Below are 72,089 nucleotides of genomic sequence, written 5' to 3'. Positions count from 1 at the left end.
TGTTCTCTACATGGAAAAAAAATTTTAGAAAAATAGGTCCATTTCCATTTTCTTGTGTGGCACCAACTAAAACCCCTGATATTTAGCATTTTTCAGCAATGAAAAATCTATCTTTGAAATTATAAAAAAAATATCAGTTTTTTTCCTAAAAAAATTGAAAAATAACAGACATAAATTTCATTAATATTTCTACATTTTGTCAGTTTACATGATTTTAGAATTCAATTTAGAAATGTCACTTTTCTGCAGTCGAAGTTAAATAGTTTTAGTTCTGTTGGCTAGTGTCTTTATAAAAGCGTGACACAACATTGTGCTTTTACCCTAATGATTGTCATAACCATCATATATTCTCTTACAACTCCTTACAAGTGTCCAACCACCCCAAAATAGAAGCTTCCAAAAGATTTCACATAGCTATTTTGTCATTTTCCTCGAAAACAAATGGTAAAAGTAACTTCACCTTTACATGGTCTCTTTCACCACAATTAGTCAAATGGTTTAACCTCTTATGGGTAAATTACAAAAGATATTATGAAAGTAATAATTTAAAGAAATGACAAGGTTTATGGCACCTAAATCCTAACATTCTCCTAGTTGACATCATACATTGTAAATTAGCCTAGATAAAGATACAAAATACAAATCAAGTGCAGTGATCAAGGCCCATGGCCTTCCTGCACCAAGAGAACTTATCCATGGTCACTGGCTTCATGAGAGAATCTGCAACATCATCCAAAGTGCCAAGTTTTTCAAGAAAGACGTGTCCACTCTCAACTATCTCTCGCACAAAGTGATACTAAGTTACATCAACATGTTTAGTACAAGCATGATACATAGGATTTTTGGCCAAACATATGACACTTTGACTTTCACATCCAATCCTCATTGTCTGACAATAAAAAACCAAAACCATTGCCAAGTCTCTGTAACCAAACTGCCCCCTTAGAGGCATGTGTACCAACCATATACTCTACTTCAATGGTGGATAATACAATTGTAGGTTGTCTTTTAAGGATCCAACTCATTGGTCCTCCAAACAATGTAAACACATAGCCACTAGTGGACCTTCAACTATTTAAGTCACTCAAGTCCAATCCGCATCAGCAAAATCCTGTATGTCCAATGACTTATCCACATTATTGGTACCATGATAAACCAAATGGCAATTAGGAGTACCTCACAAGTATTTGAATACACTTTTAACAAAAGTCCAATGCTCTTTACCTGGGTTAAGCATAAACCTGCTTAGAACTCACTGTAGACACTTAAAAATAATTATTTTAATTATTTTTAATTCCTCACATAATTAATTAATTAATTAATTATGTTAATTAAAATTATTCTCAATATTAATTAAATATAATTAATATTGTCACTATAGCATATGATTTATTTAATAAATCAATCCCTTTCTTTATTCTTCTAAAAAATCAAATCCTCACAAATCTTCCTCTTAGCTAATTAATTTCAATTAATTAGTTAACCTACATGATTCCTACAAATCATCTTCTTAATTCATCATTAACCTAATAAATTCTTTTAGAAACTCCCTAAACTCACTTAACATTATTCTTCTAATTTTTTATTGCCTCCACTCATTCTCTCTCCTAGTCAAATTCTCCTACAAATATAAATCCCACCTAACATTTCCTCTAATCTCCCTCCTAATGAGTCATTAATGGCTAATCATCATGATTAGCCACAAAGTCAACTCTTTGTCCTTTCATCCAGCCACTAGCTTTAAATTCTCTTTTTCTAGATGAATATAAGATTTTTGAAATCTCACATTCCTCTAGGCATTTCCCTCTCCCAAGGAATTTTTAATTCCTTTTTATTCTTCTAATCCCCATAATATCCGTTTTTGGAGAATTTTTAATTCCTCCAATGCATCTTGTAGAGTGTGGAGATACAAAATGCCTTTACGGCATATTTCTTGGTCTCCACGCCTGCTCTTGGAGCTTGTGTGAGCTCACAAGTAAATCGTAGCCCCTCATCTCGAATTCATCCTAGCCATTTGTTTTCCTCTCCTCTTCCTATAAAATAGGGCTCCATCCCTTCATTCAGGACATCTTGAAATCCAGTAAGCTTATGCTACCCTTTTGAGCCCAGGAAATCATCTTGGCAACTTGATCATCTCATCCTTATCATTCATCCTTATCATTTGTGCACAATATTGGAGAGCCATCCACATCCAGCAATCAAAGGAGCACATCAAGTGGAGCATTATCAAGGGGCGCCTTCACTTCATCAAGCTCAATCCGAAGGAGAAGGTAAAATAGCAAGGTGAAATGGTCTTTTTATGATATTTTAGCATTCCGCATGTTTATTTCGTTATGTTTTGATCAGTTTACCTTTCAAATCTATTTTTCCCTCTTCATTTTGGCACGCCCGGTGGGACCCACATCCCTGAGAACTAATTTTTTTTTTAGGTTTTTTGTGAGTTGTGAGACGCAGGTTCCAGAATAGCGCGACTGCAGAATATATATATATATATATATATCTTTTTTGCAGGTTCCAGAATTGCGGCTCTGCATTTCTGTGCGACAACTCCTCCTTATTCTGTTCTGTTTCTATTTTTTTTTATGTTTATGTTTCTGTTGCATCATGACAGCTCTGTTATCTGATTTGTTATTTGATTTGTTATCTACTCTGTTTTAGTATAATTTGTGTGAAAGTAGGAGAGTATGTTCGTCTATATAGACAATCATAAATCCAAACCTTTCACTTTTCTATTCTGTTTAACACAACTGTATGCTCTAACCATAGGAAAGTGTGAAAATAGGAGAGTATGCTCTTGTCTATCTAGACAATCAGAAATCCAGACCTTTGACACTTTTCTATCTGTGTAGTGCTACTGTCTGCTCTGTTAATCCGTTTGAAAATTTTAGGCGCTAACTATAGTCTATATTTAATTTATTTATTTCCTGTTATCTGCTCAGTTTAAATATAATCTATCTGTCCGCAGGAAAGTGTGAAAGTAGGAGAGTATGCTCTTGTCTATCTAGACAATCAGAAATCCGAACCTTTGACATTTTTATTTTATTTTGTTTAGTGCGACAATTTGCTCTATTAAATCTAGGGTTTCTGTTTTGTTAAATTTAGGGTTTCTGTTCTGTTAAATTTAGGGTTTCTGTTCCGTTAAATCTATGGTTGAAAAAAAGGGTTTCTGTTCCGTTAAATCTAGGGTTGAAAAAAAAGAGAAAAAAGTAAATTTTTTTCCGTTTTTTCACCATATCTTCTTTATCTTGATTCCATTTTCCTCCAAATTTCACCAGATTCTCCGCATTGCCATTTTCCACATTTTCTTCCTTGGAGGCCTTATCTCAAAAATCCACTTTTTGAAGCCCAAAATCCCATATTTATCTATTTTTAGGGTTTGCCATAACTTCTTCCCTTTTCATCCAATCACTTCCAAATTTTTCCCATATTATCCATCTTCAACTTTTGCTTCTTTGTCCCTCTTGGACAAATTTTCCCATTCCTTCATCTCTCCTCCAAAATCCCCATTTTTCGCTTGCCTATCCCTTAAAAAGTGGTAAAAACCTAGTCAAACCCCATTTACCCATCAAAGCTTTCTTCAAATCCACATTTGTCATTAGTAAAAAAGTTTTTATTCATGTTTTTCTATTCAATTCCAAAAAATAAAAAAAAATTAATATTTTGTCATTTTGTTGATTTTTGCAGGACGCTTGTTGAAGACTATTTTTCCAAACTACTAATCAAATTGTTTTGCAGGACGCTTTTTGAAGACTCCATTTTTCAAACTACTAATCAAGTGGTTTTGCAGGTTGCTTAGCTGATTCAACCAAATATTGTGCATTTATTTAAATTAGGCACCTAGATATTAATTAAAATGGAATGAACCATTGTCTTATGTGTCTTTAAGAAAAGCGTAAAGGTAGGAAAGTATACTCTCGTCTTACTAAACGATTAGAAATCCAGACCCTTTAGCCTTTTCTTGTTTGATTGTGTGTTTACCTCAAGCGGGCCTGCCCTCCCAACTTGCTCTTTGAGAAGGTAAGAGGGGAACGACCCAAGTGAGTACACTCGGACCTGGGGTTCCCAACTCACTATAATAAATAGGCCATTGACTACGAAAGGGTTAATGGTTGGGGCTATATGAGAATTCACTCTCACATTGGGTGCTTAGTAGGATCCTAGAGATCTCAATCATGCTTGCGTGACTACTAAGTTCTTGGTGCTTCGTTGGGCTATAGGCCTCAATTGCGCTTGCGCAACTTCGAAGGGTAGCTCCTAACGGGAAGACTTACTAAACACCTTGTTCATAGTGGCCAAAAACCCTCTAGTCATTGGTGCAGGAGGTCGGACCTCTGAAGTGGCCCATATTCTTATGACCCTTAGTAGAGACACAAAGTTCGCCATGAGGAGTTTTCATGGGAATTGATGCTTGGCTGCCTCGAGAAGTGAGTGTCATGGAGGGGAGCTAGTGGGGTCAAGCATCTAAGTGTCCACTCTGGGTAAGCGTAGACGGGAAACCAATTGGGATTCAATGACTATTGTCCTTGACAGCCTTAAGAATGTTGTATATGAGCATGAATGTCTTTGAGATAATATGCATTTAATCATTGTGTTTGCTTTGTTTGATACATACTTGCCAAGAGTAGACTAAAAACACATCACTATCCCCAAACACTTTGCAAAAATATTTGTCAAGACACAAACAAATTGTCCAAGTCATTACCCACACCAAGTCCAAAATTGCGTCAAAACTCCGTCCGTCCCATTTTTCATAAGCCTAAGAGAGAAGCTAAGAGTTTATCCTCTACGTCAACATTCAAGTTTGTCCTTTGAAACACCTACTATCGTCCAAATCAGGGTGGTCATATCCCTTCATACAACTTGCCATTTAAATAGATCCTTCATATTCATGCCAAAGACAACCTAGTCATCAAGTTTTCTTCTAAACCATCACTACCATACCTTCTTCATCAATCATCCTCAAATTTCTTAAGTCCTTTCATCCACAAATTTCTTAAGTCCTTTCATCACAAATTTCTTAAGTCCTTTCATCCTCAAATTTCTTAAGTCCTTTCATCACAAATTTTTTAAGTCCTTTCATCCTCAAATTTCTTAAGTCCTTTCATCACAAATTTCTTAAGACTTTTCATCCTCAAATTTCTTAAGTCCTTTCATCACAAATTTCTTAAGTCCTTTCATCTTCAAATTTCTTAAGTCCTTTCATCACAAGTTTCTAAAATCTTTCCATCACAAATTTTCTAAGTCATTTCATCACATTTTTCCTAAGTCTTTTCATCACAAATATCGTGTATGGTCGCAACTCGATCCCAAAAGAAAAAGATGGCTGATCAACAATATGGCATGCCAGACATTGGTGTCCTATATGAAGATCCCATGCAAGATCATACACAAAGTGGGCAACCAAGTGATCAAGATCAAAGCCAAAATCTTGACATGGTTAACCAAGATGAACTTTGTCCGGAAGTGCAAACTTTCCTAGCGGATTCTTATAACCAAGAGATGATAGAAAAGTTTATTAAACACAATCCTACTGCACTTCTGAAAACTCTTCTTGAACATGGAGCTCAACTTCCACCTGAATTTAATGGATCCGCTATCGTCGAACAACCACAAGGAGACCTCGCTCCCACACAAAGTGCTGCACCTACTATTCAAACTCAATCAATTGCAGCCCCATCAATCATCCAAGCCCAATCAATGCCATCCGCGACACCTCCCACCATGGTCTCCATCCTGCTTTCTTCCTCCTTACCATCCAAACCACTATCAAATCCAATCTCATCCATTCTCCAACAAACTTCTATACCACCTCCTTCTATTCAACCACATATTTCTATTCCACAAACTTCCCTTTCTCCCAACAATGTCGCAAGTTTTATCTAGACCGCATTCAATCCTGTCACAACAGTTGGCAGACCACAACCAACTATCACATGAACCCCAGCGAAATAAATCATCACATCCCACATTCCCACCTCCTCATCATATCAATATATTAGTGGTGGTGCACCTTCTTTAGTTCATCCAATTCTTGGGGCAGATACAATTCATCAATATCAAAGTCCACAACAAGACCTCATCAAGGAAATTCAAGACATGAAGAATATCATCAAAAAAATGAAAGAAAAGACTAATAAAAGGAAAGCTTACTCATTCAAAGAGTTTTTCCCTTGTCCTTATGACCCATCTATATCAGTTGCACCATATCCCCCAGGATTTGAGATCCTTAAATTCACCAAGTATGAAGGCAAAGCAGACCCCCACGACCATGTCCGAGAATTCCACATCTTATGCCAAGAAGTCTCCTATAGTGACCTTTATCTTCACAGACTCTTTCCCAAGAGTCTCACAGGAGACGCCCTGGCATGGTTCTCATCTTTACCACGAGGTTCCATTGTCTCTTTTCCAGACTTGGCAGAAAAATTTGTGGCCCACTATGCATACAACATGGGTAATGATGTTTCTATGATGGACCTATGTAATACAAAACAAAGGCTTGGAGAAACCTTCACCAATTTCCTACAAAGATGGCGACATCTTATCAAAAAATTCCAGTGGGACATGCCAGAACAACATCAAATTGAACTATTTCAAAAGAACTTGGTGCCTGAACTTTCAAGACCTTTAATATCTCAATGTATCAAATCCTTCCAAAAATTGACCGATAAGGGCCTTGCCCTCGAACGTGTCTTGTTGGAGGAAGGAACCTTGAAACATTACCAGAAGTCATCACAAAGTTCTTCCTCTTATCATAACGACAAGCCAAAATTTTGGGCTAAAAATAAAAATGTGGTCAATGATGGTGTAACTGATGCAAAGCAGGTCCAAACCGTGGCCGCTCCCCCAAAATCCACCACCAATATTCATCAATTCAACAATCAAAACAATTCAAATCAATCTCAAAAACCTCACAACAATGTCTCAATCTAAGGACGACCACCTTGATCGAATAACAGGACTCCAAGAGATTTCACTCCTCTTGCTGAGCCTATTGAAGTGGTGTTTCAAAAACTTGTCCAAGCAGGTATAGTGGTTTTTCCAATCACTCGCCTGTTTGATCCCAATCAACCTAAACCAAGATGGTATGATGAAAATGAGTATTGTGAATACCATCGTATCAAGGGACATGATACACGAAAGTGTATGAAACTGAAGATCTACATACAAGATCTCATTGATAGAGGTGAGATTGAGGTAGCAAATGCAAAACCTGGTAATAACAATGACAAACTCAAAATGTACCAGGAACCCTTCCCAAAGCATGATAAAGGAAAAGGCTCATCATCTAACGCAATGGATTATGACTATGCTAATCATGTAACCGGTTTTGATTTTTTAGTAAGTCGCATTGAACCTGCAGACAATCATGTCAATGTCATAACCATCCAAGGAGTTAATCCTCCTTCCCAAAGCAGACCAAATCCGGCTAGAATAGTCATTCAAGGTGCCACGCCTTCCACCTCCCATTTCCAGAATGACTGTAATGCAACTACACGCTGAGGAAGAGTCACCATCCAAGGAGTTCCTCCCCCACCAAACCCCCCACCCATGTCTTCCACCCGCCGATATGACCTCCTTGATCAACTTGGGAAGACACCCGTGCAGATCTCCATTTTGGAACTTCTCAAGACTTCTCCGGTCCATAAAGAAATTTTGGAACAAGCCCTTCTCCAATCACACGTTCCTGATAACATCAATGCCACCCAATTTCAAACCCTCATTGGAAACCTTGCTGCCCAGCAGCACATTGTATTTAACCCCCAAGATGCTCTCGCAGATGAGGACCATAACAAACCTTTGCACATCGAAGCTCTCATCCACAAGCATAAGGTCAAACATATCCGGATAGACGATGGATCTAGGCTTAATCTGTGTACATACAAATTAATAAAATAATTGGGGCTTTCTGAGGATCTGATAGACACATCAAGAAGGATCACAATAAAGGCATATGATGATGCGGAAAGAATTTCAAAGGGCGTGATCACCTTACCTCTTCAAGTGGGCCCCATTACAATTGAAACCCCTTGCCAAGTACTCGATCTTGATCTCCCCTACAACATTCTCCTCGGGAGGCCATGGATTCATTCCTTGCAGGTCGTACCCTCCACCTATCACTAATGCATCAAATTCCCCTATAATGGAAAAGTGATCACTGTCAAAGGTGGTCCCCAACCTTTTCAATATTGCAAACTATTAGAGGGGAAGCATCCATATCATTGCCCACTAAATAGACCTTTGCCAATGCCTCCATCTGACACATCAAATGTTGCCTCCACATCATCCCAACCAAATAATCAAATCAAGATCTTGGACAATGGCTGTGGAGAATACAAATTAGAGGATGTCTTATTAATAGGCAACCTCCCTCTCTCTCCTAAGTCATTTGGTAAACCAAAAGAGCTAAAAAAGGACCTGAAACCAGTCATGTAATGCCAAAACACCACCTTCCAACAATGGGGCCCACTTGATAACGAGAACCTCGAAGCAGATATCTCTTCATGGCTGTACCGGGAAGGGGACGATGATCCAACAAGAATATCCAAAGAAATGTACCCAAAAGCATTTGCCATAGTTGAAAAAATGGGTTACAAAGGACACAGTCTGGGACTAGAGGAGAAAGGAAGAAAAGCACCCATAAATCCTATCTCCTACAGATACAACAGAGGCTTGGGGTACACCCCAGTGCCTAAGATTACTATCATCAGTGCCCCTTCTAATCCTTCTTCGGATATCGAAAGCGCTGAGGAAGAGGAATTCCACGAAATGCCTTATGAATACGAGAAAGATACCTTCTTCGATGCTTACATCAATACCATCACCCCCGTAACCCCTCCCACTTCACATGAGCTACATCTTGTCCATCCTGAACTCATTGATTGGGGCCAATGAGACAAACCTAATTTAGATATCTGCTTCGATGATAATGCTCTCATTGCTCTCCTAAAAACGCAAAATATGGAAGACTGTAATAGAATTGAGGGTATTCAACTACACGAAAAGGGATACTTTGGTAGTCAAGTCAATGCCCTTATCCACAAAAAAGATAATAAAAGAAAAAGATATGATTTCCTAGGTGAAAACCTCCCTAAGGTGCCTTTGGATGAACAAGAAATAAAAACAAAGGGCGTATCTTAAAGTGAAAACCTGGAAAAGGCACTTGATGATGAGAGATTTGACCTCCCTACCATTGGTTACCTTCCACAAGACAAATCAAATTTGTTGATAGAAGAAACAGACAACATCAACATGGGCACCGAAGTCATTCCGAAAAATGTGCTCATTGCCAAATCCCTCACCGAAATCGAGAAACAAGACTTCATCAACTTCCTTATAGAGGTTAAAAACAATTTTGCATGGTCCTATTCCGATATGCCATGGTTGGATCCTGCCTTGGTGGTTCACAATCTCGCCGTCCGCCCAGATGCAAAACCTGTAAAACAAAAACTCCGCAAAATGCACCTGCATATTGCTCTCTTGGTCAATGCAGAACTTCAAAAGTTGTTAGACACATAATTTATCAAACCCATAGACTATGCTGAATGGGTCTCCAACATTGTGCCTGTCGACAAACCTGCTGGGGGCATCCGCATTTGCATAGATTTCCGAGATCTAAATATAGCTTGTCCTAAAGACGATTTCCCGCTCCCAAACATAGATATGATTGCGGATCTTATAGAAGGACATGAAATGCTATCGCTAATGGATGGGTTTTCTGGATACAACCAAATCAGGATAGCAGATGAGGATTAGCATAAAACCGCATTCACAACACCATGGGGTACTTTCTGTTACCGGGTCATGCCTTTTGGCCTTAAAAATGCTGGAGCTACATATCAATGGGCAATGACAACAATTTTTCATGACCTCTTGTACAAAATTATGGAGGACTATGTGGATGATCTGCTAGGCAAATCCAAGACAAGGCAAGAACACATCCCTATTCTAAAACAGATCTTCGAAAGATTGGAAAAATACAAGCTGCGCCTAAATCCCAAAAAGTGTGTGTTTGGCGTCACATCAGGAAAACTACTAGGATTCATTGTTTCTCGTAGAGGCATCGAGGTTGATCCCACAAAAGTAAAAACTATTATGGAAATGCCTCCACCAAAAACTCTCAGACAACTACGCAGTCTCCAGGGAAAACTCTAGTCTATCAGGCATTTCATTTCACAACTAGCCAACAAGTGCCATCCATTTGCACATTTGTTATGTAAAGACACAAAATTCAAATGGGATTGCCTCTGTTAAAAGGCCTTTGAAAAATTTAAAAGAATATCTAGCATCACCTCCAATTTTGATGCCACCTACCCTTGGAAAACCCCTCATTTTGTACATATGTGCTACTACAGTGGCATTGGGGGCATTACTAGTGCAAACAGATGATCAAGGGAAGGAACACGTCATTTACTACATCAGTCGAACATTGGTAGGATATGAACTCAACTACACCCCCATTGAAAGAGCATGTTTGGCATTAGTATTCAGCACACAGAAACTATGACACTATATGCTAAACAACAAGACAAAATTAATTGCTAAAATTGATCCACTTAAATATCTCCTGTCAAAAGCTGCTCTCACTGGCAGAATGGCTAAATGGGTCATGCTTCTAAGTGAGTTTGACATCAAATATGTGGACAGAAAGGCAATCAAGGGACAAGTTATTGCAGATCAGTTGGCTGAAGCTCCACTTCCAGGCGACCATCCTCTTCTCACAGAATTACCAGATGAGTTCATTATGACTATTGCCACATCCTCCACATGGAAATTGTATTTTGATGGCTCTTACACTCAAAATGGATCAGGGGCAGGAATATTATTGGTCACACCTCAAGGAGAGGGCATCCCCAAATCATACAAGATAGCCTTTGCATGTACTAATAACATAGCAGAATACGAGGCCCTCATCACAGGTTTACGCTTGGCTATCCACTGGAAAATAAAGGAATTACAAGTCTATGGCGATTCCCAGCTCGTCATAAAACAAGTCAATGATGAATACCAGACAAAAGATGATAAACTTCTTCCCTACCGTACCATGGTTGAAGATCTTAAACAACATTTCAGGGCAATCAAGTTTGATCAAATCTCACAAACAAACAACAGGGCTGCAGATGCAATGGCCACCATTGGCTCCCTCCTTCAAATGCCAGCACACAATCAGAAGTGCAAGTTCTTGGTCGAGCAATTGTTTATACCGGCATACGACCTACCAGAATCTGAAATGGTGTGTGTTCTCGTTGGTCCAGAGTCCCCTTGGTACCAGGAAACCTTTGCTTTCCTCAAAGACAACACCATTCCCCCACATCTCACCAAAACCCAACAACAAACTTTCATCCGCCGATGTGCCCGTTACACCATCCTTGCAGACACCTTGTTCAGAAGGCATTTTGATGGTTCCCTCCTAAGGTGTTTAGATAAACAAGAAGCCAAATGGGCATTACGCGAAGCACATGAGGGCATCTATGGGGCACACTCAAGTGGATTCACATTGGCTAAAAAACTTTTGAGAACTAGATACTATTGGCCTTGTGTAAGGGAAAAAGCGAGACTAGGCTAACATGCCCTAATCCTACCTTTTGACACACATTGCAGAATACGAAAGAGCCTAGAGGTATCACACAATTGGCTACTTCTTTTTGTGGAAGAGAGAGCCACTGACTACCTATTAGGATTTCTATTCCTTTGTTGTAATTGAAAGATAAAATGATACAAGTTCAATTCCTAATCCCAAAGTGCAAGTATGAACTAATAACAAGATTGCAGAATTAAGGTTAAACAATGGAAAGCTGTAAGCACAAGGACAAGACAAGAATGCAAATGCGTACTCGGAGTTAAAATCTGAGTGAAAATGTTCGGGACGCGGGCGCAGGCGCCACTGTCCCGATTTTGCTCTTGAAATTGCTGTTTTGCAACTTGAAAAGCTGTCAGAAAAATGCTGAAACTTGTTGTTTGACAGAAGGACCAGGGCGCCCAGCGCCCCTGTCCCAGGGACCAGGGCGCCCCATGCCCCTGTCTTGGTCTTTTGCTCTGAAATTTGGTGTGTTGTTCTGTCTCGGTCCGCTTCCGTCGGATCTGCAACTTGCAGCATCGTCCGAATCCCGAAACCTGCACTTATATCTGAAAAGGTATGGTGGGCGGCTATATAGGGTTTTGCCTTAGTCAAACCCCCACTTTGGTGGTTTCCACCTCCACGAATAGCCAAGTTGTATTGTAAAAGTAGTGTGTGCAGACCTTGTGTGTGTGCCAGATCCTAAAATGCAAGTAAGCAAACTAGAGCAACCTAGAAAGTAAACCCTAATTGCTTGTACATGATAATGTAAATGCTCCAAATCAAGATGCAAAGTGATCTAAAGCATGAATACAAATGATATGATGAAGCTTATGCAAAGACATTAAAACAACATGAAATCATACCCAACCCCAAGGGAGGGGTACAAGCCAATCTTCAGTCGGTGATCCCTTATTGTTCTTCAATGCCTTCAAAGCCCTAAATGGATGAATGAAATTGATGGATGTTTGATGGATGGATGTTGAATTTTGTTGAAGTCTTCAAAGATATGCTCTTTCGCTGCATAGAAGGTCCTTGAAACCCAAAATCCAGATCCTTTCAAATGAAGAAAGAGAGCTCTTATGTATGAAACCCTAGGTCTTAATTTCAACTTTTGGCCGACCTAGAGATTGAATCTCCCACCAATTTCTTGGGGTTAAGCTTTATTTTATGATTGGATCGTGCTCCTAAAATATTGGGAAAAATGTCCGGGACCGTGTGCACTCCGGGTGCCATGGTCCTGACAACTTTTCACCAAATTTTCAGGGTCATCGGATATGATGATTTTAGAGAGAATCCCGAAGTTACAGGTGATTTCAAGATGTTTTGACCCCCGAAATCAAGCCCCCAAGTTCAAAATAGGACCTAATTAGGGTTTTTGATTAAATGATGTATTGGAGGAATAAAATGAAAGGGGCACACTTTAATGAAATGGGCCCAACTTTATGATATGGGAGATGATAAAATAGAACCTTAGACCTAATTAATTTAATTAATTAAGTGCTAAAGGGGAAATGCAATGCAAAATGCAAAATGCGCCAAGGCGGGTGCTAAACTAGGTGTGAAATTGTACCACCCTAGCAAGTGCGTACAATTTACGACGCTACAGGCCTAAAATGGAAGAAGATGCATACAACTATGTGAAAAAATGCATCCCTTGCCAACAGCATGGCGACAAGATTCATGCACCATCATAAGAATTGCAGCCATTCATTACACCATGGCCCTTCTCGTAGTGGGGGCTCGATCTCATTGGGAAAATCCACCCTTCATCTTCCAACGGACATAAATTCATTATCACCACCACCAAATACTTCACCAAGTGGGTAGAGACTATCCCTCTTACTTTCACCACCGGCAAGCAAATATCCAAATTCATCCTGAACTACCTAATCTGCCGATATGGCATCCCAAAAGTTATCATCATAGATAATGGTAAACAATTTAAAAACCATGATGTCAAAGAACTCTGCCAAAAATTCAACATCCAACACCACTTCTCCACTCCATATTATCCCCAAGGCAATGGCCAAGCTGAGGCTTCTAATAAAACCCTAATAAAAATCCTAAAAAAGACAGTCAATGAAGCGGGCCATGATTGGCACCTCCAAATCCATCCTGCATTGTGGGCTTACCGCACCTCCATCCGCACCCCCACAGGTGCCACTCCTTATTCCCTAGTATTTGGTTCTGAAGCTATCCTTCCCCTTGAGATCGAGATCCCCTCTCTAAGGGTATCGCTGCAAAACATCTTACCAGAGGAAGAATACATAATTGCCCACTTACAAGAGCTAGAATTGTTAGATGAAAGGCGCCTCAAGGCCTTGAATCATCTCCAGGTATATCAAAACCGTCTGCACATGAGTTATCATAAAAAAGTCAGAACTCGAGAATTCCAAGTTGGTGATCTTGTCCTCATGGAGAATCAGAAAAATCTACAAGAAAGAGAAAAGAAAGGCAAGTTCGAGCCTAATTGGCTTGGACCATATGTAATCATAGCGAAATATGGATCAGGAGCTTATCAGTTGGCTACTCTTGAAGGCGATCCTTTGGATGATCCGATGAATATCATGCACCTCAAAAGGTTTTACGCTTAGTCCTCAGAAAGTCTTAAATTGTCAAAAAGATAAAAAATGAAAAAAAAAGATCTTGAAAAAATTGTCACTTTGGTGCAAACTTGGCAAATAGGCACCTTATGATACAAAAAAATTAAGAAAAAAAGAAAAAATTAGAAAAAGAAAGAAAAACAATTCGTGGCACTACGGGCAAGTATCTTGGTGAAAACCTCTGTGCAGGCGCCAAGGTAAATAACCGGATCCACTGTCTATCATGTCAATACTACAAATCATCTGCCATCTAGCCCACCCATGCACAACATTCCTTCTTTTCCGCCTCCCAATAAAACATGCGTATGATGATGAGTCTTCGCCTAAGTCATAAACAAGAAATGTCGCAGTGAAATTGAGCTTTTATGCCTCTGTATAAGCTTCAAGAAGTCTTGAGAAACAATCCCAAGTCCATCCTAGTTCTACTCTTGGCAAGAGGTATCATTTGGTCGCAAGGAAGAGACTTGTTAGATTTTCTTAGATCTTTTCATATAGGCTTGCATCTTTTTCCCTACAATTGCCACTATTTACGACTGCTTGGGTTCTTCCATATCCAGGTATGTTATGATAGGTGCATACTGGGGCATATTTCATAGTATGACATGTTTTGGATCCTTCTTGTATAAATCGGCAACCTGGTACTAGTGTTTATCAACACTTACCTTCTCATGTACAAGAGGTATCGGTGTGTTTGAGGGTTTCCTTGCACGAACCCACAACTTTGTATTAGTGTTTCTTAACACTTGCATTTTTGTGTGCAAGAAATTCCCATTTGTCTGCAGAGTCAGTCCACACCCTGGGTTTCTCATGGCATCCTGATTTCTATAAGCAGTGGTGCAAGTCACTCAGGGCAACATCAAACTAGGTTGGCTCTCCACATTTGTTGTGCACAAAATCTCACCATCATTCCATCAAATCCTAAACTCAATAATCCCATGGAGTTCTCAATTGCCCCCATTTTCTTCCGCGGTCTCGCATCTCTTATTCTTCTTTCCAAATACCTCACGACTACTTCATATATCTTCCTCATTTATCCCTTCCACCCTAATTTTCTTCCTCTATTTTTCTTTTTTTTCCTCACATAATCAATTCTGATTCTGATTCATGTCTTATACAAGATGTATCCCTCCTGAAACCAGACATTGTGATCGATCATGTCTTATACAGGATGTATCCTTCCTGAAACTAGACGTTGTGATCCGATCATGTCTTATACAGGATGTATCCTTCCTGAAACCAGACGTTGTGATCTGATAATGTCTTATATAGGATGAATCCTTCCTGAAACCAGACGTTGTGATCTGATCATGTCTTATACAGGATGAATCCTTCCTGAAACCAGATGCTCTTATCATGTCTTATACAGGATGAATCCTTCCTGAAACCAGAAGTTGTGATCGATCATGTCTTATACAGGATGTATCCTTCTTGAAACCAGACATTGTGATCAATCATGTCTTATACAGGATGAATCCTTCCTAAAACCAGATGCTCTTATCATGTCTTATACAGGATGAATCCTTCTTGAAACCAGACGTTGTGATCAATCATCTCTTATGCAGGATGAATCCTTCCTGAAACCAGATGTTGTGATCGATCATGTCTTATACAGGATGTATCCTTCCTGAAACCAGACGTTGTGATCAATCATGTCTTATACAGGATGAATCCTTCCTAAAACCAGATGCTCTTATCATGTCTTATACAGGATGAATCCTTCTTGAAACCAGACGTTGTGATCAATCATCTCTTATGCAGGATGAATCCTTCCTGAAACTAGACACTTTGATCATCTTTGTCTTATATAGGATGAATTCTTCTTGAAACCAGATTGAATCTAGATCTTATCAATCGAATCAAATCAAATCTATCGGGATATCAATTTCGTAAAACTCCAAAGATCAAATACCTCAATTGATCTCCCAAGGGGGCATCACCATACCGTAATCTATAAATCAAGAGCTAGGGCATCCTATCAAACCAATATCAGCATCAAAACAAGATTATTCTTTGAATCAATGTGTCATCACACCTCGCTTCAAAGAGGGGCAAAATGTAGACACTTAAAAATAATTATTTTAATTATTTTTAATTCCTCACATAATTAATTATAATTAAAATTATTCTCAATATTAATTAAATATAATTAATATTGTCACTATAGCATATGATTTATTTAATAAATCAATCCCTTTCTTTATTCTTCTAAAAAATCAAATGCTCACAAATCTTCCTCTTAGCTAATTAATTTCAATAAATTAGTTAACCTACATGATTTCTACAAATCATCTTCTTAATTCATCATTAACCTAATAAATTCTTCTAGAAACTCCCTAAACTTACTTAACATTCTTCTTCTAATTTTTTATTGCCTCCACTCATTCTCTCTCCTAGTCAAATTCTCCTACAAATATAAATCCCACCTAACATTTCCTCTAATCCCCCTCCTAATGAGTCGTTAATGGCTAATCATCATGATTAGCCACAAAGTCAACTCTTTGTCCTTTCATCCAGCCACTAGCTTTAAATACTCTTTTTCTAGATGAATATAAGATTTTCGAAATCTCACATTCCTCTAGGCATTTCCCTCTCCCAAGGAATTTTTAATTCCTTTTTATTCTTCTAATCCCCATAATATCCGTTTTTGGAGAATTTTTAATTCCTCCAATGCATCTTGTAGAGTGTGGAGATACGAAATGCCTTTAGGGCATATTTCTTGGTCTCCACACCCGCTCTTGGAGCTTGTGTGAGCTCACAAGTAAATCATAGCCCCTCATCTCGAATTCATCCTAGCCATTTGTTTTCCTCTCCTCTTCCTATAAAATAGGGCTCCATCCTTTCATTCAGGACATCTTGAAATCCAGTAAGCTTATGCTGCCCTTTTGAGCCCAGGAAATCATCTTGACAACTTGATCATCTCACCCTTATCATTCATCCTTATCATTTGTGCACAGTATTGAAGAGCCATCCACATCCAGCAATCAAAGGAGCACATCAAGTGGAGCATTATCAAGGGGCGCCTTCACTTCATCAAGCTCAATCTGAATGAGAAAGTAAAATAGCAAGGTGAAATGGTCTTTTTATGATATTTTAGCATTCCGCATGTTTATTTCATTATGTTTTGATTAGTTTACCTTTCAAATCTATTTTTCCCTCTTCACTCGCATTGCTTGGGCTATATCTGGTCTAGTACAAACCATTGCATGCATTAAACTACCAATGACACTAGCATTAGACATCTCTTTAATTTATCTTTATCAGAATTAGGACACATGCCTAAACTCAACTTAGTACCAACCGAAAATGGAATACTTACTAGCTTACAATCCTGCATTTTAAGTATCTACAAAATGATGTCAACATACTTACTCTGACTTAACCAAATCTTTCTATGAACCCGATCCTTACTGATTTCCATCCTAAGAATATATCTAGCAATCCCCAAATCCTTCATATCAAATGTGCTGAAAGCTGAGTTTTGAGCTCTTTAATCACCATCATGTTGTTACCAATAAACAACTTGTCATCAACATACAAGATAATAATTAGTAACTGATCATCAATAACCTTAATATAAACACATTGATCCTTTTTGCTTCTAACATAACCCAAGTTTAATTCAAAGGCATCAAACTTCTAGTACCACATCCTGGGTGACTGTTTCAAATCATACAATTACCATTTTAACTTGCAAACCAAGTTTTCATTTCCTTTCTCAACAAAAAAATTAGTTTGTTGTATATAAATTTCTTCTTCAAGATCCCCATGCAAGAAAGAAGTTTCAACATCCATTTTCTCTATCTTAAAATCACAAGCAACAGTGATAGATAATAAGAATCTAATAGAAGTTAGCTTAGCAACAAGAGATAATATTTCATTAAAATCAACTCCCTCTCCCTGAGAGTAACCCTTGGTCACCAATCTAGCCTTGTACCTTTCTAACTGGCCATCTGCTCCAAATTTCTTCTTAAATACCCACTTGAATCCAATGAGCTTTCTTCCTTTGGGCAAACTAACAAAATACCAGGTGTCACAACTATTCAAAGTTGTCATCTCCTCCTGCATGACCTGCATCCAAGACCCACTTTCCTCGGAAGAGAGTGTTTCCCTATAAGATCTAGGTTCAACATTAGTACTTAATAAAGAAAAATAACAATAGAAATCTGGTGGCAAAAACCTATCAAATGGATTTCACTATCTTGTGGACCTTCTCAAAGGTGGAGTAAGAGGTTCTTCCTCATGTTTTTCTTCATTATTTTGAACTTCTTCTGTTACAATAGATTCTTAAAAAATTTCACTTGAACTCTCTTCTTCTTCTCCATCTTCTTGTCCATCTCTTCGTTCTTCCACATGTGCATCTTCCTACTTAGTTTCAAAATGCACTGTCTTTGACTTTTCCTTTATTTGTTCTTCACCTAAGTCAACTCTAAATTCCTTGAAAATCAGGTCTCTAGAAAAGATCATTTTATGGGTTAGAGGATTCCAAAGCTTATAACCTTTTACATTCTCACCATATCCCACAAAGATGCAATTCTAAGATTTGGATCCAATTTAGATCGCTTTTCTTGAGGCACATGAACAAAATTCTCACATGTTGGCATATTGGCATAATTGATTGAGATGATGATGTACCAGTAAAGGACTGTTGGTGATGATATATTGATGGACTGTTGGTGATGATATAAATGTGATATGATGATCAATTATTTGTGTTGTCATTGATGGAAACCATGTTTGTTTATGTTTGATATATCATCTAAGTTATCTAAGCATAACCGCTAATGGATTGTTTGCTTAGTTGACAATGAACAAGTAAGTAGGAACAGTGAAGGAGATGATTGCGATAGAGATCCATGTTGAGTTAGGTGTTGAGATTTGGGATTTGTGCTTATGACATTGTAATGAGTCTATGACATGAACCACATCATGTTTGGAGAACCAGAAGTCATCTTTGTTATTGACTATTATTTATTTAGCTAGGGTTTGAGAACCGGTAACAAGATCTTTGATCGATGAAGTTTTATGGTTTGGTGGTGATTCTTTTCATGTTCAAAAGTTGATGATGATGTGTCATAATCCGTGTGAAGAGATAAGATGTTGTTTTTGGCGCGTACAAGGAGCGGATTTCTTGGGAAGCAATGAAGTGCTTAGCATAATGTGTTAAGGGTTTAACAACTTATCAGATCGATGTGCGGTGATGAGTTATGATCATTCAATGACTGTAATTGTCTTGAAATTTATTGTAATGATTTGTATGATGATTTGTAATGATTTGTAATGATCTAGTATGATTTATGATGTAAATTCATTGTAAGTTAGGGTTATGTAACCAACCTAATTGTAAAGTCTATTATGGTCAAGTTTTAGAAGGTTTATTGTGTCGGTGATCCGAGAAGAAGAGTGTGACAAACCAGATTGAGATGTCTGCATGTGTGAAGCAGATTGAAGCTAAAATGGATCTATACTAGCAAGCAGAGAGTGAATTGATCAGATCATTTATCTATTATTTCCTAACAGTTGCAGCAGTATTAAAATCCCTTAACCGACTAGGTCCTAACAGGGCTGATCTTGTAAATCCCTTCACCGGGTGGCTCATTAATTTGGGTTTAAATCCTTTAGAAAGGTTATTCCTAAGATGGTAGATCTCCTAACAGGGCTAAGGTTAAAATCCCTTCACCGGGTGACTCCTAACATGGTCTTCTCTTAATCAAGCATTATTGTAAAGCTCCTAATCGGGCTAGGCCTTTAATAGGGTGCATTCCAAAAGAGTGTAAATATTTTGTGGGTACCAATTCCCATCGTGGTTTTTCCCATTTGGGTTTCCACATGAAAAATCCTTGTGTTCATGTTGTGGATTGATTGTTGAGTTATTCATTTGATGTCTTTACTATATTTGTTTAATGATGAACACTTAAGTTGCTACCTGTAATGTTTTGGTAAATCTGATTTAAGTGATTGTTTGATCAGCTACCGGTACTGGTTATGAACTATTTTTGGTGAAGCATTTTCAGATTGGTGAAAGATTTCAGTTTATTGTTATCATTGATTCACCCCCCCTCGTAGTGTTAACCGGATCCTCACAATAACATCACAACCAAAGACCCTTAAATGTGCAACTGAAGGCTTTTTACCCCACCACATCTCATAAGGTGCTTTATCAACAAGAGCTTTATAAGGATATCTATTAGTTAAATAACAAGCAATACCAATAACTTCTACCCAAAACCATTTATCTAGCTTAGCACTACTTAATATGCTTCTAGCTCTTTCCATTAATGTACGGTTCATTTTTTCTGCTACCTCATTTTGTTGGGGAGTGTAAGGTGTAGTATCTTGCCTAACAATTCTTGCATATTTGCAAAATTCATCAAATTCATTAGAGCAATGCTCACCCCCACTATTAGATCTCTATACTTTTATCTTATAATTTGATTGTTTTTCAACCAATGCCTTAAATTCCTGAAACTTAGTGAAATTTTCATATTTTTGAATGCATAAAATAAATCCAAGTATATATTGAGACAACATCAATGAAAGAAATATAATACCAAGATCTATTCAAAGAGTCAACTTCCACTGGACCACATACATTCTAATGAATAATCTCTAAAAGTATCTTAGCTTTATCAACTCCTTTAGGAAATGAAGATCTATTTTGTTTACCAAACACACAATGCTTGAATAGAAAACACTCTTACTAACAAAATAATGAGAAATACCCCCAACTAGATTCTTATCTAGAATAATCTTAAGACCTTTTTCACCAGTGCGACCCAATCTATGGTATCACAAGATATGTGCATTTTCAGTCCTAATTACAAAAGTTTAATTACAAAGAGTAGAAGCATGCAACTTAGACAAAGTACCTATCCAAGATCCTTTAGCAATTAACAAACTTCACTTTACCAACCTGCAACCAGACTTATCAAATGTCAAATGCATTCTTGAATCATTCAACTTGGAAACCTAAAGTAAACTTCTTGCAAGATTTAGAATATGTAAAATATTATCAATGTAAATAATTCTCCCATCACTAAAATACAACTTTACCTTTCCTTTGCCAATAATATTTACTGAGGTGTTATCACTAAGGAAAACTTCTCCTCCATCATATCTGTTATACTAAGAAAACCACTCCTTGCGAGGTTTCATATGGTAGGAAGCACCTAAATCAACAAGCCAAGCATCATTGCTAATAGAGTTAGCTAAAATAAACAAAGGATCAAAATCACCATCTTCTAAGGACTTTTCCATGGAAGTATCAGTGCTCCTTTTCTTGTTTCTACACTCCTTCACATGCCCTCTTTTACCACAATTCCAACACTTTAATTTTCTCTTTCTAGGGGTCTTAGAACGTCCTTTTGACTTGTCCTTCTTTTATCCCCTTTAGGTCTTTTCTCCTTAGGCCTTCCTTAAACATGCAAGGCATCTTGGGAGCCAGTGCATTCATGGTCTTTCTACTTAGCTCTTATGAATGAAGTATGGGAATCACTATGTTCATCTTAGGCTCTGCACCACCACTACTTATGGTAACAATTATATTTTCCTAAGAATCAGTTAAAGAGAAAAGTAGAAGAATACATTTATCTCCATCTTCAATACTAACTTCTATTGATTCAAGTTGACTTAAAATAAAATTAAAAGAATTCAAATGTTCATTAATATAATCACCATCCCTCATTTTCAAAGAATCCAAATGTCTTTTTAGATAAAGTTTGTGAGACAAACTCTTGGTTTGATATATATCACCTATTTTCCTCCATAGCTTGTATGCAGTGTCTTCTGTAGAGACTTCCAGGAGGATAGAGTCTATGAGACACAATTGTGATGAGACCTTAAATTGTCTCATATTTAACCCATTAAAATCATCTATTTCTTCTTAGTATATTGGTGTTAAAGTGATTTTGAGTAATAATTGGAAGTTCTTTAGCTTATTTAAGGTAAAATATAAAGTAGATATTTGATTTATTTTTAGTAAATAAATGTGATCCAAATTGCTTCTAATATGTCTCCATGAGTGTGCAAGATATTAAAATACAGTTGAATGAGTTATTAAATAACTCATGACAAGAAGCTTAAAAAATAGTTGTTTATCATTTTACATTTGCATCATGTGATAAAATATAACGAAGGGGTTCCCTTCGTAATATAAAGTTGTTTATCATTTTACATTTACATCCTATGATAGCACAACACTATTCTCTCATAGCTGATCTCTCTTCTGCTTGCATAGAAGTTCCTAGATCTTGTCTGGCTCCAATCTTTAGCCAAATCTTGCATGGCTTAGAAAATTCTATACCAAATCTTACAATTATAAACAACTAATTGTATTTAAAAATAAATTGAGGATATCAACACATCAGAAGGTTATGCTCTCCTACACCAACCCCCTTAATTAGGATAATTTTATTGTTGTGGAGATAATTGAATACAACACTCTTTAATCATGTAAATGTCCTAGAATGATTTGATTCATAATTACGTTCATTCTAGTCCTTAAAATTGAAATATTCCTATAATGATGTTTCTTGTAATGCCTATAATTTTTAAGGAATAATCAAGTAATTGATGAACACACATTAAATTCATTTAATTACAAAGACGTAGCAATCAATAGCACAAACTTGTACCAAGTTGCCTCATAATGACTAGGGAGATATGGAGTTGATAAATATTTAAATTTTGATTTTTTTAAATTTTGGATCAATTATGCTTGATGTGGAGTGGGATTTAGCCCACGTGCCATGAGATTGATTTAAGACATAAATATGTAAATATTGAGGTAAAAAGTGAATGTATGTGAATAGGTGTAATAAACAAGTATGTGCAGATATGGATAAGATTAAAAAAAAAAGCATTAAAAGCATATGTAAATGAAGGTGAGAAGAAATGTGTAGAATGAGCCCAACTTTACATAAGAATGCACCATTTGTCTATATGTAATTGTATCAAGTCATTCCACCAAAATGATCCAAAACTAAACAAGAATTAACATACGTATTAATATTTTCAAAAAAGAAAAATTGAACTATGTATAAATTAAGACAAAATTATTTAAAATATATAAATAATTTTTTTTTAAAAAATGATAAAAATCTTTTGATACAATTAAATATAAACAAATAACATATTTTTATGTAATTGATAAATAAACCTAACTTTATATTAAAAAGTGCTATGTTTAAAAACAAAATCCATCAAAATGGATCCAAAACTAAATAGCTACAAAGAAAAGTGTTAGCTCCTCTCTCTTGTAGCCATTCCCTCTTAAAGAGCCCCCCACGCCCTATCAATTGAGGAATATGTCAGTACTACTTTAGCTCCCATGTTACGTGTTTCCACGCCCCCAAACTGTTCATGCAAGACTTGATATGGAAAAAATCGATGTATCGTTGCAGAAAAATGACAAAGAGTGGAATGTCGAGAAAGACAGACCATTTAACGGCCCAACGGAAGGTTTGATTTCTCATGTCATCCCTCTTCATGTCAAAAAATGCGATAGAGAATTTACTTACTGGTTTTCCTTCGTCGCATTTACAGTAAAGTTTGTGCAAGATGAGGCTTCGCCTGAAACTCGCCCTCAAATTGTGGTATGTGTACTCAAATTGGAATGTTCCTTAATAATTTCAATTCTGGAGAATTGAAATGAATTTGTAGTTTATTTAAGAACTATTTCTTGGATTTCCAGATTGTAGAGGTGTCTGCTTGGTTAATTATTATGAAAGCCAGGTTTGGCACTTTTCTGGACGACATTTTGAACTGATTGTGCCTTTTAACATTTCGATTCCTCGAAATTTTCGTTAAAATGCAGCATTTGCCACTTTATCCTTTACCTGACATATTAAGCTTCTGAAATTATGCGTTTCCGCTGACGTTTCGCAATCCTTTCGCTATCGGCCAAGCGCTGTTTTAAATTCTGGATTTTACTTCAGATGAAATTTATATAATTTATTTGTGTTTGGAAACATCTAATTGTTATCATTTTCCTCATAAATCGTCAATCTCTTTCAATTTCAATTTCAATTTTCAGGAACTTAATGGAAATTCATTTTTAGATCGAATTGAGTCATATTGAAGGGTTGATCGGTGGGAATCCCTTTTACGTTCGAGGCATCTGTATTTCTGAGATATAATACACCTGTGTAAAGACATCTTTGACCTGCGCCTTCTGCAGGGTTAGATTGAACTATATTTTAAAGATTTTCTCTCCACAGAACTCACAGAGGGCAAAAATAGGGAAATTTAGAAAACTGTACATTTCTTAAACACCAAAGCTTTATGCATCCTTCTTCTTCAGCTATATTTACTTGATGAAACCAAATTATTAGCAGTTTAAAGCACACGTAGTTATGATTTCAAATAATTATTAGATTCGGTAATGTCTTCAGCGCTACTATATCATTTCTTAATTATAGCTGTCTTAATTTTTAGTTGGATGTAAATCTTACGGCTTCAATAATACTAAATGCACTATGTTTCAAACTAAAATTTTCTCAGTTCTTACCTTACAATATTCCTCCTGCTATGTAGAGAGGATTTAAACCCAAAATAACAATAATAATGATTAAATTTGGGCAAAATACAGGCCATGACACAGTCGATTAAAGCTCTCCACCTCCTGTTGTCCTTGCAATCCATGACCTCAGGTATGCCGAATTTGAAAAGTTTGAGAAACAATTTATAGAAAATATTTCTCTTTGGCATTTCATATGTTAATTCTTTTTTTACGCAAATGAAGGATGCGGCATCAAATCCAAGCCAAAAATTCCCCCTCCCGGGGAGATTGAAAAGTATTCTGAGGTACAAAGCATCCCAGCAACAGGGGAGCTAAATTTATTTATACTTCAAGAATTTTAACTTTCACTGTGTTTTATCTTCATTTGTTTTGAGATATAAATGTGAAATCTCAGAGCTTAAGATTTCTTGTCCATTTTTATTTACTTAGACGATGACAAAATATTTATTTATCCTTTGCATTGGTCACCAGAAATTCGAAAGATTGATAGGAGCAATAAGAGTACTGGAAGATGATCTGCAAGCAGAGCGCTGCAAGCTTAAACGCCTTAACACTTGTAGTCTTTACGCAGATATTGGTCGCATGTGTTTGTTCACCATAGGACTGTGGGCACTTGTGACATCAATTTCTTAAATCTGTTTAATGTGTGTTGAGAAATAATCTAGTACATTGTTAAATTTGGTTTTGTCCCTCTTTCGATATTTGTAAAAAGCCCTCGGTATCATATTTGCGGACTTGCAGCTCAAGTTGGGATTATTTTGTTTTGAATATGTCTTTAACATGGCTTTTAAAATTTTTTAAACTTAGGTACCACGTGGAGGACGAAAATGTAGTCTTATATGTGAGCCCCAACTCTTTTTGTATCATTAAGATGTATATTGATCACAGTTTATATTAGGAGATGAGGGGTATATAAAATTTGAGAAATTAATTAAAAATTAGAATTTGTATCAAAAGGAGGTGTAATGGTTATGTTGATAGTAAAATATGTTTAAGTGGTATATTGGAGGGAATGAATTGGGGTATGAATTGAAAAATGCGATAAGTGAATCTAATAGTGTTCTAGTAGTAGTATCTCATATAGATGACAAAATTTTTATGACCTTGAGATATTTACAACATTGATAAGATGTAGTAGTTTATACATTTCACTCAAGAGAAGGGAAGTGAATTGCCTCGAGATATTTACAACTTTGATTAGCTAGGTATTTCAGCTCCATTGAATACAATTACCTATCAACATATCCATTATTGTGATTAAATTATTATCATATTAAAATTCTCAAATCTAGACAAACGAAATGCCTTCTTGAAATTTTATTAACTACAATTTATATTATTTGACTCATCAAGTGAGAGATTAGTTTGTTAATTAGGGAGCGTTCATCACCACATTAAATTCACTTTCTTTTGCAACCATTCTTTGTTTAAGGAATTATTCACAACTTTTACATCATGTCTCATATAAAATGAAACAAAAGATTAAAATAGTGTTTTTAGATTTGAACTTTTTATATATAAAAAATGACTATATAAGTATTATTAATTATAAAATTTTATATTGGACATTTACACTCAAGCTTCGGGACAGGCGATGAATAGGGACAAATCGCAGCTCTTCTTCTTCAACACCAGCAAACCTCTTCAAACCAAAATTGCAAACTTCTTGGAGTTTAAAATTGGGGGGTTCCCCATCAAATACTTAGGGGTTTGGATCAGCTCTAGTTGCAGGCAGAGTCATATCTGCGAAGATGTGATCCATTCGTGCCAATTGAAGTCTGATAAGTGGAAAAACAGATGGCTCTCGCAAGCGGGACACTTGACTATGATCAGAGTTGTCCTCTCGGCTATTTCGATTTATAGTATGTCTTGTTTCAAGATGTCGCATGTGGCTGGGAGGAAGTTGGATGTTTTGCTCAATAAATTTGTGTGGGAAGGTGCCAAAGATCAGAGGAAGATTCCCCTAATCAACTGGGATACCATGTGCCTTCTCAAGGAAGAAGGTGGAGTAGGGCTGAGGAAGATAGATCTTCAGAACCTTGCGTTGGGAGCGAAATTGACTTGGAAAATGTATGAACACCTGGACAAGTTATGGTGTAGACTCTTTAGGAGGAAATATTTGGATCTGGAGAATCCGAATAGGATCCTTACCATAGCCGATGCTGCTAGAGGCTCTTCGACTTGGAATTTCTTGTGGGACTGTAGGAACATCATTACCGATCATATCTCTTGGTGCATTGGAAATGGCCAGATGGCTATGTTCTAGCGCGACTCATGGGAAGGTGAGCAGGTTCTTGGTGACTTATTTGTAGAACAAGAATGGGTCAAAGAGGTCGAAAGCAAGGTTGGCCTTTTTATTATAGATTATGTTGATGACAACTTGAGTAATGGTGGGGTGTTGGGGTGGAAATCTATTGATATTGGAGAAAGAAGGTTGTGTTTGAAATTGGCAGATCTTTTGAAAAATAGATGCGTCTTGCAGTCAGAATAGGAGGACACCATATTTTGGTGTGCATCCAAATCGGGTAAGTATAGTGTGAAATTGGGGTACGAGATTCAACATTACAGAATGAGAGAAAGCAAGTGGCCCTATTATCTTTGTTGGAACAACATTGGTCTTCCTAAAGCTGGAGCCTTTTTGTGGATTTTACTACATGGCAAAATTTTGACTAGTGATAGATTGAAGCATATTGGGATTTCAGGACCGAGCTAGTGTGTTATGTGCAAAGGGAGTGAAGAGACAGCTAATCATTTACTCTTTCAATGTCCCTTCGTGGACACATGCTAGGATTGGCTCGTGGATAAATTGCAGTTTTTTAGGTTAAAAATGAGCTTCTTAAAGATTTCCTTCTTGCGTGGCCTAAAGCAAGTCATTCAAAGTGGAGTGGATTGTGGCTGATTACCCTTGCTTTGATAGTTTGGCACATCTGGAAGGAGAGGAACAAGAGGATATTCAGAGAATCTTGTCTTTCGTTGGAGGAGGCGACTTTCAAAATCAAGGTGGCAATTGAAGAAGTGATTAATGGCAAGCCCCCCAAAGTTAAATCATTCAGGTATTACAGTTGGGATAGGGATATGGAACACATTTGGTCGCTCAAGGACAGGGGTTTGGGGTGCCCTCTAGTTCTCAAAACCAATAGGAAGCTAGTTAGATGGATTCCTCCACAATGTGATTGGGTGAAGCTGAATTTTGATGGAGCGAGTAGAGGGAATCCTGGGATTTCAGGTATTGGTGTGGTCATTAGAGATTCCTCGGGACAATTGATGGGAGGCTTGTTTGGGAGTGTGGTCTTTGCCACAAATAATGAAGCAGAGATAAGGGCATTAACGGCTGGATTGGATTTATGTATTCAGAAAGGGTATGACAAATTCATCATTGAAGGAGACTCATAGATTATCATTAACGGTATCTCAAAATCTAGCTTTCAAAATTGGAAACTAGGTAAGTGGATACCTTATATTAATAAGCTTCTGGGATCTATTAACTCTTTTGAACTCATACATACTTTTAGGGAAGGAAATAAGGTGGCAGATCTTTTGGCCAATGTCGAGATTGATAAGGATCTTAGTACAATCATATTCGACAAAGAGGATGCAGACATAGTAGTTTTGGAAGCCATTCGAACTGAGATCCCAAATTTGACTCATACGGGGGTTGGTTAGACATTGATTGATGTTAACACCTCTCGCAAACCAGACAATAGGTGGCATAGTTGTAAGATAAAAGGGAAATTAGAACTGTGTTTTGGTTCCTCGTGATTCCCAGTATACAGAAAGTAGCGATGACTGATACAAGTTAGTCACACCTCTGGCAGATCGCAGTATGTGATAGCAGGTAAGAGTGCAGTGCGCGGATCCCATAAGATTTATTTGGAATGGGAGTTTGGATGTTTCCAGTAGTTTGCATTCTATTTAAGGAGGAATAGGATAGAGACGAATGTATCAAGATTGGATAGCCAAAATGCTGCCTTTTGTGGGTCTGAGTTGTGTTAACCGTGGAAACTCTCTGGAGCGACAATGCCTCAACCTGTTCGTGATGGAGGAAGAAATCTGTGGGGCAATTATCTCCCTGGTGGATTGTTCTTTGAGCTTAGAGCATCATTGGTGTGATGGGATTTTCTATGGAGCGGTAATCACTCCCATAGTGGATATCCTGGAGTCATAGGTGGAAGGTGTCGGTTTGATGCAAGGATTTGTTAACCCAGTGAACATCCATGTCGTGGCGGATGCAACTTTTGAACTGCGAGAAAGGGTCAGGGAGAGCATCCTGAAGCTGTATTTTGAGCCTATAGAAAACATTTCTTCCGCATTTGACAAGGAGGATTCATTGAGAAATGGGCAAGAGGAGTTCGATGGTGATGAAGTCAAGGAAATGGATGCAGAAGGAGATCAAGAGGAGGAAGCAAATGAGGGAGAGGAGCTGGATCAGAACATGGAAGAGGTGACAGACTCGGACAACGGAGAGGAAGAGGAGGTTGATGGAGAGGCGGCTCGTAGAGAAGAGCAGAGAAGGAAGGCCCTGTTCATGAGAGAGGCTTGGTGCACTTTCAAGGCAGGTGTGTTGAGCGACAACCTCAACAATTTTAGGAGGCTCTTGGATTCAAATGATTGGTGGCTTTCAGAGGGGTCAATTGACAATCTCCTCAGCATAGGGGATGCAGTGGTGGATATTATTCACTTTATTAGACAGAATTAGGGAATATGATACTGGTGTTCGTGTTGGTTAGGGTGTATCTGCCAAGGTTTTTGTAGTCAGGTTCTTAATGTAGCTATGCTCTCTCCTTAGTTGAAGAGATTTTTGGATATGTGATAACATAACTATGTATTTATTTTCTTTTATTAATATAGGATGCTATCCCCACAGCTGATAGCACTTACCTTTAAATTTTTTTTATAAAATTATATATATATTCTTTATAAATTATATCTTTTGTACAATTTAAATAAATATTTTTAAAAATTTATTATAGTTATAGTTTCATAAAGGAAGATATTTAAAAAATAAATAGGTCATTAAGAATTTTTCAAAAATGATTATATAGATTTTTTAATAAGAATTAATGTAAAAAAAAATTAATCTAGAATTTATAGAAAAATATTAAGAACATAAATGTTATATGAAAATTAATATTAAAAAATCAAATATCTTCTAATAATATTATTATGATAACATTATTTTTAAATTGTGAAGATAACTTTCAACCTAATCTCCAAAGCAAACTAAAAATATGGATTGTTCGTGTTCCTGGATGTGGTGGAGCTGCAAACCTTGTCCTCTACAATAAAAATAAATAAAAATTCAAAAGTGCATCCTTTTATATTTGCATTTTCTCTGAAATATATCCTTAATATTCTTGGTGCTTGAGTGGGTTATTTTGTGTTTTGAATTGTGAGAATGTGGAGCTGTGTTTTCTCTATGCTTTCAGGTGTGATTGTTTTACCTTCGCAGTTGTGATCATTAGCAGCGGCGATTCAATCTTCTCACTTCAATTTTTAGTAGGAGGATTTTTCAGTTGGGTAACTCATCACCTTTGACATTTTCATTTAAGGAAGATCCAACTTTTGAAACATGAAAGAAGAGAAAATAACCTACGATCCTTAGTATGTGTAGAGTACTTGCGAAAATCGATGGTGGTTGTATTGTCTGTTTTTTAGCACATGATTTTTTCAAATTCTTTTGGGAAATGATTTGTAACACATTCAAGATGATTGAGTAAATATTTTTGTAATTTTCTTTTGAATATATTTTTTTGTTAATTTTTTATTTGGCATAATTGTTGTTTTGAAAACTACTCGTGTACAACAAGCATAACTTGACCTAAACTTATCATCTTTTTAAAGTGTATACAATTTTCTCTAGTCTGTTTTCAAATAATTTGTTTTTCAAAAAACTTAAAAATAAAAAAGTTATTAAAAGAATAAGTAAACTTGTAATTTCAAGTTTATGGACCTCTTTCATTAGAAATTATTTTAAAAAAAAAAAAATCCTGAAGAAGTTGAGAAATACAACTTTAGAGATCCCAAAAACACTTGCAAGCAAAATACCTGTCATAAGAGAAGAATGGAGGCAAAAAATCAATAATGGCTCTGAAGAAAAAGATTATCATTCAGAGAGGGAATGCATAAATAAGTACAATACAATGCTTATAAAAGGAGATTAGCAACCCTAAAGGTGTGTAACCCTAAAGGGAAAATGAGTATTTAATAATTAGAATAATTATTAAATACCTACAATATCATTAAATGTCTAAGTTTAGCTTAAGTGTAGAGGATAATAGACTATAATTAAATAAATAATTATTAGCTAATACATGATAACTCTAACACCCCCCTTAAGATGAACTTAGGGAGTAGCTAAAAACAACTAAGGACTAAGAAATGCATGTAAACAAAATGCATGAAATAAACAATGGGTCTCGACAACTGGGCTTGATGAGGTACCCAAGTACAAAATATCTCTCACAACTAGACAAAAGGAGAAAGCCTCATTGCAAAAACTCCTTTCCTAAAGAGAGAAATACAAGTGAAGGTCTGAAGAAGCCTCCAAACAAGAGAAAGTCCCCAAAAACAGGAACAAAGGATGAACATGAAGAACACCACTGAAGCATGAAGCTGCAAACATTGTCAAGAATAGCTGTCAATCTGAAGAACCTCCACTGAAATAGAAGATGATGAGGTAGAGAAGACTATAATCTGTATGAGTGCCCTCAAATAACACTACTCGAATCAGATGGCAAACAAAGGCAAACAACTAATCTCGAAGATACAAATGGCAAAAAAACCAAAGTTTGAAGAGCTGATCAATCGAAGATTGAAGGTTGCCTCTAAAAAAGGAATGAAAGAGTGTCCATATGGTAAATGATCCATCTCACTGAAATGCATAGGTAACCAGCCACTACATCTTCCTAGTACATAGGAACAAATACTTAATACATATGTAATGTCCCCTTCTCAGTGATGTGCATTCAATGGTCCATTTGCCTATTCCGGAGACCTGTAGGCTATTTGGAAAGGACAATTAGGGTTTCCAACTTCTATGGAGTTCTGCACGAGCTTCTTAGGGTCTCTTAGGAGGGAATACTTCAGTTCTACTTATGGTTTCCTTTTGGGTTTTCCATGAACTCCAGGGTGGCATAACATGCATTTGATTCTTAATTTGGTGAGGTGAGAACTTACTAGTTTTAGTAAGTTAGGGTTTGGTTGTTTGGATGATGCAGTTCTACTGAGCTTTCCAAGCTCTTTCTCTGGGTGCGAAGATCATGTTTTTCAAAGCAGTATTTCTTGACGTACTATTTTTAGTAAGTGGTTGTGTCAAGAGCATTTCTATTTTTAGCAGTCTCGGACAGGGTCCTGATTCAGCACAGTTCAGTGGTCTTCGTCGCACAACTTCATCCTTAATTTTTGTGTTGATCAGTATTGGAGTTATAAGTTATTTAATTAAATATTATTTCCTTATCCTAAGATTGAATATTTAGTTATTTTTATTACTGGTTAATTTTTTTGTGGGCGACTTAGGGGAAAATATCTATCTGCCATCAATATTGTATTTTCCTAAGTCAGTGGTGATAAAAAGGTGGCGTTGAGAATGATTAAATATTTCATGTTTATATTTTTTTTATGTTGCAAGTTATCACCTAAGATAAAGTTCAAACTTTGCCTAGGGAATTTGGGGAAATTGACGTCATGACTTGTGGAGGCTATGTCATGAAATGAAATTGAATTTAAATTGATTTGGGCACCATTTGCATTTGAGTTTCAAGGGATAAATCTATAAATACATGCGCTTGGCCTCTCATTTGGACATCTTATGAAATTGCATTGTTAGGCTGTCGGTTTGGCTATTAAAATTTGACTTTTTAAGTATGGCTTCCTAGCTAAGTCTAAGTTTCATACTTGGGACATAGTACCTAGCTATGTTTCTTATATTTCCAGAGTTGTTGGAGAGTGTTTTTCTGATTGTGGAGTGATTTTGTGAGGTTTTGGAGTGTTTTCTTGATGTTGGTCACGGAGTTGCTGAAATTGAATTTCATTTATGCCTCCTGGCTGAGTGAACCAATCATTTTGGGTATTGGCTCTATCAAATCATGGTATAGAGGTGACATTGTCTACAAATTTATAGATGTTGGTTTGAAGAGATGGAATTTTAAGAGAAAATCGTATCAACTAGTTGGTTGTACCATTCCAGATGTGCATTGGGATGTCTGATGTTATTTGGGAGGCATCTAGATTATAGTTTTGGTGTTCTAGAATCATCATCTAGGTTATATCTTCCATTTGAATTTGATTTGGTGTGTTTTAGTGTTCATTTGAGTGAGTTTTGATCATTTTGATGTTGCTGATTGAGAATAGTTATGTGTGTATTGACTTCAGATTTTCAGTTCAGTAGTAGTGGCTTATTTGAGTTATTTTGATGGTTATTATTCATTGTAATCTATATTGTATATCATCTCTAATCTCCTCCTTCTATCTTGTAAGGTTAAGTAGTAGTACTACTAACCATTTCTGAAGTGTTACTTGCCCACTGCATAAGTGGAAGAGGCTGGCTTAGCCACCTTCTTTCTCTGTAATTCAATTTTGAAGTTTTGTCCTCCCACTGAGTTAGTGGCTAAGTGATTTTATGTTTGTAATGGTCCGCCCACTGAATAAGCAGTCGAGTTGAGATTTTGTTGTGATTTAGTCCTCATGCTGAAACATTGCGATTGAGTGATTTGTGTCTTGGTGTGTTGTTCTCTTGGTTGGTTTACTGCCAAGTTTCTTGTTTACCCATTGGATAAGTGGAAGAGGTTGGTTTGTCACTCATTATTATATTCAGCTTTCAGTTGGTTTATGGTGCTAACAATCCCCAGAACACCGTATGCTCTCACCCTCCCGGATTGGGCTCTCAGTGAACAAAAGGTGGAAGGGTTCCTTTCAGTTATTATGGATTATTTATCTAACCTTAATGGGTTACTGTGTTGTCTTTGTAAATTTTATTATAAAATAAAAAAAATATTTAGGGATACTACAGTGTACCATCAAATTCGGTTTTCCTGTCAGCCTGTGAATTCAGAGTGATCAGAGTTCTCCATGAGTGACAAAGACATCCGTTACTACAACAAAGAAGACAATAGTGTCAAATTCGTGCAGTACCAATAGAGGAAACTTTTTCAAAGGTTTTGAGAAATAAAGAGAAAGTAGTTGATTCAACAGATTCAGTGGATTAAATGCCAGAGAGAATATTTGGTCAAAATGATGCAAATATGGCTATGAAAAGAGTTGAGAAGAAGTTTGACACCATGATGAACATGATGTTCTAGTTCCTAGCTACTATGACTCAGAATCATAGTGGAGGTCATAATCAAAATTAAAACACCAATGATCACAATGCTAGAACCTCTAACAATCCAGGAGGTAATGGTAATTACAACAACCATATCAGTAACAATCGTGGAACACCGGTTGATTCAGTGTCAAGACGCTTGTAGCCTCTTTTCCTTCCAAGGGAAGCACCACCACCTAAAGTTGAAGTCCTTGTGGCTGATGAGATTAGGGCTTGTTACACAGAGTATGCATCACTCCCTGGGGAGATCAGAAATGTTTTGTCTCTTGACCAATTTACATAAATCATAAGAAGAAGAGGATATAAGAAAGGGTATACACAACGACTGCTGCAAAATCCAAGCGCTTGGATGGGAAGGTTGTCTTGACATATGAAGAATGTGTGACAAAGCCTCAAGATACTCCCTCAAACTTGCATGAAATTAGAAATAATGATGATTGGTTTTGTGGAAAGAACAAAACAATGATTTTGAAACCTAATTCAGATTCAGTCAATGTTGGTCTTGAGACCAATGAGTTCAAGAATGAAGAGCATGCTATAGATATGTAGGTTAGAACTGGTGAAGATGATTTAATTTTGAGAGAAAATCATACTTATCTTCACATGAGGCTGATTTTGAGCATGAAGTTAGTCATCTTGGTGAATTGGATACACACAACACCGTTGAAAGTGATGACGAGGATGCACAAGAGGATTGAGACAGCTATGGGATCAGTGTTGACAAGTATTATGATTCTGATTAGATCTTGACCATAGTGGCAGTTCACTTTCTACACTAGATCAAAATTGGATAACATCCAATAACCCATTGTATGAGATAGAAGATGGAGCATCACTTGGCTCTAGCATTTCTCTTGGTGAGAATATCAAGGTGTGGAAACCAAGAGAAGAATCAAAGTCTAAGTTGGCGTTCAGTTTTCAGCCTTTTGGCATTTGGGATCCTGATATAATAAAAACTACGTATGAAGAGGATCCAAGATGGGATGAATTTCCCTTTGATCTAGACGAGGGTCAAGAAACAGATTGTGTTGTAAACTATGATGAGACAGTTAAAGAGGTTCTTGGAAAAGAGATGGTTCATGAAACTTGTTGGAAAATGGAAGCAACTGAACCTACATATGATTCTTACTTTCACTTCAATGAGACAGGAGGATTTTGGTTTGACCTTCAGAACAAGCTTATTCCCTTTGACTCTAATGTTGTTGCTACCTAATCTCTAGAGTCATGTGCTGAAGACAACATTGAAGGTATTAATTATTTTGAGCATAAATCAGATTTTCTTTTGCACGAAGATGATCTAGAGCAAAGAACTGATGACTTCAATAATTTGGATTCTCAATTTACTAGTGAGGATGAAAGGGAAGAGACACCTGAGAATTATAGCAGCCATAGAACTATAGTTGAAAGGGATCTTGATAGCAGTTCATCAACTTCCTTTGATCAAAATTGGAGAAGGGAATTTTCATTAACTATTGAAAATGAAATACAAGTTTTGACTAGAATGGATGATGCACATGGGTATGTGCGAAGTTTAATTCATAATGTGCCAAGAGGTCAAGTGGAGTGTAATGTTTCCCTTGCTAATATTGGAAATATGAAGAATACTATAGAGGAAATCAAGGTAACATTCTTGCATGAGATCCTTGATAGAGATATGGCTTCTAAGGTAGCCGACGAGGCCATAGATTTATACCAAGAAACAAAGTCTAAATTGAAAGCAGTAGAGTTTCAGATTGCTATCAATAAACTCTTCAGGGAGCAAGAGAATAGGAAAAGAGCCGAAGAAGTTGAGAAAGTATTGGAGGAAATTGATTGCATTAAGAAAGAGTATGATCTTGCACATTGTCCCATTAAATTTGAAATGAGGGGCTTGGAGCAGCAAAATGCTTGGGGAAAGCATGAGGGCTATGATAGTAATCAACTAATTGATAATCCCTTGTTTGATGTAAATGTTGATATGACATTTGACAATCCACTCTTCGAGTTGGATGACGAAGTTTTTCTTGATTTTAGTGAAGAGAGAGGCTAATTACAGGATTTGGAATCTGGGTGCAATTTCTAGCAGTAAGTTGTTGTTTCAGAATTGGGGATATGGGCAAAATTTCAGTATTGGTACCGTTGTTCACTTTCCAATCCGCACCCATAGGACTACAATTCTTGGCATGCAAATGAGTTTGTATGCATTACTAGTTCAATAGATGGGTAGTACGTGGTTGAGGATGAATGGTGGAAAAGATTTTCTCATTTGTGATGGCTTTTTCAGCTACTCTCATGATTCCTATTTATTCAATGAGTTTTTTTATTGTTTGTTGTTATTTTAAGTTTTTAACACCGCTTATGGTGACCTCAATCTTGGAGCAGTTTGGTTTTGACCACTTGCAATCTTTATTAAAACTTGTTATGAGAGATTCTCTGGGCATGGTTCAGTTATTCATCGCTATCTCTTGGAGAAGTTTGGGACCCTGCAGTCATTTCACGATATTAATTGGTAATCTTTCAGATGATGATTGGTTGATTGCAATGAGATGGGGTGGTTGGTGTGGATGAGGTCCTTCCCTTGTCACTTGGAAATTAAGTGTCCATGGTATGGTTTTAGTTGGTATTAATAGAGGCATTCTTGGGTTGATAGATTATGGAGTTATAACAGTGAATGATCTTCATTTTTGTGGTGTCATGTGGAAAGACATTTAGGGCTATGTTATATGGTTGAGCATCGTCTTTTTTCTATTGCCCAAGATATGTTACATGCATTGATTTCATAGAGTTGCCTTGGCATGATATGTTACATGCATTGATTTCAGCTATCTCAGGAATTGTGTCTCAAAGCAACAGAGAGCTTTGGTGAGATGGCTACACTTAGGGGAATATTGCTACAATCAAAGATTACTTTAGTGGCGAATATTCACCAATGGCGAATTTTTCATGTCAACCATGTCAGAAATGGCGAATATTTTGTACCGACTGGGGGTGGCCATGTCACCAGAACATTATCAATTTCTGTCAAAGTCATGACCCGATCGCCATATGTTTTATGCAATTAAATGTTTCTATGCGATGATTTCGCCAATACAATATATGGTGGACACACGGTAAATTTAATTTGTTTGCCTACACTCTCTGAGGTTTCCTTAATGGATGACCTTAATTCGCCTATAGGCATGTGAAGATTTGTTAGCCAAGGGGACCCAATTCACCCAACATCTTGCCGATGCATGTCTCCATTCACCCCAACTTTCGCCAACTATATTGTATTTGCCTATTATTTGGATGACCTATAATTGCCTCAAAAATTACATAAGTTGTATTAGGATGACCTATAATCGCCTCAAAAATTACATAAGTCATGTTATAGTTACGCATGATTCACCAAATATTTGTATACCATATAAAATTCCCGCAGAATTCGCCATATAAGGATTGGTATAAATACATGCAAAGATCAAATCTATCTCAACACAATCTGGTGGGTTCTAGGCTCTGAATTCTGATCAATAGCGAAGTTTCAGACCAAGGAAAATCATTGTTGTTGACTACATTGGCCACTGCTAGTGACCTAAAGCCTAAAGGTGAGCAATCATATTTTTGAAGTGGTATATTATACATTATAGTCTATTATTGCTTCTTCAACAAATTGATATTTTTTGGCAGCCTTTATTTCGTTGGAGATGTCGAACAGGAAGAGGGGTAGGAAACCTAAATGTGGGGAAGGCCAGGAGAGGCCAACAAAAAGAAAAACATTGTCTTTGTACTTTGGCATTGGAAAATATTGTGGTGAAAATAAAAAAGGTACATCATCACAAGTACAAGTACAAAATTTGCCACCTGCACTGCATGTTGAAGACGACGACGAACCTGATATCTCATATCAGGATGATCTTGAAGAAGATTATTTGGTAGATACCCAAGTTAGTCGGAATGATATAATTGACTTGGGTGATAATGCCATTGATGATAATGCACTGAAGGGGAAAAGAAAAGCCATATCAAAAAAGGGTGAACCACAATCAAAAAAGGATCGGGAGTGAGTTATGTCAGTGAGAAATTTTTGAATTAATTGGGCATCAAAGTATCCATTCATTGAACTAGTGGAGAATCCAATTGAAGGCAAGCCTCCAATAAAATGCAGGTGTAAGATTTGCACTTGGAAACATAACAAGGAAATTAGGTTGTAGCTAAAATTTGACACCATAGAAAAGCATATGGGTAAAGTTTATGAAAAACAAATGATAGACAAAGTTGAAAAATCAGTGATAAGATGGAAAACAAAGGAGGAATGTAGGCATGTGAGGAATGTCGAAGAGTATTATTTTCATGAGAAAATACAGATGAAGCCTGCTGAAGTTAAAGGTTCTATTGAAGTTGTTTTTTGAAAAGAAATGCAAATAGAACAACTGGGAAAAGTTGTTCAGTTAAGCGTTGTTTTTTATATATTGAGCAGAGGGCGTGCTATGACATATTTCCCATCAATTAGTGGTTTATTACACTTTTTGAAACTTCCTAACTATCCTAATAGACACTAGTCAGTAAACAGTGGATGGGAATGGGCAAGTTGTCTTGCTGAGGTTGAAAAAGAAGATGTAAAGGAAAAAATAAGAGAGTCAAAATTTATTGCATTTTCTTTAGATGAAGTTATGGCAGTAGACAATACTTCATGGGTATGCATGCATGTTTATATTGTAGAGAATCATACCCGCCAACCTCATCTACTATCTATTGCTAAAATGAAGGAGAGTGCGACAACAAAAAATTTATTTCCACTAGTAAAGAGAAGTTTAATTGAATATGGAGGTATGGGTGACATGATGGTAGCCAAAAAATTAGTTTGTGTTGGAGCAGATAGAGTTTTAGTAATGCAAGGTCACAGGAACGGTCTTTGTACAAAGATTGAAACTTCAATTACACCATACATTACTGTAATTCACTGCATGGCTCACATAATGAATCTAGCTTTTGGAATTGTGAGAAAGTTTCCTTCGGTTAAAAAAATTGAAATTTTAATCAAAGAGCTCTACTCACACTTATGTCGAACTCCCAAGTGATTTATGGAATTTCAACACTTTGTTGATGGAATAACTGATGGGAACAAGCTTCTCAAGGATAATGATACCAGATGGATCTCTTTGGATGGTCCAACGCATCGAGTGTTTTCAGAATATCCATCCTTGATTGGACTATTTCACACAACTCGCAACGAATCAAAGCAACCAAAATTTCCTGAACTTCTTAGCATGTTAAGTAGTTTAGAGACACTCTTAACTTTAGCAACTCTTCTGCCCATGCTAGAGGAAATGAGGAATATTATGAAGCCTACAATTCTTTCTACCACATGTCTATCAAAATGTCTCCTTTCATGGCACTCTATGGTTGTGACACTCCTAGCTTCACTGATTTGATATTTGGTGATAGTAAAGCCCCTCAAGCAAAGGATATGTTGCAACAGAGTCAGGATATTTTGATGTCCTTAAGGGACAGTCTCCGACATGCATAATAGAATCAACAGAAGTTGTGTGCTGATCAACAGCGAATTGAGGACACCTTTGTGGTGGGCGATATGGTCTACTTGAGGCTCCAACCTTATAGACAGTTTACTCTCAAGAAGAGTGTGTTGTCCTCAATTTTAGCATGGCCAAAATCATGAGGTAACCCTACGAAACTGGTCCATTTCGTACCTTATGGTCTCCGGGAGAGCTTAATCGACTTGGTCGATTAGTTCGTTTCATTCTTTGCTTTTTGTTTTTATTGTTTTTCTTGTTTCTTAGGTTTGCAGTTTTACCTGCAGTTCAAACTTTAAAGTCCGAACTACAAGGTTCCTTGTTACAAATACACTTTGGACTTTAAAGTTCGTTATGTATTTGTAATTTGTTGCAGTCTGCAGTTCAGACTTTAAAGTCCAAACTATATGTGGTCTCAAACTGCAGATCGGTTTTTAAAACCTGAACTGCAGTTTGTTTTAGACTGTAGATCGGGTTTTAAAACCTGAACTGCAGTTTGTTTTAAACTGCAAATCAAGTTTTAAAACCTAAACTATAGGGGGTTTGTCCTAGCTTGCATGTCAGACTTTAAAGTCTAACATGCAAGTGTTCCTAGCTTGCATATCAGACTTTAAAGCCCGACATGCAACTTTGTGTTGTATTAATGCCGCATTAATTGCTATTAGGGTTTTGTTAAAAAGCTTTTTAAAGTTAATTTTTTGCGTTTTAATTTTCATTATGGTTTGTCTTCTTCTCCACGCGCCCTCCTCTGCTCCTACTCATCATGATTTGGATTTTCATCGCCATTGTCGGATCTTTTTCCATCATCGACGAAGCGGAAGAGGTAGGATCTGTTTTTTCTCTTTTCGAGTTTCTTCTTTGGGTTTGCACTTTGCTTGTTTTCATTTTTTCCTTTTCTTTTCATTTTTGTTTGTCTTTTTCAGTTTTCTATCCGGAGGACAATCGGATTTTGAAGTCCAATTACCTCCTTTGTTCCGGAGAACAATCAGACTTCAAAACCCGATTGTCCTCCGGATCCCCCTTTCTAAAGCTGCCTACCAGACTTTAAAGTCTGATATGCGGCATATTAACCTTCGCATATTGGACTTTAAAGTCCAGTGTGCAGCTGAAGATTTGTCCCTCCACATATCGGACTTTAAAGTCTGATATGCAGCATATTAACCTTCGCATATCGGACTTTAAAATCCGATATGTGGAGGGGAGTTGGTCGGCATGTCGGGTTTTAAAACCCGATATGCCGACCAGTTGTCCTTCCCGTTGTAAGCACATCGGACTTTAAAGTCCAATGTGCCTCTAATATTTTCTACATTGCACATCGAACTTTAAAGTTTGATGTGCTTGTTTTAATTTTTTCGTGCACACCGGCCTTTAAAGTCCGATGTGCTGATGTTTTTCCCAAGTCTGCACATCGGATTTTAAACTCTGATGTGTAGGTTTTTTTTTCCAGATTGCACATCGGACTTTAAAGTCCAATGTGTTGTTAACTTGTCCCGAGTTTGCACATCAAAATTTAAACTCCAATGTGCAAATTTTTGTTTGTAAAGAAGCAGGTCAGACTTTTTTCCCCGACTTGCTGTTTTTGGCAGTTTTACTCCTAAGCCTGTTTTGAGTCCCGTTTTTTGATCCTTTTGAGAAAAGTTGATTTTGATTATGATGAATAGCTAATCATCAGTGTTGAATGCAGTCATTATGCATGAATGTCAGAGCTCTCTCACAAAAATCCCGAGTCTTCCTCAAGACAACCTTCTCCAAGTAAAGCATCATCAAAAAAGATGAAATACAAGTACGACAAGTACTTGAATATGTACCCAGAGACTTCAGTAGACTCAAATATTAAGGAGATCAGGGACACCAAAATTGGGCATGTTGACATGCAAGAATTTGTTGACCGGGTTCAAAAGGTTCCTACATGACTAACCAGTTTAATCAAATCTGAGCTGCATAAGTATGCATCTTTCCTAGTTGCGGCTCACGATCCTGAATTGTACTGGCAATGGATGATCACTTTGATCCAAGTACAAGGCAACTAAAAGATGATGATCAAAATGTCATCATGACCCTAGACAGTATATTCTTCAATAGTGTCTTCAAAGGCTCATCAGTTGAAGAAGTAGCTGATATTTCTCAAGAGAGTGCTCAAGAGTACTACGAGAAACATGAGGATAAATGCAAAAAGGTGATCAATATTGTTTATCTCTCTGCTGCAAGAACTTCCCTCACCTCATGATGGCCTAAATCCTTCCACAGGAGTGATTTTAACGAAGAATATAATGACATGGTTACTATGTTATCCAGAGTGAGAGGATTAAAAGACTCTCATTATTTCCAAAGCTGGATGACTTACTACATGAATATAATCAGAAAGGGAGCTGTAAGAATTGATTGGGGAGAGTAGATCAGTGATGCGCTTTGCGCCCAATTGAAAGAGGTCAAGGTAACACTGAAGTTTTATATGACCTCATACCTGGTTTATGCAGCTGCTTCAATGAGGCAATATCCAGGCTTGTCAACCAAGGGTGACAGAAGAGTGGTGCCCGTTTGGGAGTACTATGACCAACTAACTATCAAAAATCAAGGTAATCATTACAAGAGGGTTAATGAGGCCTTCTTTGCTGTATGGAAGTGCATTTTTGATAAAGTCCTGCAGAAGAGAAGAATATTAGAGGCCACTTATAGTAGGGTGTCTCATTTTGGGTATGTATTTCTACAATTTCCCACATTCACCTATATCCGAATTGGATGCTTCTCCGGTGAGCCCTTCCAAGATTCCCTTCAGAAAAAATTGTCCTTATGGAGTTGTGCAAACAATTGATTAGTGTACATGAGAAACAATCACAAGCACATAAGACTGGGTTGAAATTCCCAGAGTCAATTGGCAGGTATTCCGTTCTAACCAATCCCAAGGCCAAAAATATGGAGGAGGAAATGCAGTGGAATACCATGAGAAGATTCAAGGCCCGGACTGATTTTGATTTTTGTGGTATAAAGAGAAAACTCAAAAGGACATACACTCATGTTTATAGGTTTGAGGATGTTTGGGCGGATTATCAGAATGAGGAGGATATAAGAAGGATGGATTTCAGCCGCTTTACTCTACAACAAATTGAAAATCTAGATCTAGCCAAGATCCCAATGACTATGGAAGACACAGATGACATAGTGGACCCTGTTTATTATGAGAAGAAGATTGTTGACTCCCCACTTCCACTTGTGCAATGGTCAAAGAAGGAAAGAGAGTCCATTACGTAAAGGATCTCTCCCATCTTAGCAAACACCAATGCTTGGTTGCTAAAAAAGAATCTCAGGATGAAACACCTTCCCACTAGTTCAGGAGATGATGACAACAATGATGGTCCATTGGGCAAGACAACGATAGCTGAAATAAGAACCAAGAGCAGGGCAAACTCACAAGCACTATCCTCGGCTCCTGTGGTACAATCGAAGGGTAAAGGACCCAAAATCAAATTTACAATTAAAGGGGCAAAGAAGGTGAATCATCATCAACATCACAGGAAGCAGTGGCGAAGGAGCCAGAACAACCGCTTGCTAGTGAAGCTGGAAAGGGCAAGGAGGTCGAAGAAGGTGAAATTCCTCAACAACAGGAAGTACAGGCAAAAGAAATACCACATTCAGTTGAAGTAGATACCTCGACCACTTCACAAGTAGTTATCCACTCTATCGAATCCGATTCTGATGAAGAGGAGCAAGATTTTCAAGAAGATGGAGACCTAAGTATGGATATGACTCAATCAGAGACCGCTGGTCAGTTTTTCACAATAACCAACTTCTCTAATTTAGATGACATCCCTTCATCTACTTTTGAATCCACCATGATGGATTTTAATGAGACCTTGCAAGATGCACTTGCAGAACAAGTTTCAATAGATTTACCCATTAATACTACCACCACCACAATAGTTCCCCCACTGGTAAGTGCTGAAGTTACATTCACAACACCCTCAACTCTTCCATCTGTAACTAAAGAGGTAGTAGCAACAAATTTTCCACTAGATGCCTCAATATTAGCACCCTCAGTAACACTCACAACTGCTCCAAGTTCCAGTCAACCTGCTTCTGAAGCCTCAACTCCAAGTCAACAAGGAGCTACTACCCCATCAGCCAATCCATAACTTCCCCCTTGGATGAAAGTAGTGGCTCCTAAGAGGGAAAAATAGGTGATATCTCCATATGAGTTTCACTTTGAACTTTTAGTTCCTCCAAAACCTAAGGGAATCAAAAAGCCAAAGACAATATCTCGGGTTGTAGTAGACCCTTCTTCCAAGAGAAAATATGTTGAAGTTATGGTGCCATCGTCAAACAAGGACAAAGGCAACATATGTTCTGAAGATTATACCATGCAGGTTGTAGAGCTCGGGGTGGAAACTCATGAGAGTGTGAAATTAGATTCTCAAATAGCCCTTAATTCTTTATTGAGAAGATTGGATCAAGAGAGGGATGAGAAAAATATCTTAAAGCAGAAGTGTGAACAGTTGACCAATGTTCTTCTAAAAGTCACACAATCGTCTCAAGAGATAGAGCCTATAGGATCCTCAATAGATACTGAGGCTCTCAAGAAGATTGAATAGGTAGGAGCTAAAGGCCGAGTGATGGATGAGTGGATTTCAAGACTAAGTTCAGAAGGCTCTCATCTTCTGAGCTCAATAGTGGAACTATTGTTTGATTATGAAGTAATCCAGAGTTGGATGCAAAGACTCAAAACCTCTTTGTCTCAGGAGGTTGAGGAAGTTGTGAAAAATACTACCTTGTGGAGCAAAATGGAGGACTTCAGGACAGATGTCCTAGTTGAGAATAAGGTAATTCCACAAGGGAGAAATACATTCAGATCTTGTCTTTATTGTCTCATAAGCAAGAGAAAATGAAGTTAATGATTGCAGAGCTGGACTAGGAGAAGAAAGAAGGTGATGACGAGGTTGATCTTATATTTTCCAAAGTTGATGATCTCCCTTTCTATTTATATGATGGTGATCAGAATCTTGTCACTACTGAAGTTGTCATGCAAGAATTCCTTTCCTTGATGGATCAATGCACAGGACAAGATTTCTCGCTTGATACATTTGATAAACTGTTAGAAATTCAGGTTAGCTTTGAAGTCCTCACATCCATGTTGAAGGATGTTAAGAAGAAATAGGTGAAGATTCAAGATGCAATGTCCCACGTCCAAATCATCACAAGCTCTACCTTGATGCCCAACGAAGCATAGATCAAATCCATCCTTGCTAAATTCGAAGGCTTCTAAAAATCCAATGAAGAAGAGAATCGAGGATGAAGTATCCCCTCTTGGCACCCTTTCTTCATGCAGCTGCACTAATAGATGCTATCAATTTTTATGCAGCTACACATTTTCTTTATGTAGTAGTTGTGGTAAAATGGGACTGTGCAGTTGAATAAGTCAACTATGCCCACCTTTTTCTCAACTTCTTTTCCTATATAAGGAGGACCTTTTTGTAAATGTTTTATCTTTTTCATGCTTAGCAAAACTCTGCTGGATTTTTATCCCAATTAAGACTTTGGGCTTTTGTGGTGAAAATTCAATCAAACAAATAAAGAAAATAGTTTTGTTGATTACAAACTTTGTGCTGTATCAAGAAAGTTGTTTATATTATTTAATGTTCCTATGTCCATTGAATACATATTACCTTTACTTCTTTGATCTTTAAGATATTGCTACGTGGTTAGAGAGTTCTCAATCTTGCCAATAGACTTTGTGCTCTTAGCATACTTGAGAAATCTGCTGATAAATTAAGTGACTTGTAGTAAGCTTTGTATTGTTACGGTTATTTGTAGTTTAATGGATTATAAATCTATACTTGAAGACTTTGAGCTTTAAGCTAAGTTTCTAATTGTTTAATTTGTAACGATCCATGTGAATTAGTGTTACCATAAAGGAGACTTTGTGCTTCTTAAAAGTAACTCTTTGTGTAGTTTGTTAGATTAATAGTTCTTTTCTTTAAGTATCTGAAGAGGTAGAGAAATTGTAACTAGGTGAAGGGAGAATACATAAACTCTGAAAAAAGAGAGTTATATGCCCAACACCAACCCACAAATTTAATTTCTTATTAACTGAGGAGAAATTTCATAGGGAACCTCCCCTTGATGAGAGGAGAGATTAATTTCTTAGCATAGCGTTGTGTGAATTTTATGTTTTGTCATTAGTACGTTGGTGACAAAATATTCACCCAACAGTTTTTTGGCAACTTTGCTGGGGAGCGACGTGCAACCGGTTTGTCTCTTGGGTTGCAATGCACTTTCATTGTAATTTCCATATTGTTGTTTTTCTTCAAATCATAATCTGGTTGATCGAAGTTACTCTCATGGGCAACGATTAATAGGAATTGTTGATCCTACTTTTGAAGTATTGCAGCAATGCAATTTTCCCTTTGTGACACCTCCACGGACGCTTTCTCCTTTGCAGCGGACATGAAGTTTTCCTCCATCTGTACGATGATCTCCCGTACCAAGTGAGGCCTCAAGTTTGCAAGTTTCAGTTGTTCCATTTGCAAATCATTTGGTAATACCACCATATAATCCATTAAGGATGGCCGCTACTGGCCCTTGGGGCACTGCTTTTGGTCCTCTGAACCTGACTGCACCTTTGCATGAACTTCCCAAAGGTACGCGAAAAAATTTACCCAAATTTTTTGGGGATTGTTCTTAGCACTCGGACAAACACATTGATGCCTTCTACATCGCATGTGGAGTCCTAGGTGTTGAGCATGAAGACGTTTCAGTGAGATTATTCATTGAGACTTTGCATGGAGCTGTTGCTGATTGGTTCTATCATCTTACTAACGCTTGTATCACAAATTGGGCAACTCTCAGAATGTTGTTTGAGGTGAGATTCAAGTCCATCGAAGACGATCATGCTTTATTGGCACAATTAACTCAGTTGAAGAAAGAGCCTCAGGAACCCATGCGTGAGTTCGTAGCAAAATTTGACAAGTTACATAATCGTATTCCAGTTGCTTCAAGACCTACTGTTGGAAACTTTGAATGCTTTTTCATCAACTCCCAATTGCCAGAGGTGAGTTTCCTTTTGCAAAGGAACAATCCTACAGATTTGGCTGCAGCTCAACAAATGGCCATATCGGTTGAAGATAATCTTATCCCTGCTCGCAAAATAAGGAGAGATCCTAACAAGGTTAGGAGTAATCAAGTTGCCGATGCGTCTCTCCCTTCAACTAGTTCTGCTAAACCTATGATACAGAAGCTAGTAAATGAGTTGTTGGTACTTAAGAAGCAAATTTCCTCACAAGGAAATACTTCTTATCATGATGTTCCAAGAAGGACATATCCAAACAATGCTTCCAATTACGCCATGCGTAATCAAAACAAATTACCTCCTGCTCCAGAGAGGCTTGCATTGGAAGCACCACCCCAAAGTTCAGCTACTGGATATTATGAAGCTGAACAGAATGATCTTCCTTCTTTTGGTGAAGAAGATGCTAATTCACATCAAGAATGTGATGCAGAGTTCGCTGACAACTCCAATATCGGGTTTATGCAATATCAAGAAGATGATACGCCAGGCACACATGATGGAGATGTCTTTGCATTATTCACTCGCTCGCAAACACAGGTAGCTCAGCCACCTGTCATTGCAAAGAGTGATGATTCTACTCAAATAAAGGACTCTCAATGTTTGCCGATTTCTATTGCTAAGCATGGGACTCCCATACCGAATCCCGCAAAGGACAACACTATCTCAATGGACGTTGTGAAGGATAAAAATGTAAGTGATTCTTCAATTGCTGTCAATTTTTCTGCACCTATCAATTCTTCTACACATGCATCAAAGACTAGTGTACCAAATATTTTTAATTCTCAAAATCAGAATCCAAACCCATCTTTGATGATGAATTCCTTTCAGTCATTTGATATTTCAGATCATGCAAAGAAAACCAAAATACAAATGTCTGAAGTTGAATTTTTGAGATCTAACCCAAATCAATTTGACCATTTGGTCAAATTTGTTAAAGAAAAAGATACTACCCCTAGCAATCTTCCAAAATCAAACTTGCTTCAAAACAATCTAGTATCTTCCCCTTCTCCTATCAAGAAGATAGAACCATTTTACATTTCTTTGTTAATAAATGGTTACAAGCTTAGTAACTGTGTAATTGATTCTGGGGCATTTGATAATGTTATGCCATCAAAAGTTTCCAATGCCCTTGGTTTAACTTTGACCAAAACATTTGGAAGGTGTTTCTCTATGGATAACAAACAAGTTCCTTTAATTGGTCAAATCAAGGATGCACAGTTTGCCTTTGCTTCATTCCCATAAAAGAAAATCAAGATGACAGTACTGGTAGCTGATGTACCAACTTCCTATGGGCTATTGTTGGGAAGAAATTTTTGTAGAGATGTTGGGGGTGATTTAAACATGGATATGACTGAGGCTCGTATCCGAGTTAAAGGAGTTGTCCAAAGGTTACTTCCAGAAAAAGAATCAAAATATACCGTTGTCAAGTCTGACGATTAGCGGGCCTAGATTCTTTTTGAATCATCAGGCATGGGTAATTATTTCATGCATGCTGATGATGGTTTAAAGATGACTCCTAAGAGTGAAGTGGATACTTCACTCAATTATTTCCCAGTTGATTGTGAAAGTAGTGTTATTGAATCAAAAGGATCTTCAACTTCACAACAAGAAATTCTCAATTTTGATACCGTCAGCATTGGTAGTCCAGATGATGTTTGGATGTTGGAGTTTGATGGCAACTATTCTTCTACTGGATCAGGAGCCGGTATTGTTTTGATTTCTCCTAAGGGTAATCTTTTCCCTTTCTCCTTCAAATTGTAGTTTGATAACACAAATAACACTGCTGAGTATGAGTCTCTCCTTCTGGGAATGAATGTTTCTCAAAAGAAGGGAATCAAGAACTTGCATGCTCAAGGAGATGCCAAGTTAATAGTCTATCAGATCAGGAACATATATCAAACAAGGAGTGAAAGGCTGCAGCATTAAAGCAACCTTGTCTGGGATCTAATAGAAACATTTGATTCTTTTGATATATCTGTGGTTTCTCATGAATTCAACGATAGGCTTGACTCATTAGCAGTATCAGCAACATCTTTGGTTCCTCACAAATATTTTTCAAGATCAACTTATGTTGTTGAGTTAGTTTTCTGGCCAAGTGTTCCTGACAACTCTGATCATTGGTAGGTGTTTAATGATGATCATCATGTAATAAATTTCTTACAGACTTCTAACAATTTTGATGATCTGTACTTTGAAGGTAGTCACTACCCTTCAAAGGATGCAATTGAAAGTGTTGACGCAAAAACATGAGAGAAGTTTCTGCAATTAAAAGGAAACAAGATCCCCAAGGGTCTAGTTTCATTAGAAAAGATTTTTGACAAGCATGATCACTATGTTAAGAAGCAAAAAAGGTCAACTATAGGGTCAATGGAATATGAACAAATAAACATTGGGATTGAAGACAATCCAAAAATGGTCAACATTGGAAAGTGTTGTTCACAAGGAGAAAGGCAGAAATTTGTTGCATTATTGCAGTAGTATGTTGATGTCTTAGCATACTCCTATGAAGATCTAAAGTCTTTTCGTCCTAAAGAGCTCTGCCATGACATTCCATTGAAACCAGGTATTATGCCTTTCTGTCAGAAGCAAAGGAAATACAACCCAAAAATCTCCAACACAATCTTTGCTGAAGTACAAAAGATGTTGAAAGCAAGGATAATCTTCCCCATCCACCATTCTTCTTGGATAGCCAATATTGTACCTGCACGTGAGAAGAATGGCAAAATTCGGGTATGTGTAGATTTCTGAAACTTGAATCAAGCATCCTTGAAGGATAATTATCCTTTACCTATCATGGACCATGTCCTACAAGCTATTACTAGAGTATAAATGATGTCCATGTTGGATGGGTTTTCAGGTTATAATTAGGTAGAAGTGCTGGAGCAAGATCAACATAAGACCGCATTCACTACACCTTGGGGTACCTTTGCATATCGAAGGATGCCTTTTGGATTAATAAATGCGGGAGCAACTTTCCAACATGCAATGGAATTGGCCTTCCGAAGTTATCTTGGTAAGTTCATTGTGGTCTATTTGGATGATTTGATAGTTTATTCTAAGGAACGCCAAGATCATTTTTCTCATTTTTCCCTCAATCCCAAGAAATCTGTTTTTGGGGTCACTGAAGGTAAATTGCTTGGGCATATTGTTTCGAAGGAAGGTATAAAAATTGATACAGAAAGGGAAAAAGCTATCTGTGACCTTTCCTTGCCAACAAGCAAGACTATCGTTCATTCTTTCTTCGGAAAAGTTAATTTCTTGTGAAGATTCATTCCAGACTTCACTGAACAAAATCGTCATATAGTTAATATGATGAAAGGAAATTCTCTCTTCAAATGGACTCTCGAAGGGAAGCAAGCTTTCCATCATATCAAGGAAGCCATGGCAAATGCTCCAGTGGAGAAGAGTGATCAAGGAGTACTTGATCAAGTGGAAGAACTTTCTAGTTGAGGATGCGACTTGGGAAAATGAAGAAATTTTAATGCATCCAGCCTTTCAGTTGCTTGAGGACAAGAAATTTTGGGGAGGGCGGACTGTAATGTCCACTTCTTAGTGATGTACATTCAGTGGTCCATTGGCCTATTCTGGAGACCTATAGGCTATTTGGAAAGGAGAATTACGATTTCCAACTTCTATGGAGTTATGCGCGAGCTTCTTAGGGTCTGTCAAGAAGGAATTCTTTAGTTTTTCTTATGGTTTCCTTCTAGGTTTTCCATGAACTCCAGGGTGGCATAATATGCATTTGGTTCTTTAGTGAGGTGAGAAATTACTATTTTTAGTAAGTTAGGGTTTGGTTGTTTGGATGATGCAGTTCTACTGAGCTTTCCAAGCTCTTTCTCTGGGTACGAAGATCATGTTTTTCGGAGCAATATTTCTTGACTTACTATTTTTAGTAAGTGCCCATGTTGAGCATTTCTATTTTTAGTAGTCTCGAATAGGGTCCTGATTCAACACAATTCAATGGCATTCATTGCACAACTTCATCCTTAATTTTGGTGTTTATCAGTATTGGAGTTATAAGTTATTTAATTAAATATTATTTCCTTATCCTAAGGTTGAATATTTAATTATTTTTATTACTGATGAATTGTGTTGTGGGGGAAAATATCTATCTGCCATCAATATTGTATTTTCCTAAGTCAGTGGTGATAACAAGGTGGCATTAAAAATGATAAAATATTTCATGTTTATATTATTTTTTTATGTTGCAAGTTATCACCTAGGATAAAGTTCGAACTTTGCCTAGGGAGTTTGGGGAAATTGACACCATGACTTGTGGAGGCTATGTCATGAAATAAAATTGAATTTCAATTGATTTTGGTACCATTTTCACTTGAGTTTCAAGGGATAAATCTCTAAATACAGGCACTTGGCCTCTCATTTGGACATCTTATGAAATTGCATCGTTATGCTACCAGGTTGTCTATTGAAATCTGAGCTTTAAAGCGTGGCTTCCTAGCTAAGTCTTGGTTTCTTACTTGGGGCATAGTATCTAGTTGTGTTTCTTGTATTTCCAGAGTTGTTAGAGAGTGTTTCTGAATGTGGAGTGATTTTGTGAGGTTTTGGAGTGTTTTCTTGCTACTGGTCGCGGAGCTGCTGAAACTGAATTTCATTCATACCTCCTGGCCAAGTGAACCAATCATTCTGGGTATTGGCTATCAAATCGTGGTATAGAGGTGATATTGTCTACAAATTTATAGCTGTTGGTTTGGAGAGATGGAATTTTAAGAGAAAATCACACCACCTAGCTATTCGTACCATTCTAGAGGTGCATTGGGATGCATGTTGCTGTTTGGGAGGCATCTAGATTGCACTTTTGGTGTTCTATAATCATCCTCCAAGTTATATATTCCATTTATATTTGATTTGGTGTGTTTCAGTGTTCGTTTGAGTGAGTTATGATCATTTTGGTGTTGCCAGTTGAGAATAGTTATGTGTGTATTGACTTCAGATTTTTAGTTCAGTAGTAGTGGCTTATTTGAGTTATTTTGATGGTTTTTATTCGCTGTAATATGTATTGGATATCATCTCTAATCTTCTCCTTCTATCTTGTAAGGTTAAGTAGTAGTACTACTAACCATTTCTAAAGTGTTACTTGCCCACTGCATAAGTGGAAGAGGTTGGCTTAGCCGCCTTCTTGTTCTGTAATTCAGTTTTGAAGTTTTGTCCTTCCACTGAGTTAGTGGTTGAGTGATTTTATGTTTTTAATGGTCCTCCCACTGAATAAGTGGTTGAGTTGAGCTTTTGTTGTGATTTAGTCCTCACGCCGAAACATTGCAGTTGAGTGATTTGTGTCTTGGTGTGTTGTTCTCTTGGTTGGTTTACCCAAGTTTCTTATTTACCTACTGGATAAGCGGAAGGGGCTGGCTTGCCGCCCATTATCGTATTCAGCTTTTAGTTGGTTTATGGTGTTAACGATCCCCAGAATACCGTATGCTCGCACCCTCCCAGATTGGGCTCTTGGTGAAGAAAAGGTGGAAGGGTTCCTTTTAGTTATTCTGGATTATTTTTCTAACCTTAACGGGTTACTGTGTTTGCTTTGTAAATCTTATTATAAAATAAAATAAAAAATTGTTGGGGATATTACAACATAACTCACTCCAACGAACCAAGGAAGCATTAGAACCAACAACCAACTGCAGAAACCCCCCTATAATGCTGACAAGGGAGAGGTGACAGGTACACTAAAAATGAATGCCAAGAAAAACTGCATGACGAAGAACCAGGAACATTGAGAGTACAAACACATACAAAGGTTAGTGTTATGGAAGGAAAACTCACTTGACACACATCATGAGGCTAATGTCATGGAACGAACACTCACGTGACAAAGGTAGATGGCAAACAAAGGCAAACATCAAACCCTCCCCATGCCACTTTATAATGGAGTGTGAGTACAATAAGGCACAAGATGTGCAAGATCTCGAGCATGCAAGACATAGTGGCACTTTATCTCAGTGTGTTTGAAAAAAAGAGAATGCTTATTGTTGACTCTAAATTTTACTTTGAAAGAAAACAACCTTATGGGAAATTTAGTGATGGGGGACCAATTGCATGAGACTCATTGAATAACCTCTGGGTTTAAGAAGTCAACTCTTCCTTATAGTTTTGAGAAAAGGGGAAGAAAGAAACTTAAAACAACGAGATCTAAACTACTGAGGCAATACACTAGAGCATTTTGTAGAAACATTAACAACATATAAAACCCAAAGACATGTGGCTTTAAAGCCCATTCAACAATCTACATATCCAAATAGAACCACAATTAAGATACAATCAAAATTCCTTCACAACATAAAGAAATATCAATCACGCATCTACCAGATAACAAGTGAAAAACATAGTTTAATCAACAGAATCTTAGATATATATTTCCAAAGTTATCAGAATCACAAGGGAAAAGCATAGAAAAACCATCAAAGCATACTGAAAAGAGACATCACAAAGGCCGTAGGCACAATTTGATTAACCTTCTTCAGAAAATAGTAACAGTTAAAAGGCTAAAATTCTATCTAAGAAAACTTAATTGTTTCTTTTTTTAGTTTTGAACCCCCAGAAAAGGGAAAAACATAGCATAAATAGATCCCATGGCTTTGATAATAGCTCAAACATCTACTAGCCAAGCACAACCACCTTTGAAACAAAAAAAGCCATGTCGTGGCATTCCACAAGAACACACCCAACAAAACGGCCTCCCAGGTTGTTACTCCTACTTAGCCGCGACAATCTTCATAGTCGCCTGAACAAAAAAGTTTGTGCAAAGAAATGACCTGGTAGACAACACACCCTGAAGGATACATGAAAGCTCAGAGGAACCTCTACGAAAGAGCATCCCAACCGAAATACTACCAATAGCACGAAGATGCCATGTGTCTCCATCTTTATCAAACTACAGGGTGGGGCCCAAAAGAAATGTCCAATCACCAGAACCAATCCATTTGTCACCTTCGCACTCCTTCAGACTTCAAACATAAAACACGAGCTATCAGGGCAATGTCGAGATGACATTTGGCCCGTACGTTGAGTGCAGCTGGAAAGTTAAAGAAGTAAAAGGGCATCCCGATCAAAATTCCACCTGTGGACTTTAACTAAAAATAATGTGAACATTTCTTGGTGACTAAAAAGGGGGAATTCTTCTTGCGGAATACAAGAACCCACAATTGCTAGTTCGGAGACCAGACTTCATGCCAGGATGGGGTGGAGCAGGTCAAAGACCTACTACAAGGAGCTCCAATCTTCGTTAGAGGGCAACACTTGCGATTCCAGATTTTGATAATGCTGATCCAAGCATATAATTTCATCAAAGTGCAAGCCAACTAGTTCATCATGGACCAACTTCAAGAGCACATAGAGCTGAGTTAGGGGGTGCAGGAGATGTTCAACCTCCTCTGCCGAGATGGGATCACTCAGGAATTGGACGAAAGATCTGTCATGTTGAAAATGCTTGACCTGACTTAATAATTGTTCAACCCCTAGTACAAAACCATTAACAGGGAATGAAGAAGGTAGGCCTAATGAGACAAACCTCTCTATACATTGTTTGATATTTGGGATGAAGATTTGCAAGGGCTCAAGTGTCGCTGATATGTGCATGATCACTCTATGATGATTGATGAGAATATTCATCTTCTCGATCAGTTGTTGGCGATCTGCTATCCCTTTCTCTCTCAATTCTTCATCTTGGGTTGTGTATAACATTTGGATTAGGTCCCAAGCCATGGGGATCTTAGGACCGAGGATGACCATAGAGCTATTGACAAGGGCTCCCACCTCGATGCAGAGGGATTGTGCTTCCCAAATGAATCTCAACACAGGTTGCAGTGAGGGGCTATACTACTTAATTCTTTCACAATGGGAAACATAAAATTCGATTAGAATTGACAAAAGATCTTGAGAAACATGTGCGGGAGGAGGAATACTTAGAAACTACAAAACCTCCTCGCTCTTGGAAGTCACTTCATGCTAAAACTCTTTGCAACTACTCTTCTCAATGATCGTGTGGCTTTCTAGAGTGAGGATCCTTGGACTTTCATCTTTCACTACTTGCTGGAGTTGCATTGTATGATCCCATTGTTGCTACAACAAAACCTCTATGTCTAGGACTTTCCTTTCGGACAATTCTAGACTATCCTCCCTATTCTGCAGCTTTGCTTCAAATCTCGCTTTCTCTTCTGAGAGCATAATCTATGCATCACTCAATTGTCGGGCGTATTCTTCCTTCAGACAAACTTCTTCATGCAACTAAACTTGCACTTGGGTGGCGTCTCTAGAAGCTGCTCTTAGCTGCAGGATCTCTAGGTCTTTCTCCTGCAATTATTTTAAGGCCACACTCCTTGTCGCTTCCTGGCCCTTCAATTGGGCGCTCACATTATTAAGGGCTGACTACAACTTTCCCTTCTCTGAATTGGCCTGCATTAGCAAACCTTGCAGGCGATTGATTTCTGAGCAGCGGGCTTTGTCTTCCTTCCTCTGCTGGGTCAGGGACTCTCGGAGATGCACATTCTCCACCTGTATTTTCTCCAGGTGACGGGTTTTTTTGATGAAATCTGAAGACACGGCCTTTGAAGTTTCTTCCATCATTTCCACCTTGTTAGATGTCATAGCATTTTGAAGGCTAGCACCGATATCATGCAAGGCATAATCATTGGGTCTCATTTGGGATTCTAGCTTGTCAACTTTGGGGAAAAGATTTGCGAAGAAAAGACAATCTTTCTCTTCGCTAAAATGCGTTTGAAGGTGTGGACGAGTTGGATGGGTGTCCTCCTTTTCTTTTTGTTTGCCCATTCTACCAATGTGGGCAATCTTGGAGTAAGAGACTTGCTACTGGAAATCATCTAGATTATCAATAGGCTAGCCCGCAAATGCGGCATCGGGGGGAACTAGAAAGGGAAACTGGGAAATAGGCCTGTCGAAAGTGGTCTGAATAAGTTGGGCAAGGGTTGATAGGGAAAACAATGGGATGAAAGGAGAGGCTCCAGATGGAAAAGGAATCATGGACGCTGACCCCATAATTGAGGGGGGAGTGGGGTCTCCAAAACCAAGCCTACGCGACACAGAGGCTGCTTCAGACATTTGTGTGGAAAATATCGCGGGGACAAAAGTGAGGGCTAGGAAAGGAATGGAAACCTGCGGGAATGCATCTTGGGGTTCAATCGGCATTCTGATGGGTGCCCAAGTAAGGGTAGTGGGGACCTAGGTTTGCATTGTGACAAGAGGGATAGCAGAGGAAACAACTTGAGCAGAAGATAAAGGTAAAGAACAAAGTACCTGAACCGTTGAAGTCACCAACCGCTGTGGATCCGAGGGGACTCCTAGGATCTAGGGAGGCAAACTCTTCTTTGCTGAACTCAGATGCTATCTTTTCCTTGGAGAGGAGTCATGCACCTTCTTCTCGGCTTGATATGGGGTTCTGGATCTTGCCCTTCAAAATTTATAACCCCTATATCCTATCACGGGGCTACCTTGGGGGGCGAGTCCCCATGAGGGGAACTGTCACTTGTCGCTTCATTTGATATATTTAGCTGATGCTATTCTAACTCGAAATGCTCGTCGAAGGTGGAATTTCCGATGTTGGCCCTCGGTTGACTTACCTCTTGCCGGTAGATCCAAAAATATTCTCTCTTTTTCCTGGGCCAGGCCTCCGCAGTCATGGTTTCTAACATCACCCAAGGAATAGGATTTGCGGGGTTGTACCTCTACAAGACTGTGTAAAAGCTTAACTAGGGGGGGTGCTTAAGGACAGGAAAGTCATCGAGACCCACATATAAACTTGGGTCATCGGCCTGAGGGTTTGTATGTCCCTCCCATGAGCTTCGTGGTTCATGCTTCACCGTATTTTTCCTTTTGTTGAGGCAACCGTCAGGGTCATAGCTCCACGAATCATCGATTACTACTAGCTCGAGCTACACTAGCTTGGATGTCAAGACCTCTTCCACGATGTTTCTCCATACCAAAGTGATCAGACCAATGGATTTGTGGTCTTCAGTAATGGAGGTGTCATGCTTTCCTGCTCCATTAGCCCTCTCAATTCTTACCAACTATCGTGCACTCTCCAGAGCAAGGGTCCTCTTAGTCACTTAGACGGGCAAGCGAAAAGGTTCCTCAAAGAAACCATGAACTCAAATGAAAGAAAACTCACGACCTATGAACCAGTCATAGGGAGGGCACTCATTTTGCATCTAGTTCATCTAGACCTGTGAGAAAAAAACTAGTGGTTCATTGGGGATTGAACCGAAATCTTTAAGCATCAGGGTCAGGAAAAGGTCGAAAAACTGATATACATCAAAGTAAGCTAGCAACAGGGGTGTCCAGGCGGACATCGACATCCTATTTCCCGACTCATCACAAGTTGCCAATCATATATATTGGTCGAAGAAGGCCTCGTTCTGATGCAAAAGCAGGTGGACTAAGACTAAGGAAATCCTAAATCGCTAAAATTGTTGAAATTCTGATAATTGCTTCAACATGGCTCTGGCTATACAAACTGAGAAGTCAAAGTGGAAGGACTCCCTCTGTTTTTGGCACTTAAAAAGAAAACCCATCATAGCGGTCGTGATGTCTCAGTCATTATTATAACTGCATAACCAGGCAAGGGTGGAGGAAATATCTTTGAGATCTTCATGCTTTAGGTTGGTGTGGGATAGGGGGGAACTTCGAGAGTCCGACGGACAGACTCCGGTTGAGTGTGCTCTAGTAGAAAGACAATGCATCCCTTTTGGTACCCTAAAATTCCTCCATTATGGTCTCAGAGAAGACCACTGTTCCCTCAAACATAGGACAACACATCATATTCCTAATAGCCTCCATGGAGATCACCGTTCTCAAAGATGAGCCACCGATTGAACAAGAGGTGGGATCAAAACTGTCGGCGCAGACCGCTACGAGCTTGGGATAGTATGGAACCATGGGGACCACAAATTGAGGTGTACCACTACCCAAGAATCGAGTTTCCATTGATTGTGACTCTGCTCTATGGTGAAGAATTATGTTGCATGTGGCCTCTCTGAGGTTCTTAGGCTGCTTGCCTCTAGCTCAAAGACATTTTCAAAAGAATCCAACATAGCGGATGTGTTGCAGGTGGTTGTCTTCATCTTGATTTTGGTCCTCGGGTATTCTACCTTGGGAGGTATGGAATGTGATGAATATGAGATCTCTCCAAAAATATCCACCCATGGTCTTCCTGAAGCAAAACCTGAAGACATGGCTTTGGCTTCCATTTTCAGTATGAGGATCTTCTTCTGCTAACCTTTCAAACTCGAGAGAAAAACTAAGAACTTAGGCTACAAAAGAGTAATAAGATGAACAAGGGCAACCACATTCCTTAAATGCGCCGAGTGCCTAGATTTTCGCAAAAGTGGACGCCTAATGGTAAGCGTCCATTTACACGTATGCCAGCTCATTTTGTAGCTGCAATTAACTTCTGATGAGGATGAGAGCCACAATTCTAACTTTCCAAGTGAGCACTTATTTAACCTGTCATTGCTTGAAGCCACTTGAGATGAAAATATTGTTTAGATGGATCTCCTCTTTAACCAAGAAGATCGACATACAACGAGGCTTGCACGAGTGGAAGCAGTCCTGTGGAGGCTTCGGTTTAAACATGATGTGATTACACATACGCGTGGCATTTTCTTGTACAAACTCCTATTTAGAGGTACCGGGTAGGACATCTCCAACTTTGAATTAAAGCTCATTCCCTTGTGAGAATTAATGTAGAGTGACAAGAGCATTGGAGTTTGGGAACATTGGCATCTCAGCCACTCGTCACCTTGAGCTATAATTTTTCTATAAATATGTCTTTTTAGACATTCTTTTGTACAGTGCTAGCTTCAACGATGGAGTTTCCTCAAAATTGGACATTCTCGTCATACTTGTTAGCAACAAAGTGCAAGTCGCTTTCCTTGGGAATATCTTTGATTAGAGGCTACAACTAATGACACGACAAAGGAATCCTCTGATAATCGCTGTATCAAATGGGTGCTCGAAGAGGATTTCATTGACAATGTGGACCGCTACCTTGTAAACATGAATATCTGCTCATGTTTCGTAGCTTCGCTGTTGGATTGCGGTCCGGTTGGGCTATTGGCTTCGCAGCTCACCAAGGAGCTCTTCTCTTAGGACTATCTAGGTGGGTTGGAAGATGTAGTTGCATATCATGTCCCTTTCAGGGGCCTCCCCCTGGCGTCTGATTTCAGATGTTTTATATCATCTGGCGATGAAGTACCTTGGCATTCGGCGGTCTGAAGATGATGACACTGTTTTCCCATTGGTTTCACACCGATCTCGCTGTAGAATTCCTCTTGCAGGTCCACATGATAGTCCCTATTCTGGATGGAACTGAATGGTATTATGACTTTAGAGACTACATCTTTCCTTAGGTTTTGACGCTGCATATACAACCAAACCTAGTTGTTATCTACATGGTTGGGATACCTGATGACAATCACGACCATGAGTGGTCAGAGGGAGATGACACTCCAGATGATAGTGGGGACCCGTACTTCTAGATGGGAGATGATGAAGATGAGGAGGATCAATGAGAAAGTGGTAGCCCAACTTGTAGCATTTTGACTTATTACTTTTTGTAAAATAGGGCCAAAAGTCTGCCCTTGAATATGTAAAAGAAAAACCAAATATCCATAATATGATAGCTTTTTCTCTTTTTGCTTAATATGGCATATTTTGTTATTTCAGTTACCTTGCTTGGATTATGGCTGAGAATAATTAAAATAAATAAGGCACGCGAAAGAACTATTTACAATATATACATTTAGGGAGGAAGAAAACTCAATAGACCGGTTTGAGGTGGAACCCATTGACTGGGATCCGGAGAGAGTCTCCATTCATATCTTCAAGGTCGAAAGAATTAACACCCTTACAATTCACGATACAGAAAGGCCCCTCCCGCAAATCATCAAACTTGGCGTGCTGACCAAGATTGGTCACTCTTTTGTTATATTTCAGCACGAGGTCCCCTGGGCTGAAAACCTAATTGGAAATCTTTTTGCTGTCAAACCACCTCTTGATGGTTTGTTGGTGGTCTTGGAGAGATGCGAAAGTTATCTCTCTAGCTTCTTCGAGCTCCATAATTTCTGCCAACCTTACGGCCATCGGGTTGTTCTCCCACCTTAAGTAGCTACAAGGCTGGGACCTCTAAAGAGATAGGAAATAGTGCATCCTTCCCATAAACCAACTTGTATGGGGAGTTTTTTAGAACCTGCTTGGGTGTTATTCAGTTTGCCCACAATGCACTCCTCAAATGGTGGTGCCATTCCCTCTTATATTCTGAGCCTATCCTCTTGATGAGCCTAATAAGGTTCTTGTTAGTGGACTCGGCGAGCCCATTCCCCTACGGGTAGAAATTGGAGGCAATTTTGAGGTAGATACCTATGTAGAGGGCGAATTGGGTTATTTGTGAATCGGTGAATACCCATGTGTTGTCTGACATGATGGTCTTGGGTGGACCATATCGACACACCAGGTCTTCTAGGAAAGTCAGCACTTCGCTATCCGATGAATTCCTTAAAGGGACGACCTCAGATCACCTGGTGAAGTAGTCAGTGGCGACTAGGATCCACTTGTGTCTGGCTGAACTGGGGGGGTTGATCATCCCTATAAAATCAAGTCGCTACTTGGAAAAAGCCTCTTCTATCATCACAGGTCTGAGAGGCATTGCCGCTTTTCTGGTCCTACTAGTATAATACTAGTATTCCTTACATTCCCTTACTAAAGAGTGCACATCTTTGAACATGGAGGGCCAAAAATATTTGGCCTCGGTGATTTTGATGATGGTTCTCTATACTGGAAATGACCTCCTGATGAGCCATAGTGAAATTCATGTAATATTTTATCGGCTTGGCGTTGGTCCACGCAGCGGAGCAAGACCCCATCGAAATTCCTTCTGAAAAGTACACCATCTACCAGGTGGAAACTATTGTTTTGGAGTCTATATAACCTTTTCTTTTTTAGAGGGAGACCCTCGAGGAAAATCCCGGTCTTCATAAAGTGCTTTCTAGCCTCCATCCAGCATGTGTTCAGAGACTCAGGGGAAACCATCACGACTTCCTCTGCGGCCATCTTGTCTTCACAATGTTCACACTCAAGAACTATATATTTGCATAAGCCTCTACTACGAACTATTTTGGTTAGCCTGACATCAACATCGTACTCTAGGATCTTAGTGATCCAATTAGCCCTCTTTTCGGTGATGTCACCTTCCATGATGTATTCTTGAACTGCAGGATGGGCTACATATGTGGTGGTTTATTGTAGGCAATGAAGTGCCTGAATTTCTTCAGTCCCTTCATTACGAGCAAGGCTTTCTTTTCAATGAAATTGTATTTAGCCTCATATTCTTTGAGAGTCTTCAAGTGGAAAGCTATAGGATGCTCGCTCCCCTTTTCGACATCCTTCTAGGTCAGGACCATGGCAATGCTATACTGACCTGAAAAAACATACATTATGAAGTCTTTTGACATGTCCGGGTTAGATAACATGGGGCTGAACATATGGTGTCTTTGATTTTGTCAAAAGCTCCTTTGGCTTCGGAAGTCCATTTGAAATGTGTCTCCTTGTTGAGCAATAGGGTGATGGGCCTTATTATTCTGGCAAAATAAAAAATGAAACGGCTAACAAAGTTGACCCTTCCTAAGAAAGACTGGACTCCCTTTTTGTTGACCAGAAGGGGAAGGTCTTTTATTTCTTTGACTCAATCTAGGTCAATGGAAACACCTTCCTTGGACACTATATGTCCTAGTAGGTTACCTTGGGGGACGTCGAAGATACATTTCTTTGGGTTTAAGAAAATCCCAAACTCGAGGCACTTTTGGAAAACCTGTTCGAGATGATCAAAATGATCTTCTCGATGTTTAGAAAAAACTGTTAGGTCATCCAAGTATATCAGAATAATTTTATTAATGAGCTCTTTAAAGGCCAAATCCATAGCTCTTTGGAAAGTAGCTTCAACATTTGACAACTTGAAAAGCATCTTTTGGTATGCGAACGTCCACCACTTGGTGGTGAAAGTTGTCTTGTGTTGGTCTTCCAGCTTCACCAGGACTTGATTATATCCCGAGAAACCATCAAGCATCGAGAACATTTCTGATCCCGCCACTGTGCTTAGCAACTACTCCATTGAAGGCAAGGGGTAGTGATCTTTGAGAGATGCTTGATTTAGATCTCTGAAATCTACATAGAGCTGGATGTCTCCATTCTTTTTTCTTATGGGCACCAAATTGGACACCCACGTGTTGTGTTTAATGAGGTGGATAATCCAAAACTCGATCAGCTTCCTCAGCTCTTGAGCCATGAGGGAAATATTTGGATTGACCGACCTTTTCTTCTGTCGAACTGGCCTAGCTCCATTAGTGAGTTTGATAGTATGCCGAATGATGTTGGGTTCATAACCTTTCAAATCTTCATAAGACCATGCCAGGACGCCCATATATTCATCAGAATACCGAGTCAAGTGTCTCCTATCCTCTAGAGAAACGTCTTTTCCTACTTTAAGTATTCTCCCATCTCCTACCAACATTTCGGTATAATCACCTTTATCAGCCGTAAGCTTTTGCCTGTCTTTTTTGGTGTCATCATGGTTGAACAAATTCTCCAGGGTGATCAGACCATTAGGAAGTTTATTGGATTTTAGCTGGAGGATTTGGTCTCTATAAGCCTCCTTCACTTTAGGTTGTAGTTGATCTGCAAACTCCTCTTAGTTTTGAATGAATAGTGTAATGTGTTCATCACTCTCGATAACTTGCCATTGGGTATCATTATCAGGGATAGCCAACCGGAAAACCACATAGACTGCTTGGGAATTGGCGAGCAAGTCTGCAGCAGGGTCGAATTGTGATCCGATTGCAGCCATCTGATTGACAACAACATTTATTTTTCAGGGGATACTCTGGATGTTGAAACGTCAAAGCTTTCAATTAAATCCCACATTCTAGCATAGTAAGATCTCATGCGGACATGTTTAGCACTGGAAATCCCTCGAACTTGGTGTACTACCAGCTCAGAGTTGCCCAAGACTCTTAGTTTCTTGATACCCATCTTCTTTGCCAAGCTCAGACCTTGGATCAATCCTTCGTATTTCTCCTCATTATTTGAGCATGCAAATTGTAGATGGAAGGACCTCAAGATTCTCTTTCCCGAGGGTGAAGTGAGGCAAATCCCGACTCTAGAACCGACTTTTCATCTTGCACTGTCAAAGTGCAAGGTTCAAGGAGTAGATGACAATTCTTCCTTACAAAATGGCTCTTTGGTGAGCTTTGGGATGACCTGGTTTTCATCAAAAATGAAATAGGTTCCTAGGCCGGTAGCATGGTAGTTGGAGAATGGCAAGATCTCCTCGGTCACTTCCTCGTCTTCTAGGAGCTCTACGACTTTCCTTTCTTCATTCGAGATGGAAGTATGAGTGGGCTCAAAATTAATCATGGCTTGGTCTACTATGTGTTCGACATGAAGGGGCGTTGAAAGGATTTTGAGTTTGGCCCCGCGCTGAGTGTGGAGGATAAGATGAGACCAATCTAAGGACAGATAGCCTCCTATCTTGGTAGTAAAATCTCGAGAAAGGCAGAGCTCAAAAACAGGTGGGATATCAATGACCACTACTTCTTGGGGCACAGTAATACTAGGGCATGCAAACAATGTTAGTGGGAGGATTTTGATAAGACCTATGGTCAAGACTTTATTCCCATCTAATTGCATGAATCCCCTATTTAAAGGTTCGTACTTGATATTCAAAACCTCAGCGATCTGTCTGGGCATGATAGTAGTGCTAGCTTCGAAATCTATCATAGAATTATGCAAGAGCTTATCTCAGATTATAAGGGTTCAATATAATTGGTTGGGTTTGGGCTTACCTTCTATCTGAGCCTTGGGAGACATGGTCTCATTGGTTAACACAGTCGGAGAGCATGATTTGTCTGTAGAGGGTTGGGGCTCTCTTTCATTGTACTTTGGAGCTTTGGCAAAATTTCCGCTTGCACTTCCATCGGTGTCGGACAGGGCCTCCTTCTGCTGATTCTTTTGCTCTAGGATGCTAAGGGGATCCCACGGAGATACATTGGCCAGAGCCTTCTTCAGCTGCTCCACCACATCTAGTATTGTGGGCACTGATGCTTTTGGCTCTCTTGGCTTAAAGGGGACAAACTCTTTCCTTGGGTATGTAGGGACGACTGTAGATTGCTCAGGAGCTTTATCTATGAGTGCCCTCTCTGATGTGTTCATATTCTCCCTAGTGAAATGTCTTTTAGAGCGGAGATTATAATCTGATTATACGAAGGGGGCTCCCTCCTTTAAGGTAGTTGGACCATTGGTTAACACCACATCTTCATCTTCCATCCAAGATAATAATGCGTGATCTGGGGCAATCTCTGTTTCCTGTTGCATTGACATACCCTGCATTTGGGTGATGAGAGAAGCATTATCCATACTAGGGGATGCATAGATAGACTCATCAAGCATTACAAATAGGCTTCGTTACTTTGCAATCTTTTTCTGTAGATTTCCTCTCAGATATTTTCTTGGTGTGTGAACGTTGTTGCAGGGAAAACACCAAGAGTTAGTATCATCCACCAGATTATTTTGACCCACTGCCAACTCTTTGATGGTGTTGGTCTAAATGGTCTGCAAAGGATTGGGGACTAGGACTATTTGGTCGTTCAACTGGGCAGACTTATCTGAACGGTGGTTTGTATGTTGATTATGCTGGTATGGGGGTTAGTTTCCTTGGAAATTTTACTAAAAAGGGGGTCTAGTAGGTGAGATTTAGGCTCTTTTCAGATTAACGGTTTTGTTTGAGAAGGATCTCAGCAAGTCTTTCATGTCATTGACCTCTATAGCTAGGGATGATTATGGAGGGATGCATGTTTGTTGGAGGCTAGGGTACACATACATAGATTGCAGGGTAGATGTACTAGGGATGACCTCTTCAGGAATTTGGTGAGATATCTCAGGAAAGACTAGCATGATGGGGCGAGGGGCAAGCTTCCCAGCATTGATCAAATTATTTTTTGCTTGCACTGCTATGTTGAATTCTTGTGGGAGGGTGTTGCCGCCTAGAGATTAGATTATCACCGATATGTTAGAATTGAAAGCCTTTAGGTAAAAGACAAACGCCATATTCGTAGGAGGGCGGGTAGATAGAGGTATTCTTTGTCAGGTCCTCTGTAATCTTAAATTGAATTCCGTCAGCGCTTCCTGAGGGGCCCTCTTTATTGTGAGCAAGCTAGTGCATTAGTGATGATCTGTCGACCTTGTCAAAGAATCTTTGAAAGAAATGGTCGCCCAACTGATCCCAATCTGCTATAGTATTGGGCCCTAAGGATCTAAACCAATCTAGAGCTCTTCCTTTGAAAGAGGCTACAAGCAATCTCAAGGCTACATGTTGCTCAATAATTTCGTGAACCATGCAGACACTGGCTATATCTTGTAAATGCTCCCCGGGAGTCTTATGACATTCCCCAGTAAACTTGGGTACAACTTTCAACGCGACCGCAGGGATTGGCCCCTAGACTACAGGTGGGGTTGGAGGAATGAGGGGGCTCCCGTTATTCCAGGTCACAAAATTTCTGGGGGGAATGTGTGCCATCGCTGTGAGGGTGACTGTAGGAAAGACAGGTAAGCTCTGAGAAGAGGAGGATGCAGCTAAATGAATGTTCACCAAGGGGGAAAGGAGTAAACTGGGATTTAGGGATGTTTGACTCCTGGTGACGGGCTTGTGACTCATAAAATGGCTCAAGGTTTATTCAAACTATGGTCCCACCGGGCGTGCCAGAAAAAGAACTGTTGGCTCTAAATTTTACTTTGAAAGTAGACAACCTTATGTGAAATTTAGTGATGGGGGACCAATTGCGCGAGACTCACTGAATAACCTTTGGGTTTAAGAAGTCTACTCTTCCTTATAGTTTTGAGAAAAGGGGAAGAAAGAAACTTAAAACAATGAGATCTAAACTACTAAGGCGATACGCCAGAGCATTTTGTAAAAAACATTAACAGCATATAAAACCCAAAGACATGCAATTTTAAAACCCATTCAACAATCTATATATCAAAACAGAACCACAATTAAGATACAATCGAATTCCTTCACAACATAAAGAAATATCAATCACACATCTACCAGATAACAAGTGCATAACATAGTTTAATCGACACAATCTTATATATATTTCCAAAGTTATTAGAATCACAAGGGAAAAGCACATTAAAACCATCAAAGCATACTGAAAAGAGGCATCACAAAGTCTGTAGGCACAATTTTATTAACCTTCTTCAGAAAATAGTAACAACTAAAAGGCTAAAATTCTATCTAAGAAAACCTAATTGTTTCTTTTTTTAGTTCTGAACCCCCAGAAAAGGGAAAAACAAAGCATAAATAGATCCCACGGCTATGCTAATAGCTCAAACATCTTCTAGCCAAGCACAACTACCTCTGAAATAGAAAAACCATGCCGTGGCATTCCACAGGAACACACACAGCAAAAAGGCCTCCGAGGTTATTACTCCCACTCAGCCATGACGATCTTCATACTCGCCTGAATAGAAAAGTCTATGCAGAGAAATGACCTGGCAGACAACACACCTTGAAGGTCATGCAGAAGCTCAGAGGAACCTCTATGGAAGAGCATCCCAACCGAAATACTACCAACAATGCAGAAATGCCATGTGTCTCCATCTTTCTCAAACTACAGGGTGGGGCCCAAAAGAAATGTCGAGTCACCAAATCCATTCGTTACCTACGTGCTCCTTCAGACTTCAAACATAAAACACAGGCCGTCGGGGCAATGTCAAGATGACATTTGGCTCGTACGTTGGGCGCAGCTGGAAAGTTAAAGAAGTAAAAAGGCATGCCGATCAAAATATTGCCTGTAGACTTTAACTAAAAATAATGTGAACACTTACAATGAAGGCTTAAAATTTCAATAAAAAAGACACAAACTATAAATACATGAGGAACAACCAACAACACGTCATCCCACCCAAACGAGAAGTTTTCAAGAGCTCAAATATCCAGGTAATTCGCTAGAGTGTGAAAACATAAAAAATTGAATACAATGTACCTAGAGTAAAATCTGGAAAACATACATGGATGGCTATGAAGAGCTCTGAAACACCATCCCAATGTCGCTGGAATCACGAAAAAAAAAGAAACCTGGCAAAAAGATATGAGCTCAGGATTGAAAATAAAACCTTTAAATTCAAATAGCTATAGAATGTGCTAGTATAAAAACTAGGTGATGATTACCATAAATCTGGGAAGTAGACAAAACCAGCTTTCCAACGAATATCTTGGTTGCCAAAAAACAATATCATATGCCCAAGTTATGGCCAAAAGAAAAAAAAACCCTCTTTTAGGGCACAAAGAGGGTCTCAAGGGGCCAATATGCAGGCGTACTACTGACGTCAGCATGACGTCTACTAAATATTCCAAAAACTATTCCCCTTCCTACCAAAAAATCCCCTTACCAGAAAAATTTGCTTGAAAAATTTTGTTGCTGGAACAAATCGACGGGGGTCGAAAAAATGTCGACGAGGCCGAAAAACGTTGAGGGGGGGGGTGTTGGCATCGGCCAGGACCCAAAGCATGGATCGAATGGATGGAGGGAGCACGTAGTGGCCAAATGGAGGTGGTGGCAGGCTCAGGCCTAGGCAGTGACAGCGGTCGCTGGAAGGTGATGGTCGGGAGGCGGTCGGTGGCCGATGGGTAGGAGGCCAGAGAAAGAAACCAATAGGTGAGGGCCTGGGCAACAACAACGCCAAGGCATGAGGGCTAGAGGGCGAGGTCCATGGCTTGCTGTGGGCCATACGGACCTGTAGAGGCCGCCGACCCCCCCTTTTGTGCTATTAAAAAACTCCTTTTTTAAAAATTAAAAAAAAAATCGCAATTTTTTTTTTGTATTTCAGCTTGGGTATGTTGTAAAACTGGCCAAAAAAAAATTTAATAAATTTTTTTTAATTTGTTTTTTGAAAATGAATTTCTCGAAATTCATGCCCAGAAAAGGGCAAAATATCAAAAAAATTTTTTTGCAGAGGCCAATATTGTCCAAATTGGATAAATTTTATATGAAAATGGGGTTTTTTGGGTGTTCTGAGCTCAACGATGAGGTCCGTTTGAGCCTAAAATGCCAAAAAACAAAGAAGCACCCCAGATCCAAATAAAAAGCTCTTAAAGAACTTGAAACCCTAGCCTCCAAAAATCTTCTGAAAAATCAAGAACACGTAGCAGTAGATGTAGGCTCTAATACCATGAAGAAGTTGAGAAATACAACTTCAGAGATCCCAAGAACACCTGCAAGCAAAATACCTATCACAAGAGAAGAATGGAGGCAAAAAAGCAATAATGGCTATGAAGAAAAATATTATCACTTAAAGAGGGAATGAATAAAGAAGTACAATACAATCCTTATAAAAGGAGATTAGCAACCCTAAAGAAACCCTAAAGAGATAATGAGTATTTAATAATTAAAATAATTATTAAATACTTACAATATTATTAAATGCCTAAGTTTATCTTAAGTGTAGATGATAATAAACTAATAATTATATAAATAATTATTAACTAATACATGATAGCTCTAACAAATCCAATTTTAAAAAATTACATATTTAAAATCTACACAATCTCATTTATAATGGGTTTTAATTTCATTAAAAAATTCTACAAAAAAGGTCTTCAAGTATATATCCAATGTCAATAATTTGTATGGACACTGACATGAGGTCCAAGGCTAAGGGTAGGCTCTACAAGCCTTTTTTCAAAGCGAAATCTAAGCAAAAACCAGGATGAAAATTCAAATTTTATGAAATGAGATCTTGTATCATTATCGAGATCTTGTTTACAAATCAGGATCCTGTTTGCTTTTTTTTTTTTTGAAATTTAAACTGAGAAAAAAAAAGGATCTTGATTAGGATATGAGATCTTGAATACAAAAAGTAAACAAGATCTTGTTACATTTTATACTGTTTTTTAAAAATGATTGTTGTACTTTTACCAATAATTTTCTACAATTGTATATGCTCTCTTGTACGGTTGACAATAACTATTTCTATATTTTTATGATTTGTGTCTTGTTCATGCTCTTTTCTTGAAATATTCTATCCAATTCTAGAAGGAGTCAATCATTAAATTTGGAGTGGAATAATGTACATGTCATGATCCATTTTGAGGAGGATTAATTTAAATGATTTTTTATTTTTGAATTCAATCAAGTTAGAATTTGTTAATCATGGGAACTCAACATAGAGGAAAGAAAGGAGGATTGTGACCTCGAGGAAATCAAGAGCATAGAGAGGAGGAAAAATGATACAGAGAAAAAAACTGAGGATTCAAGAAATGAATAATACGGTTGCATCTAGATCCACAACAATTGAAGAGAAAAACATTGAAGATCCCATGGGGGATAGGATGGATATAGATGAGAAAAATACAAAATATGTGAATGTGGAAGATAATACAATTATAGAAACTAATCCTAGTACATCCTCAAATCTAGGTACATGGTACATCTCCATATCCAGGTACATCTTCAAATCCACCTTTGAAAGATTTGGAAAATGTGATTATAGATTATATTTGTGCTGATCATTTATTAGAAGATGGATACACCAATGTTGAGATTGATATTTTTCTTGACAAAATGGTACAAAGAGATATTAAAAATGAAATCCCTTGTATTGGTGAAAATGAAAATAATTTTGATGTTGAAAATGAAAAGCCTTGTGAACATGGTGAAAATGAAAATCCTTGTTTTGTTGAAGATGATTTTTTTTTTTTGAAAATTGAAAGTAATGTTTTGGATAATCTTGCTGGTAAGATTTCTTTGAGACAAATAAGACTATATGCCAATAGAATATAGAAAGAATTTTTTATAAAAAAAAATATCATTTCAATGTCAACTGATGATGCAATTGATAAGAATGTGGAAAATGAGAAAAGTAATAAAAAAGTTAGGAATTTTTGTGAAACCAACAAAAAAAGATGAATCACTTAAGCATGCCATGTCTACTATTGCAATTTCCATGGAATCTATTGGAAAAAAAGAATTGATCTAAAGATAAGAAAGCGACATGATGAGCTATAACTAGTAGTATAGTGAATACAATAACTTTGAATAAAAGAATGTTAAAGCAAAATCAGTGGAATTTTAAAGATGCATCCTAAAATATTGGTAATAGTAGAAAAGAGAAGAGAAAGTATTGAAAATGATTCAATCAACCAATGTTGGAGTTTTAGCGGTCAACTCCCAAGATCTAACATGAAATTGAATATTTAAATTAAACATTTGTTTGAAAAGTATTGGCATGATAATACATGGATATTTTCTAATGCTAGAGATGTTTCGAAACTAAGAGTAAGGTCCAAAATTCATGATCCCCATCCAAAGCACCTATTAGACACAACTCAAACTACATTTTTTAGAATTTTTTTGGATGATATAGTGTTACCTGGGAATATTACATAAAGTCAAAGATCGTTTGAAAAATGTAAGCCTTGGTATGTGAAAGTTAATAAGAAATGAATCTCTTGTTGTTGTAAAATGCATGTATAATTTCATTATTATTATGATGTTTTTTGATATATATGTTGTACTTTGTGTACTAACATGCTTATGCAAGAATGTGGTATTGATATGCCACTAGAAACAACCACTAGAAACAATCAAAGAAATTGTAGAAGGTTTATTTTGTGAAAGATCTAATGGGCAATTATTTTATTTAAGTTTATGTATTTCTAGACAATGCACTAATTGTGGTAATTTTTTCATTATTTAAGAGAATGTATGCATGGAAGTATTGAAAATGATTGGACAACAACTATTGTATGTTAAGAGATTTAAGAATGTTGAATATCTTTTAAAGGATGGAGAAATGGGAAAGTTTGTCAATTTGATCACATAAAAAGTTAGTGTACATGCATTCATGTCAAAATTTAAGAGTAAGATTGTACCAAAATATGTGAGACACTCTCAACATGTCAGATGCGTTGATGGTTAATTTTGCACATGTATAAATTCATTTCAAATTGGAAGCATACTATTAGTGGTGGAATTTGCATAAAACTATACTCTTTCTCCACAAGAAGAAATTCAATCTCAATCAATTCAATGTAGGTGGCTATTTTGTTCATATTGTTTATAAACATGCAGATGATAGTACAAAGGATGATAGAATTTTTTTTATGGAATACTATTTCTATTTGAGCGATAATTGGATGCACTCATCAAAGTAATTTGGTCAATATTGTTTCAACATATTCTATACAAATATAAGAGAAAGAGGAATCTAGATAATAGAAAAGAGGAATCTAGATAATAGAATATCTTATATAGTCAGATAATTGTATGAGATAATTCAAGAATGCTCAATGGACTTGGTGCATTTATTAAAAGAATTCTTTCTACAGAGAAATTAAAATTTTGAGGATAAAGTCAAATTTAAAGATACACATGCAATTGTGGATTGATGCAATACAAGAATATCTATTGGATCAAGTGCAAACTCTACAATTCAATGATTCTTCTAATTAGTTGAAGAAGAGAAAATTGTACCTAGACTGCATTGTAAGACAATTAGTAGATCAACAAAATGGCATTCATTTGAGAGTTAAAATGCCAACACATGGAGTATCCAAATAAGAGAGATTAAATGTTTTTAGTAGTTTTGTATTTTAGGTGATTCAAAAGCATGTGAAAATACTAAATGGGTTGAAGAGTGAAAGAAAAGTATTTTTTTTAATCTATAATTGAGTATTATATATATATATATATATATATATATATATATATATATATATATATCCACAATAAGTTTATATCCAAGTTTAACATTGTCTACAAATTGAGTATACACTAGTCCTTCTAAATAATATCTGTATAGTCTAGCTAACTCCTAACAACTATACATAATATGCTTTACAATCAAAATCCAAAGAATGAGACCAAGCCTATCGTCCAACTTTCCTCTACTACTGCCTTTCATTTTCCATCCATTGCATCAATCGGGGTTGCATTTTGACTTACTATCTCTCATCACATTTGCTCCTCGAGGTCTCCCCTCTCAACAACATCTTGACTACTTTCACCCTCTTTGGCTTCATCGGTCGACCACGTCTATGCTTTGGATGTGCCTCTTGTTTCTTCATGTTACAAGCTAGGGTTGTCATTGTACCAAAAGATTGACCTGTCAATGCCCAATACAACCACTAGACATAGAATCCACAGAAGGTTGTTAAACCATGTCGCAAATCCCCACGAGGGACATTGGCCCACTACCAACAATCCCCCTCCCAACATCACTTGTCGCGCCCTGCATGATTCGAACCTATGACCAAGCTCTGATACCAATTGTTGGAATGCATTGATACCGACAGTAAATTGAGAGGGGGGTGAATTAGTTTACTAACAATAACAATAATCAATTCAATTATAAACCTTAAACCAGAGCACAACCCAATGAAGAATATAACATGAAAGTAAAACACACATAACACCAATATTTTGACATGGAAAACTCGAAAAGGGAAAAACCATGGTGGTAAAC

General features: G+C 38.0%; 1 protein-coding gene across 1 annotated transcript; it reads left to right on the top strand.

The window, feature by feature from the left end:
- The first annotated feature begins 23,404 nt into the window (after positions 1-23,404).
- LOC131038065 (uncharacterized) lies at positions 23,405-25,568 on the top strand. Its single transcript, XM_057970365.2, has 5 exons — positions 23,405-23,616; positions 23,701-23,750; positions 24,746-24,806; positions 24,899-24,960; positions 25,148-25,568. Exons 1-5 carry the CDS (start codon positions 23,532-23,534, stop codon positions 25,307-25,309), a joined length of 420 nt encoding a protein of 139 aa, XP_057826348.2. The 5' UTR covers positions 23,405-23,531; the 3' UTR covers positions 25,310-25,568.
- Positions 25,569-72,089: the final 46,521 nt, after the last annotated feature.

The sequence above is a fragment of the Cryptomeria japonica genome, chromosome 2 (assembly GCF_030272615.1).
Source record: "Cryptomeria japonica chromosome 2, Sugi_1.0, whole genome shotgun sequence".
Classification (NCBI taxonomy): domain Eukaryota; kingdom Viridiplantae; phylum Streptophyta; class Pinopsida; order Cupressales; family Cupressaceae; genus Cryptomeria; species Cryptomeria japonica.
The sequence above is the reverse complement of the archived record's forward strand: the minus strand, read 5'-3'. Positions and strand labels throughout refer to the sequence as shown.

Bases quoted from the DNA above. Each gene is read 5' to 3' on its own strand.
- LOC131038065 (XM_057970365.2), top strand. From the start codon at position 23,532: ATGGAAAAAATCGATGTATCGTTGCAGAAAAATGACAAAGAGTGGAAT. The intron at 23,617-23,700 runs GTTTGATTTCTC...TCGCATTTACAG, and splicing joins ATTTAACGGCCCAACGGAAG to TAAAGTTTGTGCAAGATGAG. The intron at 23,751-24,745 runs GTATGTGTACTC...GGCAAAATACAG, and splicing joins AAACTCGCCCTCAAATTGTG to GCCATGACACAGTCGATTAA.